This window comes from Salvia miltiorrhiza, chromosome 8, assembly GCF_028751815.1.
Source record: "Salvia miltiorrhiza cultivar Shanhuang (shh) chromosome 8, IMPLAD_Smil_shh, whole genome shotgun sequence".
Lineage (NCBI taxonomy): Eukaryota > Viridiplantae > Streptophyta > Magnoliopsida > Lamiales > Lamiaceae > Salvia > Salvia miltiorrhiza.
The window spans coordinates 24,856,089-24,923,841 of NC_080394.1; the positions used below are offsets into that span (position 1 = coordinate 24,856,089).

At 35.4% G+C, this 67,753-nt stretch overlaps 5 protein-coding genes and 1 non-coding gene across 7 annotated transcripts in view; 2 read left to right on the forward strand and 4 right to left on the reverse strand.

Annotated features, from left to right (window-relative positions):
• The window catches only part of LOC130997196 (uncharacterized), a 9,105-nt gene extending 7,727 nt beyond the window's left edge, over positions 1-1,378 (reverse strand). Inside the window, exon 1 of the mRNA XM_057922449.1 lies at positions 1-1,378. This exon is cut by the window's left edge and continues 476 nt beyond it. The gene's annotated coding sequence lies outside the window, so the exon portion shown is untranslated.
• A 9,382-nt stretch (positions 1,379-10,760) lies between these two features.
• Positions 10,761-12,326, reverse strand: LOC130998231 (uncharacterized). Its single transcript, XM_057923662.1, has 2 exons — positions 12,304-12,326; positions 10,761-11,954 (listed from the first exon to the last, which is right to left on the reverse strand). Exons 1-2 carry the CDS (start codon positions 12,324-12,326, stop codon positions 10,796-10,798), a joined length of 1,182 nt encoding a protein of 393 aa, XP_057779645.1. The 3' UTR covers positions 10,761-10,795.
• A 178-nt stretch (positions 12,327-12,504) lies between these two features.
• Positions 12,505-14,232, reverse strand: LOC130997197 (expansin-A4-like). Its single transcript, XM_057922450.1, has 3 exons — positions 13,884-14,232; positions 13,318-13,633; positions 12,505-13,223 (listed from the first exon to the last, which is right to left on the reverse strand). The coding sequence occupies exons 1-3, from the start codon at positions 14,029-14,031 to the stop codon at positions 12,920-12,922; spliced, it is 768 nt and encodes a 255-aa protein (XP_057778433.1). The 5' UTR covers positions 14,032-14,232; the 3' UTR covers positions 12,505-12,919.
• Positions 14,233-35,131: 20,899 nt separating this feature from the next.
• LOC130997198 (transcription factor RF2b) lies at positions 35,132-39,043 on the reverse strand. Its single transcript, XM_057922451.1, has 4 exons — positions 38,312-39,043; positions 36,751-36,883; positions 36,462-36,546; positions 35,132-35,937 (listed from the first exon to the last, which is right to left on the reverse strand). Exons 1-4 carry the CDS (start codon positions 38,740-38,742, stop codon positions 35,555-35,557), a joined length of 1,032 nt encoding a protein of 343 aa, XP_057778434.1. The 5' UTR covers positions 38,743-39,043; the 3' UTR covers positions 35,132-35,554.
• Positions 39,044-45,766: 6,723 nt separating this feature from the next.
• LOC131002098 (small nucleolar RNA R71) lies at positions 45,767-45,874 on the forward strand. The gene has a single exon (XR_009094176.1). It is a non-coding gene; the product is annotated as a small nucleolar RNA R71 (small nucleolar RNA).
• Positions 45,875-51,095: 5,221 nt separating this feature from the next.
• LOC130997199 (uncharacterized) lies at positions 51,096-55,123 on the forward strand. 2 transcript variants are annotated; one of them, XM_057922452.1, is made up of 7 exons: positions 51,096-51,518; positions 51,620-51,710; positions 52,186-53,190; positions 53,421-53,483; positions 53,575-53,792; positions 54,321-54,433; positions 54,814-55,123. In XM_057922452.1, the coding sequence occupies exons 1-7, from the start codon at positions 51,471-51,473 to the stop codon at positions 54,923-54,925; spliced, it is 1,650 nt and encodes a 549-aa protein (XP_057778435.1). In that variant the 5' UTR covers positions 51,096-51,470; the 3' UTR covers positions 54,926-55,123. The 2 variants fall into 2 exon arrangements, with proteins under 2 accessions (XP_057778435.1, XP_057778436.1); XM_057922453.1 differs by having other exon boundaries at positions 51,110-51,518; positions 51,585-51,710.
• The last annotated feature ends 12,630 nt before the right edge of the window (positions 55,124-67,753 follow it).

Genomic DNA, 67,753 nt, shown 5'->3' on the forward strand with positions numbered 1-67,753 from the left:
ATATTTTATTATTATATGACATGAGTGATTGAAATTGAATTATGTGTGAGTCATATTAATTAATGTGGAAACATGTAAAAAAAGTGTCTTAAGTTTTATGAATATCTGCTGAATTAAAAAATTATTAAGTAAAAAAAAAAATCTAACCATCCATTGACCACACAAGAATACTAATTAATGGGCCGAGTCTTATCAAAATCTTATCGGCAAAAACCCAATAAGGAAAACACAACCCAATTAGGGACAAAAATTAATCAAATAATTTTGATTCAATTCAGTATTCGATTTGAATTTTTGGTATTCGAATACAAAATTTTATGATTCGAATACAAATACAAATACTTTTTTTAATTCGATTAGTTATCAAATATGATTCAAGAATTACGATATTCGATTCGGTATTCGAAAATATTCGATATATATATATATATATATATATATATATGATATTTATATTTAAAACATAAAGAATAAAATAGATATAAAGTAAAATACACAATAAAATAATATTTATTTAGATAAAAATATACAACAACAACAAGAATAATAATAATAATCAAAGCTTTGAAAAGACTTTGATTACAAATATAATTCAAATGAAAGTATTTTATTTGAAATATTATTTTAGAATTTTTCTCTATCAAAATCGTGAATTGAATATATTCGACTGGAATCAAATAGTAGGAAGACGAATCGAATAATAGAAATTTTTTAATCGAATATTCAATTTATATTATTTAAAATTTGTAAAAAATGAAACAAATATTCGATTCGGTTCGAATATTCGCGAATCAGTATATGAAACAAATACAAATAGTAAATAAGATTCAAAAGATATTCGAATACTGATTCGAATATGTAATTACTTTTACGAATATGAATCGAATCCAATGATATTCGATTCGATTCGATTTGTTTACATCCCTAAACCCAATAAGAAAAATACTGAATAAGGAAAAAAAAAGTAGTCGTCTATTACAGATAAAATAAATGATAAAAAACAAGACAGATCGGGAAAGAACAGAGTAGCACACTTTCCTGATAATATAGGAAGAATGTGAAGAGGAAAACATCAACAGAGTCCGATCGAATCTGGGTCAGAGTCTAGCACACCAGAATCCTGAGAAAACTAGACTCGACACTCCAGAACTCATGAACAAGCCGAAAGAAAGCATCATCATTACAGGGCGTTCACATGATGCCGAAGCCTGAGCCTGTTAAACGAGAGGCACTAGCGCTGCACATATAAGCCCAAGTAGTAAAACAAGAGCGCAAAAAGAGAGCAATAAGAGAGATCAAAATAAGAAAGTTGCCCCATTTTTCATGGATGTATAGAGTTTTTCTTTTCTTTGTATTTTTTTTAACATGCACACTTTTCTTTGTACTTTTTAAAAAATAAATGTTTAAAAGATTATGTGGCGTAGATTGAAATTTGAGTCAATTCTCTATCACAACACCCACGCTACATTGCATATTTATATTTGAGGCACTCTCTCGTGCAACTAGTTTTTTAATGACACTACTTCAACATACAAATGATACTTGAAGATCTTCAAGTGTAAAGACTGTTTTGCCCTTAATTAGGGCGGATCAGATTCGAGTCAAATTCAGGTTTGCGCGCGGGTTAGACACATATAGCACTATTAGTGTCATATGTGCCAACCGAAAAAAAAAAAAAAAAAAAAAAAAAAAAAAAAAAAAAAAAAAAAAAAAAACAACTAAGTATATGGCACAAATGACACTAATATGGCCATAAGTACTTGTTGGGTTCTGGAAGGTCTAGAATAGGTGCGTAAGGGGGGAATACACTTGTAGGCTATTTTTATCAAACAACAAACACAACCTTTTGATTAAAGAAATAGTTAAGGAAAACTTTGATTCCAAAGGTTGAAGACTGATACTGAATCTTTCTTCAGTAAAGAGATATTAGTTGAGTCCAAGACTTTAACTGATATGCGTTAGGCTTCAGTCTAGTTTGTAAAACAGAGAAGTGTTAAGAATCCTCCTGACTATCAAAGATAAATCAGTCAGACAAATAACACTTGGCAGTGGAAAACTTTTCTTTAGAAATAACCTTTGTGATTAAGCATTTTGTCAAGATTTAGTTTCACTTTGCAGTTAGTCAGTTTCAGTTAATAAAAGGATTTTGCACAGATAAGAAAGTAAATACTGAAAGCGATAAACGACAAAGGGATTTTTACGTGGTTCAGAATCCAATTCTTACATCCACGGTCAGTAGATCACACTGACAAAAACTCTGGGCTTATGCTTAGGGGTGCACAACAAACTGTTTAGCCCTATTTTGTGATGAATCTTTGGGTGTTTACGTGTTATATTGACTTTTATTTTGGTCTCTTTCACTTAAGAGTTGAATGATTTGAGCTTTTGTGCTGATTTTGTTGTCTCAGGATTTTATGCTCACATTGATTGATATGTGAACAAAATTAAAGTCAGAATTTAGTTGAATGGTCTGAAGAAGAATCAAAGTTCGTCTCGATACGAGTTCGTAGGCGAAAACGGATCTAAAATCCGACTTGAAACGAGGGAGAACGGACCAAAACAAAAACGCTGCGCATTGCAGTCTGCGAAAGGCGTACACGGCGGCGCCGTGGCACGGCGCGCGCCGTGCACGGCGGCCGCCGTCCCACGGCGCCGCCGCCTCTGTTCAGATCCGAAAGTACGATTTTTCGATTAAAAACCCCTTTCTAGGGTTTTACTTTATCACTTCTCGACCCAGCAGCTTCCAAGGGCGATTTCCACATTTTTCCTTGGGTTTTTAGAGTTTCAAATCAATTACTTTCGATTGTGGATTCATTGGATTGCTTTGGATGTCAATTAACACTTGATCGGATTGGTTTTCCTTGGATTGCTATGTTTTGTAAGAACTCCCTTTGATTCTCTTTGTTTATGAATCCCTTGGTTATTTGAGTTTTTGTTTCTTGTCTTTGATGAATATGATGATTGAAGATCATTGTTGTTGATGCTATATTTTCTTGGTTATATGAATCTTTTGGTTAATTAAGTTTTGTGTTTTATGCTTTGATGAATGTGATGATTGGAGATTATTATTGTTGAGTTTAGATAATCTTGATTATATGAATTCTTTGGTTAATTGAATCTTTGTTTTATACTTTTGATGGATGTAATGATTAGAGATGATTGTTGTTGAGTTTAGATAATCTACGTGATTCGTAGTTCGTTGCTATTGCTTACGTTTTTCCCTTCTTGTTGGTGAAAGTTTAGAGATTTCTTTTTATGGAGATTAAGATTTTCTTTGCATTCGAATCTTATGCTTGATTTAGTTTCTTGCCTAGGTAGTTATTAATCTTTGATGTTTACAAGTTTATGATCGTTTGGTTTAGTGTTGGAGTTGGAAACTCTTGTTGATTTCGTTAATGTTCAAATACCATGTTCTAGTTAGTTCGTCGTTGAGTTGCTTGCGGAATTCTCTTGGATTGTGTGTGTTTGCTTAACATTCATTTGATTAAATGTTAATATGTTATTTCGCCTAGATAATCGTTGTTTATGGTGTTGAATTGATGATTGCTTTCTAGATTGCTAGTTTAGAACCTTAGCTTGTTTTCCTTCTTGCGTTCTTATTGGCTTCCTATCTTTTGCCTAGTTAACTTTATATGCTTAATTTTAATTACGCATTAGTTAATCGGAGAGAAAGTGTCAGACCCAATTACCCGATTAGAGTGTTTAGATTTCTTTTAAGTTTCTTGTGAGCAATACGATTAGAGCCCTGCTAAGTCTTCCTTGTGAGACGACTTGAGTCACCTTACCACCCTAGGACGACCTCGTATAAATTCGAGTCCATCCGTTAGGTGTTTTTGGATGAGTCACAAACCTTGAACTAAAACCACACGTTTCAGCACCAACACACTGGGTTAGATTTCTCAAACACACTTAGCGCGCACTGGGCACTAAGAACTCTTTGGAGTCAGAACACTGGTCTGAACTCCACACAACTTCAAACACTCTTTTCGCTTAGTTAAAAGGAGGTTCGAAAACTACCAACTAGATCACAGAGAGCAGGCTCTCTGTAATCAGTAACTTAGACTTTGGATGAACAATATTTGCTTAAGGTTCTAAGAGAATATATGTAATCAGCAATGGACTTATTTTTGGCTTTGTGATTTTCTTTTCGATTCAAACTTTGGAAGGCTTTGATTGGCTGAGTGACGATTTCGGCAGCATTTCAGCTTGTGTATTTGAATCGGTGAAGATTGAAGTGATCCTCAAGCTCTATTTATAGGAGATGTCTTGAATAGATCCGTTGGCGGAGATGGTCTTCAAGAATTCATCCGTTGGAGAGTAATTCAAATTTTGTTGAGGCTTCAATCTTCGAGGTTCCTTGTTTGGTGAGAAACGGCTACTCAGGTACAGGAGGTAAGGCGCATCTGAAAATGTAATCACCAAAAATGAATGCTCTCCAGAGAAAGGACGATCCTCTGTATCTCTGCATTTAATGCGGCTGTACTTTGATTGCTTAGCTTCCTTTTAATGTTGGAGGTTCAGTTCGATGAAGAATGTCAATTGATACTTGACTTTAGTATCGGTCCGCTGATTCCACGTAGCCAACATTAGATGAATCAGTCATAATTGATTCTTCAGTTGAGAAACTCGTTCTAGTCAAATATCAGTATTTGACTTCTGCCTTGAATTGCGAACATCAGTCGAGTTCTTCAGTCTTCAGTCCTTCGTTCTTCATTCTTCATTCCTCCGGTCTTTAGTCTTCAGTCTTCAGAACACTAGCTAAACTAGAAAAAGGAACTCCAACATTTGAGTTCACAAAGTTCTAGTCTATTACAAAGAAAACTTAAGAATTTTGGTATCATCAAAATTAGGGCTATGATATTTCATTAAGTTCCCAACAGTACCATTCATGCAACACTACATAAGAGAGTATATGGCATTAATGACACTAATATGGCCATAAGTACCATTCTTGCAACACACTAAATGGAGAATATAAAACCTAAATGGATAATCTAAATCCTACGGGGAAGTGTTCAAAATGGTCATATAACTGTACACATCTAAATAATATCAGCACACAGGTATATGACACTAATGCACTAATATGACAATAAGTACCATTCGTGCAACACTGAGTATATGGCACCAATGGCACTAATATAGCCATGTGTGCCTAACCCGCGCACAAACTCAAATCCGACCCGAATCTAGTCCACCCTAATTAAGGGCAAAACAGTCCGAAAACATAAAAAAATGGCCAGATTTTGTATTTTTTTATTATGTTTCATTTTTCAAAATGGTCATGCGAGCATATTGTTTCTTTGTCATTTGAGTGCCATTTTATCTAAATCCCGTAAGACCATATCGTCATTTAGAGCTCAAAAGACGCTATTTGACTTTCGGATATCGAACTTTTGAGCATCATCTCGTTTGGACTTTGGAATACTATATCTGATTTGTATGCATCAATCTTTTGAGCATCACTATCTGCAACTTTAAATATCATAACTGACTTCTGAACATCATTTCATTTGGAACTTGAAAGATTAAAGCTAACTTGTGAGATTATATCATCTACAGCTTGTAAGATCATAAATTATTTCTAAACATCATCATGTATAGAGCTTGAAAAACCATGATAGACTTTTGTGCATAATCTCATTTGGAGCTTCAAATACCATAACTGAATTAAGAGCATCATCTCATCTGAAGCTTAAAATAACATAATTGACTTGTGAGGATCATCTTGTTTGAAGTTTGAAAGACTATAACTAAATTATGAGAATCATCTCGTGTGAAACTTGAGAAAATTGATGCAAGATTCAAATTATATCAATTTATTTAGTATTTCAATTTGCAAATTTTCATAAATAGTCAATGCGGAATCCAAATTTTATTTTAAAAAATTATACGAAATATCTTATTTTATGGTCAAATTAAATTGAAAAATATTTAATCACAATTTTATAGTTTAAAAATAAATTATATCATTTTTTATTTAACCAAATAAATTTGATTAAAATAAGTTGACAACACTATTTAAATTATATTAGTCTCAATCACTCCACCAATTAAATGTGAATTTTTTGATTGGAGGGTAAGAGCATCCTTTTATATAGGTTTTATGGTGAAATCTCATAAAAAAATCAATGTGCGTGGGATGAGATGATTTAGACAAATAAGAATGAATAAATATGAAAATGCTTGGATAATTAAGATAAATAAAAATGCAAAAATATGGTGATGCCACATAGGACTATTTCATTTCCTTATTATATATGTAATTATTTTAAAGGTAAATGAGTATTCAAATATGCTCCTGAGAGACGTCTTCAATGATGGCATGGAGATTTTATAAGTCTGAGTATAAAGTCCTAATGACTCGAGCTTGCTGAGGTAGTTATAGTTTGCTGGTCGGTAGTTATCGATGGAAAATTCCAACGGTATTGCCGTCGGCCACTGCGGATGATGTTGGCATCGTAGCTTGACGGTCAATCTATCGGTAATTTCTTTACTGACTATATGAACGACAATCTTGATCAATAGGCGTTTCGCCGTTGTCGATGGATGTTCACCAGACACCAGCGGAATAGTCTGTTGGTATCCCATGATCCAATTAGAATGTTGTAGTGATTTATGGTGTTTCAATTATTTTTAGCAACTAACTAACTATTAAGTGATCAAGTAGAATTGTTGATTTAATGGATAAGGATGATAATTTATTGTCTAATTAAGTTTAATGCTATGAATAAAATCAAGTGTTATTTAATTAAGCAAGTGGATGGTTTAATTAGATAATAAAATATGTCTAACTTATTAAAATAGCAATATCTAAGATTTGGAAAGATATAAGCTTATCCTAAATAAGAAGATTTCACTCCCCCACCCCACCCCCCAAATTTCACTATGCTTCAATGATTTATCCGTAAGACTTCACTATAATTTATTGGTTCCAAGATTCAGCTTCAGGCTATTTTCTTGATCCACCCTCAAGACTTTTGCGTGAGTCTAATTATGTAATTGGAAGTATAAGATTAGTATATCTATTTGTATTTAAGATTATTGGGGTGAACTGCAAATTTGCCTTGAGTTTAGTTTGTTAAAATTGAGAACTTTTGATTCTTGATGTGAACATATGAATTGGTTACGTATATGTGCAATTCAATGTGTAAATACACTAGATCTAAGATTGGATAGGTGAATTATGATGAGTTGTGAATTTTTCAAGAGTTTAATTTGCGTATAAATTGAGATCTCTTATGTATGTGTATGAATTGATGAAGTATGCGGCGGTGTGAACTCCTATCTACAAACAGTGAAGTTCAGGATCAAATTCCATCGCTCCCCCTCCCTAAAAAAAATGTGATATAGAGCATGTGTATGCGAATGATTGAAGAATAAAAGCCACCTCTAAAGTTTTGGGGAGTGGCTGAAAATATGGAAGGGAATAACAAGGTGATTTTGATTTTTCTTGTGTCGATTAAGCATGATTTTATTATGTTGGGTAGTATTTGAGCTTAATGTAAATTTTCGGAGATTTTTCATTGAAGAGATTGATATATAGGTTAGTTTGTTATAACGGGAGTATAATTGAAAATATATTTAGTAGTGACAATTTTGTAGTTATAATGAAATTGAAAGTTTATGTTTAAATTATATTTTCCTCCCTCCTCCCATTTCTTTAACTTCTTATTTGTTGTTTTATTTCTTTACAGAATTGTGAAATTCGATTAATTATAAAATATTTAATAACCATATCAAATTAAAGATCACGATAATTTAGTTTGATATATTTTATGTAATTATTTGATTTAAAATGTACAAATTAAATTTGTTTAAATATTAAAATTTTATAAATTTCTCTCTCCTCTCTCATCTTTTTGAAAAAAAATGTATTTTTAATTCTTTTTTATTAGTATTTTTTTTGCTTTTTCATAATATCAAATTTCATAATTGTAAATTCTTATTATTTTTTATTTTTTTAATATTCAATTCGAATATATTTAGTTAAAATTAATTTTTATTATATTTATGAGTATGATAATTAAATTAGTATTAATTTTTATATAAATATAAAAAATAAAAAATGTTTCCTCGTGCATTGCACGGGATGCAAATGCTAGTAATTTTTTAATTAGGTAATTGACCTTGAATATGTAATTTTTTTAGAATTTTATTCCTAAATGGAAAAGATTTTCTATTTTTAAGGATTTTTCAAAAGAAATATGAATAGTGAATTACTTGGATATGTGAGCCATACCTTGTGTGAATGTCTGATATGAAGTATCATGAGTACAATGAATTATTGTTTAGTTATTTATGAGGTTAAATTATGACAAGTTGAAAAATGGGGTTGCCTATATGATGCTTATGGAATATATGATACGTGATCATGATAAGAAATATTGATTGTGATATGATAAGTGAGGTGTTTATACATGGTTTAAATGATATATGTTACTCCCTCCGTCCACGAAAGAACTTCCTATTTTTCTATTTCGGGACGTCCACGAAAGAACTTCCTACTTTTTCCTATTTTGGGACAATACCCCACCAAAGACAATTCCCACCACTCAAATAACATTAATTAAAACAACACAATAAATTATTAATACTTTTTCACAATTCTCAATACACTTTACAACCTTTTCTCCACTCTCAATACACTATACAACATTTTATTAAAACCCGTGTCACTCCTTCCTAGGAAGTTCTTTCATGGACGGAGGGAGTATGATTTATTGGCTATAAAATGTACTAGCAAGTAAGTGATATTTTTCTATATAATTATGTTTATGATCACACTATTAAGTGTAGTAATGTAAAAGGTTATGGCATGTGGGATCAATTTTGGTTTTTAATATAAACTTTAAAAAGTGTCAAAAAATAAATCAACTTATTAATTGTAATAATTCTAACACGGATTTTATTTTCGGCCAAATTAAAGCTTACTGTCGGAATGCTGATGTGGACAAATTAGATTGTAGTAATTTTAACACGAACTTGAATTTCCGAATTATATTAAATTGTAAGACATTTATTTTAGTTCGTCTTGAATTGGTAAATAGAATTCATGTTAAAATTACTACAATCAATAAGTTGGTATTTTTTTTTTTGACATTTTTCAAAGTTAATGTTAAAAATCAGAATTTGTCCAAAATTGATGTATTTATGCACCAATAACCTTAATGTAAATACTATAAGAATAATATTATTCAAGATTATGCGAATAGATAAGTTAGTTAATTAGTTTGTGATTGACATATATATATAATGAATAAGGCATATATATCTACTGATGAACAAGACAGTATATACCGATGAATAACAAAATCTAAAATATTCTGCTCCCTTCAGGATTCGAACCCTGCGAAAAAAAATCTCCCTTCAAATATAATATCAGCCATTGAATTGATAAAATAAACGCATCAGATTGTGCTCTAGATCTCACTAAAATTAGGGGGCTCGTTGGAGCGGCCCCCTATATATATATAAGTCATTAGTGATACTTGACTTAAGTTTAAGGCCAATGCTATGTTTAATGAGCAGCACTTATAGCGATGAGCCATCGCTTAGTGTTTTCCCTTCGTGAGTCTTATGCTACATTCACATTGCATGAAGGCACGATCGAGGAAGTAAAGGAAGGATCGGAGGAGAGTTATAAAGAAAGAGTAAGTAGTAGTCTAGGTGGGCTTTGTAACTAAAAAATGAGACGCATGCGTTTGATAAAATATTTTGAGTTAAATATGTTAAAAGTCGTTGACTTGTAAATGATTTTTGATAATGATGATGTTAAAAGTTGTTTAACTTATCAAGTATCCTTATTCAGGATTTATGTCTTAATAAATAAATTTTTGGAACACCGATCATAAGTTAAGCATGTTTGTCTTACTTTCGCCTTATGACAAATAAGTATTCTTTATGAATTAAAACAATCACCATATTATATTTCGGTCAGTTGTCAATTCAATCATCGCGAATTGTCACGACCCCTTTTAGGGTAGATCGTGACAACAACTATAAATAAAAATAATAAGCTTAAGTAATTTCAATTATATATCACACCGTAATATCACATCAATTCTAAAATCAAAATTTATGAACAATACAAATTATTAAAATTTAGGACTCCAATATTAATTAACTTACGAGTAAACATTTTCATCCTCTCTTCTTTGATGGGCTCTCCTTCATCGTCTAGAATGGTGTTTGAATAAAAATCATGATCCGTCGTCGGCAGATTGAGGTTAAAAAATAATTATATAGTATAATCTAGATTCGCTGTTTGTTTAGCTATGTTCTTTAATTTCTTGCTTCTCACTCATACTTTCTTATAACAATTGATCAGCAAACCCACAGGTTCCAAAATTGTCAGTCAACTCACAAGTGTCTAAGACTACCCACAGTCGTGACACTCACCCAACCCAACCTTACTCCACTTTTTAATAAAATATTCATTTCTCTCTCATCCACCTACACAACCCACAACCTAACATAATTTTTACTCCCAATGGTGACACCAACCCAACCTACATATTTTTTCTTTTCGCTTTATTTTTAAATTATCTTAATATCTAAAATAAAATATAAATTAAAATTAAATATTTATTTATTATATTTAATAAATAAAATAAATATTTTTTTAAAAAAAACTTGTAATTATATTATAATTAAACATTGTCATATATTATAATTGATATTTAACTCAATCACAAAGGAAGATTACAAGAATTAAACACACAACTGAAATTAAATATATCAAAGTACAATACGTGAAATTTAAAAATACAATTAGAAAATGCAAATTACATATTTAAGTGTCAGTGCCAAATTTTTCCCATATGTGCTCAATCAAATCATCTTGAAGAGTCCTATGAGCTTCTCTATTGCGAAGTTGATCTCTATTAGTCATATAAGCAGACAAGCTCGCAATACGTTCAGTAGAATAGCGGAAATGTTCGCCATCTTCTGTTTGTACTCTTGTAGGTGTATCCATTAAAAATTCTGTTGGATCATAATAATTTTGGTAGGTATCTCGTTCATCCTCGACTATCATATTATGCATGATGATACAAGCCATCATAATTTTTCCCATCAAAACTTTGTCCCAAACAAGACATGGGCGTCGTAGAAATGCAAATCGAGCTTGTAGAACTCCAAATGCTCGCTCAACATCTTTTCGAACAGACTCTTGGTGTTGAGCGAACAACTTGTGTTTGCGTATCTGTGGGGAAGTAATTGACTTGACAAATACAGCCCATGAAGGATATATACCATCAGTTAAATAATATGCCTTATCATAATGACGACCGTTCACTACGTAATTAACCTTTGGTGCTCGACCTTCTAAGACATCATTAAAAACAGGAGATCGATGGAGTACATTAATATCATTGCACGAACCTGGTGTTCCAAAGAACGCATGCCATATCCACAAGTCGTATGAAGCAACAACTTCCAAAATGATCGTTGGTTTTCCACTTCTCCCAGTATATTGGCCGGCCCATGCATTAGGACAATTTTTCCACTCCCAATGCATACAATCAATACTGCCAATCATGCCTGGAAAACCACGTTGTTCTCCAACATAGAGCAGCCTTGCCAAATCTTCTTCATTAGGCCTTCTTAGATACGTACCACCGAAGCAAGAAATAACACCTTCCACAAAATGGACTAAAGCATCTCTTGTCGAAGATGAACTCATTCGTAGATACTCATCGACAACATCGGTAGATGTCCCATACGCCAACACCCTCATGGCTCCAGTACATTTCTGCAATGATGAAAGACCTACTCTGCCGGTGGCATCTCGTCTCTGTTGAAAAAACTCATCATTAGCAGTAACAGCTTCCACTATTCGAATGAATAGCGATTTCTGCATGCGAAATCTCCGTCGGAAAAGCTCTGGAGTATACGTTGGGTTGTCGCTGAAGTAGTCGTTGATCAAACGCTCTGCACCAAACTCACGTTCCCTATCACAATATCTCCTGTTGGCTGTTGGAATTTTGAGAATTTGGATAAAAATAATTGGGATGATTTGGATCCATAACTTAAAATGGAAACAAATTTGTGAGGAAAAAATTCAACGAAATGTGAAATGAAGAAAGAGAGAGATTTGGGTTGTGTGTGAAAATATGTTGAAATTGGGTTCTATTTATAGAGCTAAAAATAATAAAAATTTTAATATAATTTTTATATATTTTTTATACAGAAAAATGATTATTAAATTTTATTTATCATAATATTTACTACACCAATTAAACTTTGACATGTGGCAACACTTGATGAAGAGAGAGAAGGGTGACTTGGGGGTCGGCTGACATGCTGGGTTGAGGAATTTCCATGACTTTCCATTTATTTTTTTTTACCACTTGATTTGTCCTATATGCGTGACCTTCAATGAAAGTCACGGTTGTGACTAGTCTAAAAAGCAATTCATTCTTCGAGGCAAAAGAGAGCAAAACATCAATAAAAAGTTAATGACACATAGATCTATATATATGATAGTATTAAAAATCTCAATACAGCAACCTCAATTTCAGCATTTTTAATTACCGAATCAAAGTATTAAATCTACAAACTTATAGTACATACTCAAAGGTATCCTCGATGGAAGCATCAATTTATAGCCACCATCTACATATCACTTCATGACCAAATCCCAAAAAAAAAGAAATAAGAAAAAGAAAAATAGTATACACCAATTAGGTATATTCAATGCATACATATAACTTATTCGGCCTAAGCGGGTGCAAACCTACCACCACAGCAATAGAGCCACAGCTCCTTGAGCCTCTCCCAAATTAATCTCTCACCCTTTTATGCCAATTTACACTAATTAATCTCACTTTAACTCTCAATCTTCTTTTTTGGTCTGGCCTAATAGTTTAAGGAAAAATCAATTTTCAAACACTTGGTATAATTTTAACTTAAGTATTTAAAATTGTGCCCCTTCAAATGTCTGTCCGAACTGCCAGCCACCCGGGGCGATGTTGTTGCTAATGAGGGTCCTTCCGTCGCTAGTGGTGACTTGGAAAGATAGGGCTTGGCCATTGAGGTTGGAGTTGCTTTGCCAGTTCTGGCCCCAGTTCCTCGACATGGCTTGCCACCCCGTCTTGGTTCCTTTAATCAAGACGGAGTGGATGTCCCCGGCCCCACCCACGTTCGTGACCAGGACTAGGTTAAAGTACGAGTGGCCGTTGATCGTGAACCTTATTCCTCCCTTCTTGTGACAGGGCACCCTGTCACATACCATTAAACAAGTTGACATTAATAACTTTATTTTGAAATAAAATGTCTCAATTATTATATCGAGAAACATAAAGGTTGGGGTACCTTCGGAAAGAAACAGGGACGATTCCAGCTCTGTATTGCGCAATTTGCAAGTAAGCGGGCTCAGCCAAATCAAAATGCTGGCGGGGAGGGTTGCACCATCCGCCGTTGTCGTTGGGCAGCGACGGATTGGGCGGACAGAAGTTAGTAGCAGTGACGGTGATGGTGCCGGGCAGGCACGATTTGGGGTCGGTGGTGGAGCAGGTCAGCTCGTAACAAGCGCCACAGGTCAGCCCGTTGTTGAAAAGAGCAGTACTTAGCGCTGCCGTGTTTGTACCGTATCCTTGGCTGTACAAGTTACCATACCCACAAGCACCTCCTGCATTTAAAAAAAAATAAAAAATAAAATCACATTTTGCTATAGTAAATTCACGAACGTGACAAGTATTAAAAAAATCTCAATTTGAAGTTAACTGCTCCAATATTGCTTTATGAATAGTTAAAGATGAACAAGGTTGGGCCATGATTTGGACATGACAATGAAATATTAACGTGGTCCAAATATAGACCACAACTCATGCAAACGTAGCAAAAGAATAGTTTTTAATGAGAAAAAAATTCTAACTCACCCATGGTGCCGGAAGCATCACCGCCGCCGTAGAAAGTGGCGTGGGCACTGTCCCAACCGCCGTAGTCGGAGTAAACGCCGCGCAAGCACATGGCGGCGAAGGAGAGGAGTAGCAGAGGAAGAGAAGCAAGAGGGCGTTGGGATTCCATTAAGATAGAGAGAAGAAAGCAATTAAAATGTAGTATTAGTGAGAAGGGAAGATGGAGATCTTAGTACAAAATATGGAGTGAGGGGGGCTTATTTATACTGAGGAAATGCATATAAGAAATGGTGAGTATTTAATAGTATAGAAAATGACAAATTAGCAGCAATGAAGTTTGAGAGCCACAAGAAGTGAATCAAATCCAATACATGTAAATTTAGGGAGAATTGCACATGCATTTGTTCCAACTTGAACTACCAACTGCTAATTTCATTGACCCTACAAGCACATGCATTTCTAACTGTTTTTCTTCTTCTTTTTCTCTCTCTCGGTTTTCTGTCGATTCATTGGACTTTTTTATTAATTACTAATATAGTAGTAATATTTTTGGGGATACGCATAGCTTGTGGTTTTTGTTATACATTACGAAATTTGTTGTTACATTTAATGTTTTTGAGTAATTTTGCCAGAAATTAGGCGCCCTCGGCCTTGGTAGGTGGGATATATTAGAATATTGGCGGTAATTGACTCTTCATAATTTGAGACTTATGAAACCAGCAAGTGTTGTAGCCATATCTTGATTAAGAAATTGAGATGGCAAAAGTCAAGTTCCAATAAACTCGTTGGCTAATTAGAGGCGCTTCAATTATTTTATGTGTTCATAGTGCGAAACATGTATTTAAGATAATGAAAATTAATAGTTGTTCTCTTAATTTTATTTTAATAAATTATAGTTAATTTTATCTGTTTTAGATAGAATTACCCACGTCTTATTTTTTATATGTACAAAAAAATATTATTATATCTCTTTTCTTTGTTTTCATTCTTTTTCTCAAACCCTAATTAATTCTCCTACCGCGCAGCCACAAAATTGCTCAACGTCTTGTTTTTTGTATGTACAAAAAAATATTATTATCTCTCTTTCCTTTGTTTTCATTCTATTTCTCGAACTCTAATTCTCCTACTGCACAACCACCACTATAAAGCGAAGTCGTTAATATCATCCCGCCACGCCGCTGAGTTGCTTGCTCTTTCTCTGATGAGCCTCTTCTCTGATTTTCATTATTGAATCCAATAAAATTAATGTAAGTTTAAGGAGTTCTAGATTTACGAAAGCTAAAACATATTAAAATAGATTTAAGGTTTAGGGATTAGCGGCGAAGAAACGGTGTATCCATCCAAAGTCAATCTTTATTAGTGCTATTATATGTTATGTATTTTTTTTATGAATGAAAGCTTTGTTGAAAGAAAAGAAAAGAAAACCTAAAAATCCTTGAAAGCACTCGTGCCTCGTTAAAACCTAACTCAAAGAAAAAATCTTAAAGAGGGATAAAGAGTACTCGTCTAAGAGAAGAAAGCCAAACAGACACAAATAAAGGGTAACATCAACTGAGCTCCGAACTAACCATCGCCCAGCTCTGGCACCCCGAAAAAATAGCAAGAGGTTGCAAAGGGCGCCCATATATTAGATTCAGTTAGTAACAGCATAACTAAGCTCCACGTCAGCTCATGATTAGCTTGCTAAGTTAGTTGGTTAGTTACAGAAATAGTATTAGTTTATGTATCTATTTCTTCGTCTTTGTATCGGCTATATAAAGCCTAATCTTGTAACCTTTTCACAGTTAGTTTTCATATATCAAAATCATCTACTATCTTCTCAAATATGAGTTTAGTTTGAATTTAACACCATAGAACTCCAGCCTGACCATCGCCCTGAGGCGCCCCCAAACAACCCCCTACCAACAAATCAAGAGCAGTCCACAACCGGCGAAAAGACACGTTGAATTAAAACCGCCCGGAGAAAAGCCCGAACAAACAAAAGAGAATTTTTGTGTGCCTCAACTTTGTCACTTAAGCTAGGTTTCATTGAACTATTATATGTTATGTATGATTAAACCAAATTAATTTATGATTTAAATCCGACGATGATCACCGAGTAATTTATTTTATAAATACTCCTATTAGGGTTCGTTTGGTACGGGTGATTAATATTAGGGTGTATAATATACCTATGACACCCCAATATCTTGTTTAGTAAAAGGTAATACGAAACACGCGCGGTCCTTTATAAATTAAAAGTCTGAAATATTATACTGATTCGAGGGATTCTGTATACCACCACCATAGGTGATATACGTAATACAAATCATAATTATAACTATTATTAACTTTTATAATTTTAATACATCATACCAAATAATATATTACTCCCTCCGTCCCGCCCAAGATGCTACATATTCATTTTCGGGCTGTCCCAATGAAGATGCTACATTTCTATATTTGGCAAAAATAAGAAATTTTAAACACTTAATTAATACTAATTAAGTATTTCTTTATTACCTTCTCTCTCCTACTTTATCACTTTATTACATTCTCTTTCTTACTTTATCACTTTATTATTTTATCTCTCCTACTTTATCACTTTATTATTACACACTTAAAACATTAACCTATAAATCCTTAAATCTCGTGCCGAAAAGCAAATGTAGCGTCTTGGCCGGGACGGAGGGAGTATATTTTACAGATATTTTGATACATTTTACCAAATATGATATTAATAATATTAAACTGTTACATAAACTAGGATCAAACCAGGGGGCTTAGCCCACTGGCCACCGGGTCCTCACTTAAGTGAAGTGACCCGGGTTCGATCCCTCTTGGGAGCGAATTGGAGATTGGGGAGATATAAGGTGGATTTTGGTGAATGGAGAGATAAGGTGGTTCTTGGAGTGGATGGGGGAACTAACTACTAACATCTAACATGACTTTGCCCGATCAAAAAAAAAAAAAAAAAAAAAAAAAAAAAAAAAAAACATAAACTAGGATCAATATTAAATCTAACACTTTTACAATAACATTAAAGATCAATTTTTTTTTAATTGATAAATTTATCATGAGAAAATGAGGGGTAATAATATTTTTTTCTTTTAAATCTCTTCTTTTTTCTCTTCATTTTTTTTATAAAAGAGGATTTCACATTTTCTCATTCTTTTCTTTTCTTTTCTTTTTTTATTTTAAAGAGGGATAATATCTTACGCTAAAAATTGAAGGATTATATTAGTCCTCCTTAAAGTAAAAAGGAATGAGAAAAAAATAGAATTCTCCTTTACATAAAATCTGGGGGGGGGGATTAAAAGAAGATTTTATTTTATAAGTATTTTTTATGATAAATTTATCGAGCAAATATAACCCACCCTAACTGATTCGGTTAATTTGTAGTTTAATTGTTGCGGCTAATGGCGAGCCCCACAAGCAATTATGTTTTTATTGACAATTGACATTGTGAGTTCCCAAATATTGTTAATATGAATGGGAGGATATTATACGTTTAGATTATGTTGATTTGTGTAATTAATTAATACTATCAAATTTACTTGAATAAGAGTTAGATCGATTAGTTAAAACGGGTCAAACGTGGCTTTAAAGTCAATCCTGGTTGTGTAAAACGATGAACATCTGAGATTTAAGGGCCATAAATTGTGGGGGTGCACCATGTGTCTACTTGGTCTCGCAATTAAGTGTCTTTGAGATTGATGACCGCTTGTTCCTTCCTAATTACTAACTGTCAATTTATACGTTACAGAGAGGGGTCGTTTGTTTGGCGCCAATTCTATCCTGAAAAAATAATCTAATTTTAAAATATTAAATTTCGATATTTTATTAAATTTTTATCAAATAGGAAAAGTAATAATAATTCTGAAAACAATGAAAGTAATGCAACTTTCTTGAATTCTTATTTCCTAGCTATTCAATATTATTTGTATTATTTTATAAATATAAATTGGAAATTATAATCTTTATTTAGTAGGTACTTTACGTTGTATATTATTATTATTATTATTATTATTATTATTATTATTATTATTATTAGTGGATTTTGAAAATAGCCATTTTGGAATAATAGATTTAAAACTTGACCACTAATATAAAAAAAATTAAAATTGGCCACACTTACCATTTTACCCTCGCATATAAAAAGTTTAAAAATTATCCGCAAATTCACAACCAGTTGAATTCACAACTAGCATTAATTTTCGTTGTGAATTCTTTAAAACTCGAATTCACAACTGAATAGCTAGTACTCAGTCGTGAATTCATCAAACTGGTTCTGAATTCGAGTTTAAAAACTCGAATTCACAACTAGTTGTGGTTGTGAATTCGAATTTGAAAATTATAATTCACAACCAACACTAGCAATTCAGTTGTGAATTCATCGAGCTAGTTGTGAATTCTTGTTTTAGTTGTGAATTCATAAATCTAGTTGTGAATTCAAGAACATTAAGTTGTAAATTCATAGATCTGGTTGTGAATTCAAGAACATTAATCAATTATTCAAAATCCTTTCTCTTTAAATCGATCAATACACTTTCAAAACATCAGTTAAATTTATTAATTATTTACCAATACGTTTATACTTATCATAATCATAATCATTTCTGTATGACTTATATCTCTTTTTTCCGATTAAAACTATACTCTTACCATTCAAACTTGAGATTAATTTAAGCATTCAGTCTCGCAAAGCGTGCCGATGGCGGCACTGCGGGCGGGAGCTGCAGGGAACGCCTATGTACATGTCACTAGAGATGGTTTCAGGCAGCCTGCAGGGGACTCTGGCAGTCTAGGCGCTCGGGTGCGTGGTGGTGGAGATGGCGTTGGGATCTCTAGTTTAAGTGGCATGTGTGGTTTCATACATTAACACACACACACACACACAGCCGTGCGTAAAAAAATGAGAAAGATGGAGAAAAAAATGGCGAATTTTCAAGTTTTTAATGTTAGATGTAATTTTGTACTTTTACACAAAAAGTGACCAATTTATTTGATAAGCTAATTTTTAGATTTACTATATGGAATAAGCTAGTTTGATATATTATTATTATAACCAGGGGGCTTAGCCCACTGGCCACCGGGTCCTCACTTAAGTGAAGTAACCCGGGTTCGATCCCTCTTGGGAGCGAATTTGGAGATTGGAGATATAAGGTGGATTTTGGTGAATGGAGAGATAAGGTGGTTCTTGGAGTGGATGGGGAACTAATTACTAACATCTAACATGACTTTGCCCGATCAAAAAAAAAAAAAAATTATTATTATTATTATTATTATTATTATTATGTAAGAAAATCTGATATTGATTTTAGAATTATAAATCATATAATTAACCTTAATAACGTATATTGTTGTTACTAAAAAAATTCATCAGAGAAATTTATTATGAATTATTAAATTACAATTTAATTCTTATATATATATATATATATATATATATATTGATTAATTATATTTATTTAATGATACAAATTCTGAATCCCAACAATTATTTTTGATATTTCCAAACATTGGAGAATAAATCTATTAGGATTCATTTTCCACAGAATTATTTTCCTGAAAATAATATTCTCAATTCACATTACTTTCGTGACAAACAAACATGCACAATGTTCTTTTTTAGAGATGTTACTTAAATTTTTATGACATCTAGTTGTATATATGTACTAAATAATACCCTCCCCGTCCCATTACAAATGTCCAACTTTCTATAATGATGTACTATTACAAATATCTCATTCCTTTTTTGGCAATATATATACTCTCTCTATACCTAATATTTAAATAATTTCTATCACTTTCTACACATTTCTTAATCTCCGTGTCCAAAAGTAATGGGACATTTGTAATGGAACGTGGGAGTAATCTATTACTATGTCAAAATGCTAATCTCCAATGAGCTAATCGCCTGCATATTCGTTTGCATAGTGCGGATGGATCCGATCTATCCAGGCATGCTCAACTCGACCCAATTTGACCTATTTTTTTCTTACCAATTTTTTTTAAAAAAACTTATTGTCATAATACTAATAATGATAAAAATATTACTTCACAAATGATATTCTTTTATAAAAACAAATCATACTCTTTGTATAAAAATAAATGAAACATTACAAATAATACTTCTAATAACTGAAAATGATACTTCTAATTTATGAAAATGATCTTTTGTAAATGATATATTTTTTTTAAATTAAGATACTTTATATAAAAATAAATAATATATTACGAATAAAAATTTTAATTCATGCAAATTAAAACATTTATCCATATGTCTACGTGATTTTTTTCCTAACACACCTACGTCTGAGGGGCCACGCCGAGGTGAAACTTTCCACTACCTGAAGATGAGTTACAGAGGATTTATACAAGAACCGACTCATATATATGCCCAAGCAACTCCCGAAATCTCCACCAACAGTGAATAGCTAGCAATGCTTGAAGCATGCACTTGATTAGGTGTGAGTACCAATACTAACACCTAACCACTCTCCAACAAATAGAGAGAAACTCTTAATCGTTCCAAACATACAAATTACAACTCGACTAAGAAACAAAATAGAGAAATAATTCATCTTTCACAAGAGCACAATGTATGCAAGTGAGAAAAAAAAAACTCAAAAACTGCAGCTACAACTTTTAGTCTTCCAACAATATATATTTAGGGTTGTTTGGAGAAACCCAAGATATATTTTCAAAACCAACGAGCTGCATATCTCTAATGTTGGAGATATAAATAGCATGAACCAGCTCCATGAAAAGTAAGATAATCTGAAAGGATAAACATGCACACGCATAGTTCTCACACGAATCCACACTAAAGATTCTTACTATAAAAAACTTCGCACAAGGAAAATTTTCATAATTATCAATTGAAACTATTTAATTAGCTGGCACACCAAGATGGGGCACAACTCACCCAAGTTAAACACAATCACAAGTTAGCTAGTGTCAACAGGTTTCAACTTGGATTACCAAATAAAATCAAAGTGTTATTCCGATTCATGAGGAAGTTACTTTGCTCCTATAGTAACAAGGAGTACTCATTCCAGCTTGGCAAAATAAATTCAAATCATACACAAGATAACGCATATGAGTCCAGCCTAGCTTTGTCTAAATACAAAAAAAAAAAGATATGGGAAAAGAAAATCTCAATTTGTCAATGTAATATTTCAGCCTATGTTGGCAAACATGTCCATCTTGGCCCACATATTTACAGGCTAACACTTTCATCCCACGTTGGCAGACAGGTTCAGCCTGACTCACATATTTACATGCTGACACTTTCATTCCACGATTGGCAAATAGGTTCAGCTTGGCTAACATATTTACAGGCTGGCATTTTCATTCCACGTTGGCAAATATGTTCAGCCTGGCTCACATATTTAAAGGCTGACACTTTTATCCCACGTTGGCAAATAGGTTCAGCATGACCTGCTTATTTGCAGGTTGACATTTTCATCCCATGTTGGCAAACAAGTTCAGCTTGGCTCACATTTTTACATGCTGGCACTTCTATCCCATGTTGACAAATGGGTTCAGCTTGGCTCACGTATTTACAGGCTGACAATTAATTTTGAATTGATCAACGCCATCTACCTTCGCGGCTGGTGTCCCTATTTTGACAATTCCACGCTGGTAAACGGCGCAAATTTCGTACAATTAAATAAACTCAGCCTGACTCACTTAGCTACAGGCTGGTATTTAATTTTTGGCTTACACATCTACAAATAATACTATATATCGGTGGCACCAACTTGTGAAATCCCAACTTGTAAAGGTAAAATTCCTACAGCCTGTTATTTTTCTTTAGAATAACTCCAATCTAGTAAAACACCACGATTCATGTGGCAAACAACTACAAGCTGTATTCTTTCTTTGAAAAATTCCAAGCGGCGAAACACCAAAACTCATGTTGGTAAACGGATTCAAGTGGCTCATATATACAGGCTGTCATTTAATTCCAAATAGGCTCACGTCATCTACCATCGCAACAATTCTAGGCTGGCAAGCCAAATTACACATATTTATATATTTTTGAATTAAAAAGGGAATACTTTTCCAATCCGGAAAAAATGACACAATCCGACTATATTTTCCTCAACTTGACAAATCGATTAACGTATGTCTAGATTGCAAATACACTAGTCTCACGCTAAGTTAAGAAGAATTTGCATCCGACTTGCAAGCTAATTTTACAATCTGCTTCAGCTTGGCAATATAGTAGTTGGTCAATGCAAATGATTGGCTTTTTACAACCGGTTAGCTCTACCAACCGAGACAGCTCGATATCCTAAAAGTCCATCTATACGGAATGGTTATAATCAATTAACTTTCCAATTAGAAAATTTTAAGTGTAGAGTGGGGGGCTAATTGTAGTGGACAAAATTTGTCAACTTGACTCATACTCAATCAACATTCCAAGCTGGCCCAATGAGCTAAACAACCCGGTCAGTCCAGCCCGACAAACATCCAACCAACTTGGATCGATAACGAGGTTAGCCCAATTACTTAAGAAAACTTGTTTGCCCAGCCCGATAAAGTCAAGTTATACTTATTGCAAGACCAACCTGAACTGACCCAGGTTAACTATCCCACTTCAAGTCCAACTTGTCTAAACAGTCAGGCTGGATAATTCACATTCAGCCTGAGCCCATCAAATTAGTCCGACAAGCTAGTTCGTCAATCTGGCACGACCCTGAAAAGTCCAAATAGTCAAACAGACTGGCCCGTCCAGCCCGAAAAGCTATAGATGAGTTTGAAGTGACAACCAAGCTAAATATATCACATCCGGCCCAAGGGTTATTGTCAACCTAGATTAACAAAGTTACAAGACCCATCCGTCAAACACTAAAAGACACCTCCCGCCAAGCTGACGCAGTCAGAGGGTAAATCTTTATGATCCCGTCCAAATCGCAACAACTTGGGAGATAAGGAGTTTGACGAGGCCAGACTGTAGAAACCTTAGCGGCTGGATGTCTTCTATATAAACATCCTGACTAGGTCATAAAGAGGTCACATTAAAATCCAACTGACTCTCTATCTCTTGAATACTCTACACTTCTGCCACCACGCTCATTACTCTTCCAAGTTGGAAATAGCCAACTTGGTCTATCTCTGTCTCCAACCGTCCATTATCACAACCCACTGTCACCGTTTCCACCCTCCGACGCCGCCGACAGCTTGGAATAACCACGCATTCCAACCTGTCTTTCTCTCTCATTTCATTTCATTTGTCATTCCGCTTTGCTATTCCGTTACTGTCTTGAGCGTCAGAGGCTCTACGGTCGACACCCCCTCCCGGTGCTCAACCTAAGGCTCTTACATGTTTTTGTGTTGACAGGTTGCTAATGCTCAATCTATCCAGATGTGCAGACGTCACCCTCAATTGTAGATTTTAGCCTCTACAAAAATTAAGAGGCAATTTGTAGTTATAATAAAATTGAATGTTTATTTGTAACCTATATTTTTTCTTTTTATTTCTTCTCTTTACCTTTTTTTTTCATTTCTTTCTAAAATTATAAAAAATTCGACTAATTACAAAATATTAATATCCATATCAAATTAAAGATCATGATAAAAGCTTTAATTTGATATATTTTATGTAAATATGATTTAATATTTATTTAAATATTAGAATTTTAAAACATTCTCTCTCTCCTCTCATCTTTTTTTGAATAAATCTATTTTTTATATCTTTCTATTTTTATTTTTATTTTCATTTTTATTTTTTAACTTACATTTTTGCCTTTTCATAATATCAAGTTTCATTATTGTGATGTTTTCTTATTTTTTTTATTTTTTAATATTCAACTCAAATATATTTAATTAAAAGTATTTTTTATTATAATTATAAATATGATAATTGAGTTTATATTAATTTTATATAAATATAAAATATAAATATATTTTTCGTGTATTACACAAGGTGCAAATGCTAGTTACATGTATAATACACAGACTTACTGTTAATTTTGTAACTCATAAATATATTATATGTATAGTACACAGACTTACTGTTAATTATTGCAGATGAGGCACAAAATTAATTTGGTGACAATGACTTTAAAGAGGTTGTCGGTTATCTTCATGTGATATAATACATAAGTTATTAAATTGACAATACTTGTCTAAACAATAAAAAGAAAATACTACAAATTTTTGTTATCTTCGTCAGTCGTGACCTTGCAGGTCGGCTTATTGAAATTACACATTCGAAATTCCAAATTCATTTAATTAATCGCACCGCTTTCAACTCAGAATATTTTTTTTAATCACAAAATATTCTTACAATATTAATTTTTATAATTTAATCAGTTCAAAACCATCACGCTGACTCAGATTCATCACACGTGTCGAGCCCACGCCTTCGTTGTTATTAAAAATATTAATTTAGACAAAAGTTAATATAAATTCATTGTCATCCTTCAAATCAATTTAGGCGATTACATATAATCACGATTAGATTATAATTGCAGGCCGAAGAAGTGAAGAAGATTCAGATTAACACAGTATATATATAATTCCTATATATATATATATATTTATATACATATATTAAAGCATTTGATAAACAAGGGGCCTACCATGTTAGGCGCACATGCAAGTACCGGAAAAGATGACCCCGCCTTATATCCTTGTATTCTAATTTATTATTAAGCAGTTTTGACATATGATTTTCTTTTTTCCTTTTTATGTATATCATAAATAATAAACAATGCGATAAAATTCTCTTAACAAGATACTAATAAATTCTATGATGTGATATAATATGACTTTCGTTTATATAGAACTTTCTTAATGAAAGTCCTATTTACACTAGTTAAAATATGTAATTGGATATTCAAGAATGTCCTATTATAGAACGCTGCTGATTGTCCTACATTTTGTTTAATAATTTTGGCAGCTAGATAGGTATTAATAACATATACTCCTTTTTTCTTTTTTAATATAAGCTCTATTTAATTTAATAACATATACTCCTTTTATCCACGAATGTACTTTCTATGTGAAGTGAAAATACTTTTTCAAAAAAATTAATTGTGCATTTAGTAAGTTTATAAAAGCTCTATAAATTAAAAATATTGTGATAGTTAGTAAATTCATAAGGGTACGTTAGTAACAATATATGTAAATGTATAGAAATTTGAAGGGTGATATTATTTCCAAAAGATGGGTTGGAAGTGAATTCATGGACAAATAAAAATTAAAAATTAGGAAGTGAATTCGTAGTTGGAGAGAGTGTATTTTATTGTCTTATAACGCTGAAATAGAAAAGGAAACTCATTTCTAAAAGTCGCTATGCGGGAAAAATTATAAAGTTTTGATTTAATACCAAAATTCCTAAATTGATGATTATATGCCAAGGGTGTATCTTGTAGACTGCATCTCAATTGTTAGAGAGTGTGCAATTTATGTTTACAGGATTTCAACCCGAAGGATCGGCTGATTAACTTGAAGGTTTAGTCTCAAAATTCAAAGAATTCACTAAGTATAAGAAGGCAAGCTAATAGAAAGATAAACTGAGACAATCTGATTGAATGCGCGGACACTAACATAGATTTAAACTGACTTATGCCACATAAGCCCTAAGTCAGAGAAATAAAAGCAGACTCAACCTATGAAGTGTATCAGACAAGATCAGACATTTAATGCCATATATTTAATATTTAATGAGGATCGCGCTTTATCTGGAGAAAGGACAATCAAGTACGAGGATGTCGCAAAATGACAACATCAACAATGTACGAATCTGCAGAAATATGACATCGTCTTACCTTAGGTCAAATAGAAAGACTTTTGAAGCCAACCACCGCAGTATTTAAAGATGTTATCTCCAACGGGACTATTCAAGCTTCGACCTATATGTAGCTCTAGGCATCCAACAGAAAGATTACCAAAAATGTTGTACATTTGAATTCTTAAGCTTTCAAGCATTCAACCTTATTTTCTCAAGAACACATCGTATTTCTGAAGAAGGAAAATTCTTAGTGTTTACAAACTTCTTCTAAAATTTCACGATAAGATCTTCCAAATTCAGTATACAAACATTCCCTTAGTTCTAGGCAATCAATCTATATATCTTAAACCTAGATTTTGAGTATACTTCAACCCTTTATTCTTATTGTAACAGTGTGCTCAATAGTTGGAACCCTATATTTCGAAACTATTTCACCGTTTGTAAGAGATAGGTGTTAGTGTTTGAAGGAAAGCGATAAATAAGTTATGAGTGAGTAGTCTAAAATTTGAAGTTATATTCGGGTGCAACCGAGGAAATTGCTTTAACGGTCATGACCGCGTAACTAATAGATCAGTTTAAGGAAACTAACTGATCAGCTAAGTCAGCTCTAAAATAAGGAATTTGAAGTTAGTTGATTCTCCTGCAAACTAGGATCGTGGACATAGGAGTGTTCTCCGAACTACGTAAAACTGATTGTGTTTTTACTTTCTGCATTTACGTTAAGCTTATATTGCGTATTTTATCTGCAAACTAACCATACGCACATCGCAATTTTTTTAGCATATTTCATCAGCTGATCTTAAACTAAATATTGACTAACCTGAAACAATAACTTAAATATTTTATATAAGCGAGCAACTTAACCACCACATTCCGCACAATATCAGTTATCGATCCAACTGATCAGTTTACGAGCAGTCAATAATCTTATCATTCAATACACTACAGATTGTACAAAATTAACTACGATTTTCTCATAATCAATAGTTACACATAGACTACAGTTTCTCTACGTAGTGTATGTGCGTCAATAACTGTAGTGTTTAGTTTAATATAGACTAAGGATTTAGGATAGTAATATATGAGGATGGGAGCAGAGTATACCATCTTGCACTACGGATCTTAAATCATATAGACTATGGGTAAAACCCGCAGTTTCATGCATTTTTGTAGTAGTGCATGTTTAAGTGGTCATGGCCTCTACTCCAGGATCCTCATAATCCTTGGAGTTCGCTTAAATTTCTCAAATCATGGCCCAAGTGTGAGAGATCCTTATGATTCTCGTTTAAGGGATCATGGCCTCTACTTCGAAATCCTCATGATCCTTAGACTTCACCAAGATTTCTCAACTCATGGCCTGAGTGCGAGGGATCCTCATGATTCGTCGTTTAAGGGATCATGGCCTCTACTTTGGGATCCTCATGATATACCAAAGCGGGTTATCAAAATGTGATATGTTTCCTAAGTTCTTTCTTTCTCAAATTCATAGATCATTATGGTATTTCTTCGGGATAGCGCAGATAGAATTCATAGTTCACTATGGTGTCCTTTGGGATACCGTGGTTTAGTTCACAACTCATCATGACGATCCTCTTGGGATCATATAGCCTCATTCAGAATTGGTCGTTCTCCAACTTTCTTTTGGAGATAGCACGGTCGTTTTCATAAATTCTTATTCTTAGATTCCTTCTCATTTCTACACATCATATCTCATATACCTATATTCAAGTTTACATATTCGTAACAAAAATACAAATAACTTGATCATGCATCATAGACTATTCATGTCAGATTATACAATCTAGTTATGGTCATCTTATTATTCATATAGTTGGAGGCATCTACTTGTGCCAAAAAACACATGATAGGCAATTAATTGGGAAGGCAAAGTTGAAAACAACATTATTTTCATAAGATCCTACAAAGAGAGCTCTCTCACTCAAATTCTTCTTCATATTAGTTAATGATGATTCATTGTTCATAAAAAAAATACTTGGATCGTCCTATAAGGACTTGCCCATCATCGATACTTAAAACTCATAGAATTTAGCTATAACAAAGCTCTCAACAAATCTATAATTGAGAAAACAATAGATCATCAATGCAGTAGGATCAATTCATGCAATTTGATAACAAACCAACAAATATTCTCATGCTATCAATTAACCATTCAAGGCATCTTATGTTATCAACAAATCGAGTAATGTATCTCTCCAGGCATCTTTTTTATTTATTATACTCGTATCTAGGATCACCCGTTTCTAAGGCAATTATATGCTAAGTTCAATTCATTAAAAACATGCTCACATATTCATCGGGATTCCTCAAGAAGTATTCTATGCAAGATCCTTAACTAACATACTAAACTTGGCTCTTATATCAATTAACAAAAAGTATCAGACGTTTTGTCGATAATTTATACTATAAACTTTACATGAAAAATCCGCATCCAAGCATATAACTTTATATGCAAAATTCAAAATCAAGTATGAAACATCATAAGAAATGTTCTAATTCATGATTCTATTATCATAATTTTAGTCTTGTTTTTTCAGATTCATATAAAATAGAATTGCATTTTTAGATCCTATAAAAATGATTCTTTTATCTTCAGGGTATACCTCTAGTGCCCCTTTTAAATAATACATTTATATGTTCATAAATGGATTAGTAAATACTCTCATCACATACATGTGTCTATCATCGTGTCTCCTTCAGTATCACTATAATTCTCTAAGGAGTGTCTAGTGTTCCTCAGGATCTTCATGCGAGCATCTTCCATGTCCTAAATCAAGTATCCAGGTGTTCCTCAGGATCTTCATGCGAGAATCTTCCATGTCCTAAATCAAGTATCCGGTTTTGGTAAGTTCCACAGGTTCATTCTTCACCATGGTAACTCTCGCGAGATACCGGGGGACGTCTCCATGGTATTCATGTCGTGATACCGTACGATATGGCTATAGCATCGGCATGTTCCAAATTGTAGATTTTTCCAGTACTACTTTCTATCTTTAGAAATCTCTCTATCACACATTCTAACAGTTGTTGGGCTCGGGCTAGTCTCTCAACAACATCCCTCGAGTGCTTGATTTGTTTAGAACTCAACATTTATTATTATTGTTATTATTATTATTATTATTCTTATTATTATTATTATTATTATTATTAGAGTGGATTTTGAAAATAGCCACTTTATATAGTAAAAATAAATTTTACCCACTAATATAAAAACTTTAAAAAATACCCACATTTACCATTTTACCCTTGCATATAAATTTTTTACAAATACCCACGAATTCACAACCAATGATTTCGCAACCAAAATATATTTTGGTTGTGAATTCAAGCTTTAAAGTTTGAATTCACAACTATAGATAGTGTTGGTTGTGAATTCACGCGAATTCACAACTAACACTATTTCTAGTTATGAATTCACAACCAACAAAACTTGAATTCACAACCAACACTATCTTATATTTGTCAATTCACAACCAAAAAATACCCACATTCACAACCAATGAAAAAATGAGAGAAGGGGAGAAAAAACGAGAAATTAGGGCTTCTGTTGGCGTTATGATTTGGTCTGGGTTTTGTAGTAATAGAGGTAGTGGAATGGTGGTGACGGTGGTGGTAGTTACCGGAAGAGGTGGCTGAGGCAGGGAGGATGGTGGTGGAGGCGAGGATCGATAGTGCGTCGGAGGTGGCTACATTGCCGTCACCTGACCAGACGGAGGCGGTGCATGCGGCGCGACGACGAGTACATTTCCAGATCTGCCGGAATGAGCAGCAGCGATGGCAGAGGAAGATCGACGACGGTGTTTCTCGCTGTCTGGCGCAAGAGAGAGGGTGAATCTGTGAAAGAAAAGAGAGAGAGAGAGATTGAAAAATACAAATTCAAAATTTCGCCGGAGTAATGTGCTGCGCCGATCTTCTGCGCGTCGGAGATTGCTCCGAGAAGTCGAGGGCGGCGGCGGAGATCTGATCGCCGGAAGAGAGAAAGAAAGGGAGAGGGAGGGAGAGAGAGAGAGAGAGACGTTTTTGAGAGAGAGAGAAGTGATAGGGATTAAGAGTGGGTATTTTTTTAATTTTAATCTCAAGGGTAATTTAGTCCTTTAAGACAAAAAGTGGGTATTTTTTTATGTTTTATTTGAGTGGGTAAAATTTATTTTTGCTATATGAAAGTGGGTAATGTTATATATTAACTCTTATTATTATTATTATTATTATTATTATTATTATTATTATTATTATTATTATTATTATTATTATTATTATTATTATTATTATTATTATTTTGTTGTCTTCTTTTATCTTTCTTTCTCTTTTCTAGATCCTTCTTGGGGATCACTCTCTCCTTATTTCTCAAGCTTTCTCTATCTCGTTCGATGGTTATCATTTCTTCTATGCTAGCCAACAAATTCTCCTCCTGATCTATTCATTCATTGCTCTCATGGCATGTAATTTCAAAATCCTTATATAGAGTGGTATGCCAAGATGTCACTAGAAAAATGGATCTTGGAAGGTTCCCTATAGGGGAATTGTTTCTCTCAACCTTTTCTCCAAACATCCCCGAGTAAGACAACTCACACACAAACAAGTAATAATCTTTAGATACAGTTTTATTCGTCACATCCTCATATAAAGTACCTTCAAATCATTCAAAAATCATGCTTAATCAATCTTGAGTGCAACAGCCTCATGGAATCATATCATCATATCACTTATGTTCATAATCAAATAATTTATCACACTCCTATTTAGGCATCCCATCAAGCACTTAGGGAACTTAATGAAGGCAAACTTTGGTTCAACTAATCCTCAATTTGATTTCTTTATCTTATTGGTATTATAAGCTTCGAGTTAGGATACTTGACATAAAGTAATTCTAGATCATCAAATTTCACATATCTTATTCAACTCTGTTGGAAATTGGAAGAAATATTCATCCTAGTTTTGATGATACCAAAACTCTCAGCTTTAATATCTTGACTGAAGATTGCAGGAGGAAGAAGCGACTGAAGAAATTACAACTAAAGCTTTCAAAGATCAAAACTCAACTGCAGAACTGAACAACTGAAGGAAGATACTGAGATTAAATGCTGGTCGATTGAACTAAAGTCAACGACTGATCAAGCAAAGGACGGAAGCACACTCAATTACATTAAATGCTTATGCAACAACATTTAATATACCATCTAAGAATAATGTTCTTTTCAGTACCTGAGCAAGAATAAAGACGTTATCTCCAACGGTAGGATTTGAAGAAGAAGATCTCCGTCAACGGATCTATTCCTCAGAGACGCCTATAAATAACTCAAAAGATCTCTCAAGAAATGTGTGAGACGAGAGAGGTGAAGAGAAGAAAAGAGAAGGTTCCGATTCAATCCTCAAATGCCAAAGCTACAGCAGAAAATCAAATAGAGCTCAATATTCCTTAAGCATTGGATCGATGAAGAGAGTATCTCATTGTTGTAAAATCAGTTCTACTGATTACCTAAACTCTCTTAGTATAACTAGGAAATTCACATAGATAGATCATTAGCCTAGTTACTGATTACTTGAGATTCTGTACTCGGTAATCCTAGTTGGTATATTATAATACCCATTTTCAAAAGAGCGAGAAGAGTGTTTGTAATCGAACTTGAGACTTAGACCGAGCTCAGTGGTTGTTTAGTACCAGTAAACTAAACAGTTAGGTTGCTTAGCACCCGCAAGCTAAGTATGAAAATCCAACTCAGTGAGTTGGTTGATGTAAGGTGTTTTCCTTATCAGTACAGGTCGCTTTGCACCCGTAAGCATTGCAGTTAGGTTTGTGTTGCACCCGTAAACATCGTGGCTAGGTTTGCAATGCACCCGTAAGCATATGCCCAGAATATTCGTCAGATTGATCATCTAACCGTGGATGTAGGAATGTTGTCTTCCGAACCACGTAAAAATCCCTTGTGTTCTTACTTGCTTTTATTTTCAGTATCTGTGCATATCTCTGTTTCTATAATACTGACTAACTGAAAAGAGTGACTAAGGGATTCTCTGTGAAGAAAATCTTTCAAGGCTATTTCACTAAGTTTAATATTCCGCTGCTAGAGTTATAGGTTTAACTGATCAATCTTTCGATAGTCAGTTAGATAAATAACTCTACTCTGTTTTACTTACGACTGAAGCCTTACTTGGACTAAAGTTAATTGACCAGTTCGATTAACTGAAGTCACCCACTGAACCTCTGTTTCAGTATCAGTCGTCCACCTCTTGTTAATTGAAGCACGCATTTTTAAAGTAGTAAAACTGTCTTTCAGTACAAAGGTGTTGATTCTAAGTAACCTTCGAAAAAAATAGCCTACAGGTGTATCCCCCATCCATACACCTGTCATTTCATTCCTCAGGGGACCCAATAAACTCAACAACCACCTTTATCAAAAGGATAATGGAAGCAAATGTAAATAAATGAAACACATAAATTGTTCAATAACTCACGCAAATAAATCATCAAATCACTCATCCATCCCATAACATCATTAATTCCATGACCATCATACCAAGATCATTTAGCGGGATCCCTTATCACACACTTCTTAGATGAATCATAACAACATGTAATCAATTCAAAATCATTTAATCATATCCATGTTTCATCCATCTACCTTGTTCATCTTGTCGACCTTTTGTCTAGGGAACTACAAGATCTACATAAGATCCATACACACATTCATGGGATCTCTTAGGGATCCTTATTTTTGTTCAAACAATCATCTTTTACACATTGCAGGCAAATTTTCTCCCACCAACACCACATTTTTCATATAAGGACAGGCTTGATATGAATAATTCCAATATACATAACGTTTTTAACCATGACACGAGATCCTTCAGGAATTTTGATTATCAACCATAAGCGACACTTTTTACTCATGAACATAAACGTCACGTGTACATCATCTTACCGGGATCCCTTCATGGGATCCCTTACCACATCTTCATATTATAATCATACATATCCTTACATTCTCCTAGAAACATCATTTCACAGTAAGCATACATACGAAATATCTTTTGCTCCAAATCATTAGTTCAACATGTATACATAATAATCGCCCACAACACAGGATCCTTAGGGATCTTGCTCTTCGGGATCCTTAGGGATCTATACCAACAATTCTTCTTACGTGTTACATTAATCATCCATTCAAAAATAAAACTTATGCTATAATTAAAAGACGTTTATGCATCCATAAAACACACATACAATTTCATGGAAGAAAGACAAGAAACGAATATCAAAAGGAGCATTCAACCACCAAAAATAAAGATAATTCACAAAGCATGTTTAATGTGATGCCTCCCTGTGAGGTATGATGGAATTCCAGTCTTGTTGAGATAGGGATCCCATGGACAGGGATCCAGCCGTTCCTTCAGGACCTTGTGATACTTCGAGTTCTTTGTAAAAGATGGATGTCTCTCTAGCTCCTTCACTAGGAACGGGGTCAGCACGGAGATCCTCCAGCATTGCTGAGGAAAAAGGCCATAATTTCTTTAGAATAAATCTCCTATGAACAACATATCCAACTTCTTCTTTTGGGATCCAACAGCACCTTTAGATCCTCGTCGGAAATTGCCAAATAGAACCGGATGGGGAGCCTCTGAGAAGGGACTCCAATGCCTAAGCCGGGCAATAAATCAATCTATGGTCGAAAATCGTATCAACAAGTATTTTGTTGATGCCATTCTAAGTGAGAGATGAGAAGTGCATCAAAGATATTTTTGTCAAAGTGAGAAATGAGGTCATATTTATTAGCTATGGCCTTTAGGATAGAGATAGAATTTTACCTTATTGGGGTAGGGCTATTTTGGTCTCTTTAGCCCATTTGTGTGATTTTCATAGCATATACGTGCACCTTTTTTGCAGAAGACGGTTATGCATGCAAAAAAAGTAATGATTACTCAAAGTTGGAGGGGACTGAATAACATCCTGCACACATCCCGTTATCGGGATCCCTTGTCATCCCGTTGGATCCTTATCAAGGAATTATCACTCAAAGATCTTTTTCGGCTATTGAAAGATCATTTTCAGCTATTGAGGGTCCTCCAAAACATCCCTGGCTTCTTTCATTTTTATGTATGCATATTGAATTGTGCGACGAGATCTGTTGGATTATGAGGGATCCTTCTTCCTTAATAGTCCATCAGAATGTCATTTACTCTTATGAGTCGACCAAGGGTTCCTCCAGGAGGATGCTAGAGGATTCATCTGCAGGGATCCTTGACTCTTACGAACCCAAGATCCAGGTCTGTGGTCCTAATTCTTCTACGAATCCCTAGCTTAGCTTAAAACCCCTATAAATAGGATAGATGGACGCATAACTCAGTGCACTTGAGAGCTGAAATCCCCCTCCCCCCATTAGTCAAGACGACCGAAAATTTGCTCCATGTTTAGTAAGTTTTATTTTGCACCCGTCTCTCGACTGTTAGGCTCGTCAGTTCATTTTTCATCTAACAATTCAAGCCATAAGATGAAATAAGCTAGAAGATTCGTAGAACGAATCAAAAGCTATCAGAATTTACATTCAAAGAAGGTTATTGCCATTAAAGGTTAGTGATCGAACTTTAGGAGCATGCTATGGCTCGTTTTCAGCATGATCTTATTTGCAGTATATAATCTGTAATAGTTACTCCATCCATCCCACTCTAATAGGCTCACTTCTTTTGGGCACCGAGATTAAGAAACTTACTTTTTAGGAGAAAAGTGGTTTGGTCCACACCAATTAAGTAATTTTTTTGTTACTTAAAATGGAAAATGAGCCTATTCTAATGGGACGTCACAAAAAGGAAACAAACCTATTAGAGTAGGATAGAGAAACTATATATTAGGATTTGCATGTTAACATTTGAAATATTATTCCTATGAGATCCTAGCATCGAACTCTTCACTCGGGTTCCATCAATTAGTATCGGAGCCAGATAATAGGCTCAGACATCTTAAATATTTTGTTATTCTTTTAAATGCACATTTATGCAAGCATGATTTAAATTGGAACAGAATTGTTAGAAATATTTTCTGCACGTATTTGATTATCATGGTATTATGTGAATGTATGTTTTTGTTTTTCTGTCGATTTTGGTCCACCAGATTTATAGATCGTTGTAACTCACGAGGATCGGTCGTGGTAGACTAGAATTTGTAAATTGAAAGAAGAATCGAACTAGGAAAAACAACAATGAAGAATGGAGACGTTGGGTCCAAGCCATGGCACAAACGTGACACAGAGCTCCACCCAACCTACCGTTCCTTCACGAATAGTGATGCCCGCCGGGCAAGCAATGGGGTCGGACACATGTCAATGACGAGATTTTCACCATATTAAATAGATACATATGTTTATGAATTATAGTAGTTTATTCATAAAATTTATTGATTTATTCATTATTTTTAACTCTCACAAAAAATAAAATTCTCAATGAAATCTAACTTTATATGTGGATAAGAGTAGGTTCAAATGAAATATACGAGGATAAATGAAATGCAAGAAACATTAAGACGAGTGAGGGCACAGCATAAAAATCTATCGGTTAAATCAACACAAACTGATGTGCAAGTCCATTACAATCGACAGACAACATTAGCAAACTGAGTCACACAAAGCCCCACACAAGTGAAGCATTACCACCTCCTTCGTGGTCGAAGATCCAGCCACATCACAAGCTATGATTTCTCAGTTTTAACGAATAAATCAAAATGTAGACAAAATGAAATGAAATTAAGACATAACCGGTTCCCAACACAATGAACAAAGACAAACCTACAACACTAAGGGAAACCTAAAACCTGTTAATCCCAAAGAGAAAAAAATTAATGAAAAAATGTGGACTGCTGATGATTCTGGATGTTAAACGCGGTGTCAGTCTATGAACAAGTAAACAAACAGATTTCCGGGCCTTGGGGGGAAAAAATCCAGAAAGAAACCTGAAATCAGAATGTACTGCTGCTTTCACTGGCAGATATAGAGGGCCCTTCCGACTTCACGTGTGTGCCCCCATTGCTGATATCGAGGCCTTGAAAACGTCCAAGAGGGTCTTGGTGCATTGAGTCGGAAAGTCCCTGTGCGTGATTGGCAGAAAGCACGGGATGCTGCTGGTGACTTGACATGCTGGCTTGAAGTGTATGAAACTGCTGCATTTGTACGTTCAAGGATTCGTTTGAGCCAGCTTGAGGCTGGTTGTGGTTGGAAAAGAATGTAGTCTGGTTGTAGGGAAGATGTTGCATGGTTAAATTGAACGTATCAGACGTGGTCGACATTTCTCCAGTTGCGACTCTGAGTCTTTCTACTTCCTGCCTCAGTGCTTCATTGAGTGCTGAATATTTTGTAGGGCAAAAAAAAAAAAAAAGAATAATCAAAAACATGTAAGTTGAAAAGATTGAAGAATATATAGTGACAATCAGAATGCCAAGTAGGTGCTCATGTTCTTTCTTTCTTGTCTGATCCGTATCATTACATTCTAAACTTGAAGACGGTTAGTGATTTCAAAAAGAATTCCATCTCAAATTTCCTTCTTATTCACAAATTAAAAACTTGAACCTTCTATATACTACCCTAATTTGAGAAGGATCAAGAAGCAAACTTTGAAAATATAGATGGCATTTCTTGTGGATAAAAATAGATTTGAAAAAAAAAAAAAAGGAATAAGGCAACATTTAAAAATATCAAATTTTCTGTCGAGCACATATATTTTTGGTTCAACAAAAAATAACGAGCAATGATTCAAGTAGCTTCAAGGCATATGTACAGACTAAAACTTCCCTAATGCATCATAAAAGATTCTGATTGTTTATGATTAATAAACCATTTGACTTGTAATTGACACAACTTAGTACTTACCATCGCGTAGTTGAGCTTGCTGTTCCATGGCTTGTAAACGAAGCTTAAGCTCTGTATTCTCGTTACTCAGTCCTGTTGTGTCTCTCTGAAAGAGGCAACATTTGTATCAGAAACATCACAAAATTAAGAGATAAAATAATACTGCAAAATGAAGATGCAATGTAAAATAGTTTTCTACGAAACGAAAAACTAACAGATCCTCACACTAGAAAATCACACGAACTACGCATAGGTAAGAGGAATCATAGAATATAAAATATAATTACTGGCGCAGTTCCAGCAGACATACCTGGAACAGAGTCAGTTGCGCAGAGAGAGTCGTAGCTTCAGTTTGGAGGGTCTGAACTTTTCTCTCCAGTTCAGATATATACCTGGCCTTCCTTTCTTTTGATCGAGCAGCAGACTGCCGATTTGCCAGAATCCTATAGGACATTATGGTTGTTATTGTTGATAAAAGGAAAATGCAGTCAAAAGGCTGTTTATGATGAAGCACATCACATACTACAAAACTGAACACGAAAACACATCTTATCTAATTTTAAGCACAAAATTGGAAGGAATAGTGAAGCGGACTAGGGATGAAACGTAAACTAGATGTTCGCGTAATCAATCATCAATGCAATACACAATTGTGCAATCACCAAAGATTATATTCCAAAATGCACCAGCTCACTACTACAAATTCAGAGGGAATCCTCTTTTGTTAAGTCGAGCATTCTTATAGAACTGTTCAAAGGACAAGTTGTAATCCTAAATCGCCAAACTGTTCGACTCTCTTTTTCAAAATCAGAAACTTGAGCAAAAGAGAAAAGTAGACAATGTTTCAGAATCGTATAGTTTAGATTTTCCCAAGTTTGACATACTAATCCCCGCTGATATAGCTAAGCTGAAATCTTTTTAGGTCAACCCCTAGTATTAGTTCAGTTGGCAAAGTGCAGCGCGTTACACGTTACAATCTACACTGATCACATCATATCTCTTCAGAGAATACTTGCATTCTGCAATAAATAATTTAGGTTGGCTTATCTGTAGGTCTACTTGGTCTTACTATAGATAAGGACTTAAGGTGCTTCAGTCTTTTTTCTTTAGAACTTCTTCTGCTCAACTATGTTACTAAATCTAGATGTTCTTTCTTCCGATAATTATGAAGAGATGCTAGAGTACTCCATATACAACGAACTCCATGGACGATAGAAGTGATCAAGACGAAAAGATGCACAAGAAAAGCACAGCTATATGGCAGTTGATGTCCTGGTAATAATAAAGCTCATACACAGCTACTTAGGTTACCCACCTTATACATATAGCTATCATTAATAAACAGAATTTAAAATCAACCTGTTACAGAGAAAAATACAGGAAATCTACAAATCATCTTCTTAAACTCAAATCAAGATCTTCAAATTATAATCCTTGCTAGCAAGAAACATCAAAGGTGTAGCTAGGAGCAACACATAGACGTTAGATACATGTCCGAGTTAGCAGATCAATTTAGCTCAATCCTTATCCAAGGAAGGATAACCTTAATAATTACATTCCAAATAATTCATAGATCCCAACACTCATTTACTTACAAAAGACAAAGTAACTTCTTCATCCCTTTGGCATAATATATTAATGCATTATTAATGGACTAGATTAGATCAAATACATCAGTCAACTTCACAGACCCAAACTCAAGATTTACAGAGATCCATCTCAAGATCCAATCTGAGCCCACGATTAAACACAAGAAACTTCCTACTCAAACTAACCTATGAAACTCGGATCACATCTACATACATTTGGCGACAAAATCCCACTAAAAAAATATTTAAACAAAAAAAAAAGGAAAATGAAAAGCTGCATACCTTTTGGCGCGCTTGGGGTCAATAGTCCAGAGCTCAGCAAGCTTATCAGGCGGCATAGCCTTCTTAGCTTCGATGCTGTTGTCGTTGAACAAAAAGCTGGAGCTGTCGACGGAATTACTGTGGCGATGGCGAGGCCTGGAGGCGGCGGTCTTGTCTGCGTCGTCGTCAGCGGCGGCGGCATTGTCGGTAGGTCCAGATCCAGGTCCGGCGCTGAGCTTCTCTATGTCCATGTAGGTGGAGAAGAGATCGTCCTCGGATCCCATCTCCTCGAAACTCCCCGCCGGCGCGTCGAAGGGGTCGGAGCCCAGATCTAGGTCCTCCGGGAGGCGGAAGTTGACCTCGGAGTGGGCGCGGCGGTGCTGGGAGGGCCGCATTGCGCCGGAGAAGGGCGGCATTTGGCTGACCTGCTGCTTGGAGTTGGGATCTTGCATCTCTGAGCTCGAGTAGTTGAAAAAGTTGGCACCTTTTGGGTGTGGGTTCTTGTTCTTGCAGTTGGGATGATGGGGAGTGGATTTAACTGTTTCTGGTTGACGAGTAAAGGGAAGTCTGTGTATTGAAAATAAGTATAATCAATTTGGGAGTTGAGTGGACTTTTTTTTTTTTTTTTAGAGTGCAATCATTTCATGGTGTGGGGTTGTGTGCATGGGATCTACACCCTCGATTGCTTTTGCCCTATGCCACGCTCCATATCGCATGTATACAATCATACCCTAGTTAATTACACAAAGGGTTAGTCCAAGCACTAAAGTTGAGACATTAGAATATTTTCAATGGGTACGAGCGCTTGGTTCGAGTTGCCCCATGTTACGTCTCGTCGCACCACTTTCAACGTGTCTAAAAAGAGCATCAACTTATGAAAGCCATTCCACGAACAGTATCGTGTCACTTAGGAAAGTAGAATGAGTGATGAACAAATCACTGAGCAAGCGCATGAGAGCTTTTCTATCAACTATATGGCTCCATTAAAGTATTTCAACTCTTGACAAGTTCTGCACGAATCTCAATGTTTCGTATTCACCGATATGTCCACTCGTCGAAGCGCTCGAAAGGCTCGAATAGGACGTGCACGGCGACATCCTCAATGCCGAGCATAACGACGAGGCTCCAAGACTAGAAAACGGTAAAATGCGACAAAGGGAAGGGCAAGAAGGTGGAGTCCTCGACACGCGGGGAGAAGGTGAAATACTACAACGCAATAGACTGCGTTGCGAAATGAATTGAGTTCTTCAGCACCACTCAACGGAAAGCTCTCGATATGAAACGATTTTGAAATTTTCAATGCGGACACCTCGAAATATGGATTAACGACGATTGATAGTGCACAATTTACTACTTGAAGAAGTCATGAAGCGTTGAGGATTGATGTAGCTTTTTAATTATTGAAATATTTTTTAATTATTGCAATTTCGTTTCAATTATTGTATTTTATTTTAATTAATGTAATGTGGCAATTTTAATTTTAATAAAATGTTGAATTTTAAAATTAAAGAGTAAAATTGAATGAAATGGAAATGACAAAATTAGAGCTCATAGTTGTGGTTGTGTGGAGTGGAGGCTCTAAGATGGGGACCCCCCTTAGAGCTCTCGAATGGGCTATAGCATTGGGGATGCTCTTAAGGACTCTCACTTTTAAGAGATCATTTGTTAAATTTCACCGGAAGCGTTTGGATTGTATTTTATTTGAATATTAAGTTGTACTTGTATTTGTTTTGATATTTGATCTTATTTATAATAGTATGATTGTTATTTGATTAATTCAAGTGTAATATACATGTATATTGTATCTCTCAAAAAACAATTATACCCTACTTATAAATGTCTAGGTCTACCTATTTGTATATTGTATATTGCTATTGCATCTTCCGTTTTCGTATCATTTTTCATATCGTAACACATTTGTTTGACAATTTCATGAATTTATACCGGTGTTAAGGTTGATATTTCTTGTGATCAATTATCTCACTAATAATTTGCATGTTTAGCTATTCGGTTTAAGACCTAGCCGAGATAACTGTTTAGTGGAATTAGGATAGTGTGATGTGATTTTAACCTTAAGACCTAGCGGAAATAGGTGGATCATAGAGATTTATTCTTATATGCTTTTGAGAGTTAGTATAAATCTTCTTGATACTTATGGATGATAGAGAGTATATTAATCTACTATCATAGATTGCTCTAGCAAGAATATATGGTGAGTTTTGTGATCTCTCATCAGGACTGGATTAAACTGGTAATTAGGATTAATAGATTAATTGTGTAGATTTGATTAACATAATTACATTCCCTAGGATCACTCTTTTATTTATCTTATTTATTTATCTGATTTTATTTGCTCTGTGTTGAGTCTAGTTTTTATCATGCATCATATTTGTGTTTGCCTGGATATTCCTATAGGATTTATTAGGATTACTTAGGGTATTTTCGCTTATCAGTCGTTGTGGATACGATACTTGTTTATTATTTATACTTCAATTACACCGTGTTAGTTTTGGTATTTTTATTGCTATAATAATATCCAGGCAAACACAAATATGATGGATGATTAAAACTAAACTCAACACAGAGCAAATAAAATCAGATAAATAAAAGACTGGTCCCAAGGAATGTAATTTTATTAATCAAATATACACAATTAACCTGTTAATCCTAATTATCAATTTAATCCAGTCCTAATGAGAGATTATAGAAAAAAAATCACACGCTCTCGCTAGAACAATTTATGATAGTAGATGAGCAAATTCTCTATCTCGCGCGCTAGGTCTCAAGAAAATATACTAACTCTCAGAAGCACATAAGAATAGTTCTCTATGATCCACCTATCCTCGCTAGGTCCCAAGGTTTAACTCATATCACACATTCCCGAATCCGCTAAACAATTACTTGCGCTGGGCCTCAAACCGAATAGCTAAACATGCAAATTATTAATCAAGCAATTCACAAGAAATAAGCACCAGGAATTATAAATCAAAAACTAGAAGATAAAAAGATATATATAAGTAAATCACATAAATTAAATCAATCATTTACAAACCCTAGAATCAGATAAAAAAACTAGCTAGACTTAATTAAATAAAGCAAAGACATAATTAAAAAGAACACAACTGAAAAGACTGAAATAAATAAAACCCAGAAAGAATCGTGAATGAACAGCTTGAATCTTGAATTCTTGCAAAAAATAAATCTAATATATGAAAATAATAAAATTCTCAGGCTAAAAACTGAAAAATATGAAAAGAGGGAAAAACGAGGTGTCTAATAAGTCAACAAAAGGACCTATATATAGGCGCAAGGAAAAATACAGTCTAGAAATTCAAAAAACACAAGAAAAAATGCAAAAACCCTAGAAAAAGCGGACCTATGGCGACATTTGTTGGTGATCGCCGAACGCTCCACAAAATTCCTCCTCTGCTCGGCAATCGCCGAATTCCCGGTGAGCACCACAATGATCGCCATCAGATCATCGTTGCCATGCTGCTATACTTTACCTCATCGACCTCTCCCCTAGTCATCGAACTCGTCCCGTTTTCTCATTTTTCGAGCTTTTCAAGCTCGTTTCTTCAGTTCTCATACTCGAAACACTTCAAACTCCAACCAGACATAATCCTAGCAGTTAAGCAAACACAACTAAAATCAGTCAAATCACTCTAATCTCTACCAAAACAACCAAAATAATATCCAAACGTAATATCACAAAAGAATAAAAAAATTCATGCCAAATGATATCACAATCAGACATAATCCTACCACTTAAGCAATAATATATCAAAAAAAATCATGCAAAATAATTTTTTATCAACTCCCCCAAACTTAAGCCATTGTTCGCCCTTAAATAATGATAAGAACACAATCAATTAATACGAATGAGGAGAAATCTAGACCATATATGCCTCAGAAAAATATTGAATGAAAAAAATCCTCAAATCCTCAACAATTAGACACCAAATTCACCAATAAGCACAACAACAACTGATAAACATGCATTTTTACCTCTTGGTGTGTCATTTTTGATGCTTAGTTGTGAGGATTTTGTGTGTTTGATGGTCTATTTGAGCTTATATTCGTTTATGGTCAAGAACTTGTTACTTGCTTGTCTTTGAACGAATTTTCAGAAATAATGAAGCAGAATTTGGAAGAATTGGCTGAAATACAAGTTGTAGTTCGTCTTGAGAGGAGTTCGTGAGCGCAAACGGATCATAAATCGGAGTTCGGACGAGAGAGAACGAGCCAAAACAAAATTGCTGCGCAAAGCTGTCAGAAGTTCTGTTTCGTCGCGCGGTCCAGGCGCGCGGCCGCGCGAGTCGCCGTATTTTCGCCCAAAATTCGTTTTTTTTTTTTGCGATTTTGGGTATTTTTGAGAGTTACAAGACCTAGGGCATATAAATACTCCCCAATAACTTATTCTCTGCACCTTTTAGAACCTTTTATCATCTTTTATCATATTTTTACTTTTCCTGAGAGCTGAGAGAGACGGAGAACGGAGCGAGAGCAAGAACTGAAGATTCTCAATTCTACTACGGTTTTTCTTGTGGATGTTTATTTGTTTTATTGAGAATTGTATTCTAGTTCATATGTCTATGTGTGGCTAGAATCCCTCCTTCCCAAGGTTTAGGGAGTAGACATGATTTGAATTTCTGACTGTTAGATTCAATTAATTAAGATTGTTTTTCCTTTTATGTTCTTGTTATAATTGTTTGCTTTATTGATTGGCCACCAATTTAGCATAATCATAGGTTTTAATTTGATATCGGGAGATGATAATTATTATCTGAACTAAGAACATAGAACACATATATTTAATTCTAAAGGGAATTGATATTTGTGAGGGCGTTAATCCTATGAGCTTTTAGGAGTTGCATGTTAGAAGTGCGATCCGGGGACTGTAGCCTTGCATGTAATCAACGGTTTGTATGCCACGGGAGTGGGTATAGACTAATTTTGAGATTGCCTTAGAAATCGTCTTATTAATTGAATTGAACATGTTAGTTAGGAGAATCTGTTGAAACCTTTGCCTTGGGAAATCTTCTCTTATATGTTTCTCTGTTTCACAGCTTGCTTTATTTTCTTTCCTGTTTTTTATTTAGTTTGTCCTTTACAACAAAAACTCTTAATTTCGTTTGTCCAGATAGAGTAGAATAATTTAGGATAGGAATTGGTTAAATCAGTCTCTGTGGATTCGACCTTGCTTGCTACTGTACACAATTGCACCCGTACACTTGCGGCGTGTTAAATAAAATAGCGAACAGCAACCTCAACACATAAATCATAGCAAGTTCTAGAAGATCACCACATGCATGACAACACTCAAAACAAAGAATAAATTATGTATGATAAACAATTATGACTCAAATCTCACATGTTTATTCAATGTCTAATAGTCAAGGTCAATATCATCATCAATGTACAGAAATTAGCTCCAATTATGCTCAAATTATCAAGAAAAATCAATTTCATAAATTTTTGAAGAAGACATCATTGGAATCTTACCAAAATTCAAGTGGAGCGATAAACAACTCAAACCAACACCAAATAAGCTAAGCAAAAATAAGACAATAAAAGATCAAAAAAATAAAAGTGATACAAATATCTACTCCCACCCCCTCCCCCAAACTTATTACAGAACATCGGGTTCGAAAATAAGTTTGGAGGGAAGAGTCAAAGATATGTGTGTCACTAATCGCAGAAAATCATGCTCAATGGTGATGGTGTGGACAAGGCTCCAAATCTGCAACTTAGCAACTCTTCTGCGATCTCCTCAAAAGAACAAAACAAAGAAAATAAAATATAAGAACAAGAAAGAGAAAGAAAGAAAACGAAAAGGAAAATAAAAACATAAAAATAGTTGGGTTACCTCCCAACAAGTGTTTAATTTAACGTCTAGAGGTCAACGATACCTCGTGGCCTTAGTGAACATCAAACGCAACAAGAGCAGCTGAACAGCCTATTCGAACAGAGGAAGGAGAAACATGCTCACCTTGCGAATCCTGATCCTTTTCATAGAGTCATGAGGTGATATAGTCAAGGTCATCTTTCACTCTAAAGGTGATGTATCTATTCTGCCCATCAATTAGAGCTCGTCCTATAGCTAAAAACGAATGACTAAGAATCAATGGATTAAATTCATCTTCAGGCATGTCAAGAACCAAGAAATATGTAGGGAAGATGAATTTATCAACCTTCACCAAAACGTCCTCAGCCATTAGGTTGCGCCGTTGATTGATCCGCCATTCGAAGTACCATGGGGGTCGACTTGAGGTCTTAAATTCCCAATCGGTTGAAAAAAGCATGAGGCATCAAATTAACACTAGCCCCTAAGTCACATAAAACTTTGGAAAAGAGATTTCATCCAATCTCACACTCAATTGTGAAGCTATCCGAATCTTCATTCTTTGATAGTAGCTTCATAGGCGTAACGACACAATACTCATTTTCCAATGAAATTGTCTCATCTACATCACTCTTTCTCTTGAGGGAGACAACTTTCTTACCTCCTTGCCATGTAATAGCTCAAGTGGGGGTTCCGTGGCGTTCACATTCTCAAACGTCTCCATGATAGAACTTTGCTTTTCAACCACCTCCACATTTGCCAATCGTCGAGAAAACGGAGCTTTAGGGACGTATACCCTTGGGGGGACATGAGGCTTGTATGGTTCATCACACGAAGAATCGTACTTCTTGCTTGCAACCTTATCTCTCGAAGTCACGGTTCCAGTGAGAATTGCATTGCATTGGCTTTTTGGATTGACTTTTGTGCTGCTTAGAAAATATCTTGGCTTATGTTGTGCAGCTGCTTGATTTGCCATCTGAGTCTCGAGCATCTTCATCTGCTTGGACATAGCAGATATGGTAGACTCCATATTCGACATCCTGTTATTCGTTTGACTAAGAAAACTGGTATGATGTGCCATCATCTATTGCATTATCTCTTAAAAATACGTTTTCTTTAGCTCATTGATGACCCCACCACTAGACACAGAAAAACTATGCAAGGCCTACAAAGCATTGTTCAGATTGGCGTAGGAGAAATTTGGATATTTTCTATTGTTGGGATGATAAGGCTGATTTCCTTCTTGATCCCTCTAATATCCTAGCCGGTTGGACTGATCTTGGCTCTAATGGATAAAGTTAGCCTCTTCATATCTTGGTGGCTCGGGCTTATACGGATGGTGTGTGCTTGGTGCCGCTATCTGAGCCTTTCTCTCTATCTCATATTGCATTTGAAGAAGTGTATACTTCTCTATAAGATCGTCATAGCTCTCATTCTTCACAGATGCAACTCTTTTTATTGTGCTTCGATCATTTGGCCACTGATAGTTGTTTGAAGACATCTCATCGATCACCCTATAGGCCTCTTTGGTATATCGATATAGCAAACATCTTCCGACTGTAGCATCCACCATGCTCTTTGTCAGAACAGTCAAATCATTGTAGAAGTGAATAATTTGTTGCTCCTCCGTGAAACCATGTTGGGGGCAACGTCTGAATAAGCTCTCGGAATCTCTCCCAAGCATCATGTATCGTTTCATCTCCCATCTGAACAAAGTGGGAAATCTTCAAGATGATTTTATGAGCCTTAGACGGAGGGAAGTGTTTGGCTAGGAACGCCTTGCATGACTCATCCTATGCAGTAATTAGGGTCCGATCAAGCCCCTTGAACCAATCCTTAGCACAATCCCTGAGTGAGAACCCGAACATCCGCATCCTGATAGCGTCGGCATGCACTCCATTTTGATCATATCACATATATCCAAAAATTGAGTCAGATGCACATGTGAATTTTCCGTTGCAACTCCGCTAAACTGCTCAGCCTGCACCATGTTGATCAACCCTGGCTTCAGCTCAAAACTTTTGGCCTGAATAGCTAGACCCTATCCACCTCCATGAAACTGACCATTTGAGAATCTTTGTTTTGATACCAAGGATAGGTATCAGAAATCTGAAGTGATTTCCTAATACTAGTTCAACAAGAAAAGAAAGACCATATTTTTTTAAGTATAGATTTGTAGAACAACCTTACCAATTGTTGGTCACGGGGCGAATAAGATTTATTTTGTGGGGGGATGAGGGAATACCAGATAGCAATGTTTTTCTCATTTTCCCATAGTATTGAGCAGCTTGTTGATAATGAGTCAACAAGTGAAAGAGATGTCAACTGACTGAGAGATGCCTTACTGATGCATCAAGTAAGTAACACGAAGGTTCTATTCAATCTTACATGGGGAATTTTGTGGACAACTAGATTCGTTTTAATGAAAATCTTTTGGCGTGACTTATATCATTGACTTGAGTCAAACTGATATGGTTTTGTAATCAGTGTGTGCTAGTGCAGTTTGTAATGCATGAGGTTAGCTTGGTGAAGGATTTGGTAGATAGAGCAAGACTGATACTAAGTACAGATTGTAAAAACACAAGTTTTCATTTACAATTGTCTTGATAGTCTATAGATAGTTAAGGTGAAGACAATTATAATCAAGATAAGAAGAGAAAATATAAAGTACATCACACAAATATTTTAACGTGGTTCAGAGCAACGTATCCTACATCCATGACCCTGACACTCAGGATAATCCCTTAACCCTGACTCAGCAATTTTCGCAGTTGCAATCCAGTTACTTAGCAATTTGCACGGTTGCAATCCTGTTGCTTTGCAATTTACGCGGTTGTGATCCTGTTGCTTTACAATACACAGTTGCAATCCCGTAATTAGCAATTTGCGCGGTTGCAATCTCGTTACTCCATCAACTTTCAGACTTCACACTCGAAGCTTACTTATCGACTTCTTTCCTCACTTCAACACTTATCTTCTTCAGAGTGTGAGAGGTTTAGAAATAGGGGGTGTGAGATTTCTCCAACTATGTGTACACACTGTTATAATTAGGGGTGTAAAATTGGGCACCCGTGGGTACCCTACCTGCAAATTGCGGGTATCCACAGGACAAAATGACAAAATACCCTACCCTTACCCGTCTCGTCGGCACTGTGCGGGTATCCACATACCCGCAGCGGGTATGTGGATACCCTCATTTTTCGTAATTTTTTGGTGGATTTTAATTTTGCGGGTATTTTATCCCGTTGGAGGGTATTTTTGTCCCGCAATTTGCGGGTACCCTCTTTACCCGCAGGTATTTTGTCCCTCATTTCACTAAAAAATATTTAATTGAAGTGAGAAGTGGGAGTCGAGAGTTCTGTGTCGGAGAAGTGAGAGTCGAGAGACAGACGAGTTAGGGCTAGGGCGTTAATTCAATTCTTATTTCCTAAAATTATTTTATTGAAAATTACTTGCGGGTATGAGAGTACCCGCACCCGACCCTCCTCTTTAATTTTGCGGGTATCACGGCGGATGAGGGTATACCCGATACCCGCGACCCGATTTTACACCCCTAGTTACAATGAATAATAGTTGATAAGGATCAATGTGTTCATCTCTAGGCTTTGGATGTTTACATTGAAGAACGCCTAGTTTAGGAACTATAAATGTATTCACAAGTATGAAATTAAAATTAAAATTTACAATAAAGAACTAGTTTCTATTTATGACATTTGTTGGTTTCTAAATGTTTAACCTAACAATACACAACAACTTCAGATTTCCACCACCACCACCACTGTGTATCTTGATCTACGTTGTATATATAGACGAGACTTTGAATCTAGCCGTCGGAGGGAGCTTTCTTCAAAATTCATCTGTTGATCCTTGAAATATTCCGGTTGTATCGAGGAATGGCTGAGATGTTAGATCTGCACATCGGTACTTTGACGTTGACGTCCGACAGTCATCCTTGTACTTTCTTCTGAAAAGTGGGATTCACATTTAATGCATATTCATAGGCATTTGAATGTTCGGAGGGTTCATACGCTTTAAGGGCTGTCTTTGCTTTGAACTTGTTGATCTTAGGGCTGACGTGGCATGAGTGAGTCTGAGCAAGAGTTAGCTTGATGCCATTCGGTTAGTCTACTTTGATTAAACTGATGCTTCCATCAGTTTAGCATTGAGAGCAACAAAGTCTTCGTGCTTGGTGGTTGGGCACGAACCTTGACCAGCTTAGCCGCATCACTGATCCTTCAGGTTGTGTTGTTCTCGTCAGCTTGGGACTCTAGCTGGATCTTCTGCTAGGGTCTTGTCTCAGCTTGATCTTCAGCTAATGACTTGCAGCAACCTTCGACTTTTTTAGTAAATTGTACTCTTTCCTACCATTAAAAATAGTCCTAAAGGTGGACGACATGTGTTTTAATAAAAATGATTATTGTATTTGTGAGTTGAGAAAAAGTCCCACTTAAATATTAGTGTTTATAATGATAATTAATTGTATTGTAAGTGGAGAATATGACCCACCATGTGATAAATAGTTTCCAAAAATGAAAAGGGACTAATTTTTGTGGACATCGCAAAATGGCAAAAAGTGACTATTTTTTGTGATTGGAGGGAGTATCAGCTTAGAATACTTAATATTCATAAGTTATGTTTTGGTTATCAACAAAGTTCCATCGTTAGGTTTTGACATTAAATCAAAACAAAGATTTTTTTCAGCAATTTTATAATAAATGTCAAGAATAATGTCCACTTGCCATCACTTTTCTATCTTGATGAATATTATTTGAGAATAATTATCTTAATATTTTCTAGCATATTTAATATGAACTTCTTTTGCTATCACTTTTCTATCGATTGTTTCTTGCATATTATATATGCTTAATATGAAATGTTATCTTGTGGTTCAGACCTTCAAACTTTTGGATCCCGTTAGAGAGAATTTCTATCTTATTTTTGGTATTTGTTATTTTTCAATTGCGATATTTATTTTTCGTATTTGTTATTTTTCAATTGCGATAATTCTTTTATTAAGAATGTGTTACTTGACTCTAAGGACACACCACTTAATTTATTCAAGCAAAGTTCAGTAGTCTCGTTAAATACCATATTTCTTTTTCTCTCGGGAAATTGGAGTATTTACACACAAATCCCCGTCATGAATGTGAGTGAGGCGGTGCGGTAGTAGTTGATTGGCGAGGGAGTGTATTGTAGAGGATTAATTGTCTTCCAAAATTATTCTAGGTCAATGTCGAGGTAAAGAAAATGTATCAGAGGGTGAAGATGAGATATATTAGCTAAAGAGGAACAATAGAATGAGAATGAGCTTACTTTAAAAATGTGCCTAAGTGAATACATATTAGGGCTACCAAACAAATAGATAAAAGCAGATAAATTAACTATCTAGCGTTATCACGGTTACCAAACATGCACTTATTATATTTATTTACACTTATTAAGAACTTCATTTCCAAACATAAATACTAAACAAGTGTTTAGTATCACTAAACTAAAATATTATTGATGTATAGAACTGGTGAGCAATATGAGAATTACACTTAATTAGACTTAATTAAGAAGAAAAGTTTTTACTCCCTTCATCCCCGTTATCTTGATTTGTACTTCTTTTTGAGTCATTCCAACTATCTTGATAGGAGTATTTTTTAGGGTAAATGTGCAGATTAGTCCCTAAACTCGACCCTCCTAGAGCGTTTAGCCCCCCATACTCGGTCAAGGCGCGTTGACCTCCCTGAACTCCTGAGAAAAAGGTGCAAATAAACCCACGCACTTAACGGCCGATAAACGCCGTTTCTTCATTTTTTTATTCAATCTTCAAGGCTTTGAAACAAACTTAATGAATGTCGCCTTGCTTGAGCTCGTTTTCCAGAAGAAACGCGTTAATCCTCTCAAACGAGATCTTAACCTGGATCAAACAAGTGAGGGCATCAGGTATCAACCTGCCAGACTCAGACATGATCCTGAGAGCAGCCATGACCAAGAACACCGTGCCAGCATCCAGAGGCGCGCTGTTGATGAGCAAGAATTTCTTTGGCTGGTTAGGGTTTCGCTATTGCTGCCGCGAGATTTCGATTGCTTCATATGCAGCCCGATGAGATGGAATTCAGCGAGTTCACGGCGGCCATGGGCGGCGACGAGGTGTTGCAACCTGGGGAGATCTATTTCGAGCTGTTGCTAGCGTGGCAGAACGTGCGCCTGCAAACGGAGGACATGGCTGCTCCGACGAGATAGAGTTCGGCGAGTTCGCGGCGGACATGGGCGGCGACGAGGTGCTACAGTCTGGGGAGATGTATTTCGAGCTGCTGCTAGCGTGGGAGAACGTGCGCCTCCAAGCAGAGGACATGGCGGCATTGGCCTTGAAAGCGAGCGTAGCTCTGGCAAGTAAGGCTAGAGATGATGATCGAATTATAAGTTGCTGCCGCGCTGTTGTTTCCGGTCGAGACGGACTAACCGGCAGCTTTGTTTTGTGATAAGGAGATGTCGCTCCTCGCCAGAGATCACGGCGGCAGAAGGGGTGGAGGGAAGGGCAGAGCTGCTGCCGGCGCAAACAAGTTTGTTTCAAAACCTTGAAGATTGAAAAAAAAAATGAAGAAACTGCGTTTATCGGCCGTTAAGTGTGTGGGTTTAGTTGCACCTTTTTCTCAGGAGTTCAGGGAGGTCAACGCGCCTTGACCGAGTATGGGGGGCTAAACGCTCTAGGGGGGTCGAGTTCAGGGACTAATCTGCACCTTTACCCTATTTTTTATATAACAAAAGTTTTTCTCTTTATTCATTTTTTCTCTTTTTTACATATCGCATTTAATACACTAAATACTACTGCATTCTCAAAATAATTGGCAAGAAAGGAGTAAAAAATTTAGTAGCCACAAAATACTAGGGTGGAAGGACCAAACTGCAAACTCGCGGCAAAGGTGCCTTGGTTCTTAACTCACCCCTCCATTCCATTTGAATTTGAAAATCTGAATCTGAATACACCAAAAAGGCAAAAACAATAAAAATTAAAAATGTCGCAATTAAACAAATAAATCGAAGCGCTTTTTTTTCTCAGCGCGCTCCCTCTGATATTCAAATCCAAATATCTTGAGTGGGAGAGGGATAGTCCTAACTCCTAAACCGGTTGACTAATTTTCAAATTTCGCCATTGACATACCTTAATCAAGAAACCTTCAATCTACCTGCCTTCTCTTTCTCCTCTTCCCTCTTTTAATTTTGACGTGGCAGACTGATTAAAGCTGGAAGCTTTCAGTTTGAATTCGAGGTTTTGCTCAGAAAGAGTGACTACCGAATCTTGAAATTAAATTGATAGATCTTTTTCCAAAAACAAAACAGCATTTCATGGGTGGTGTGAATCAGTCTCCAACAGAGCACAGATCTGAATCAAAGGTTGGATTTTTTTTGAACTACATTCGGTTTCTTTATATTTGATATTGATATTTATTTTAATTTCAGAATTCGAGGTTTTGGTTTTGATTTTGTTGGAACAGAAAAGGTGTAGTATGGAAATCAAAGAAACCTCCGAAACTTCTCAAAAGAGAGTGAAAATGCGCGATCTTGAATCAGTTTTTCGCTCCGAAGGTAGTTCTGTTGCTGAATTCCTAATCTCACTGTTATATTTAGACTTTGACATTGTCTAAATTGTTTAAAGATTTGGTTTTTACATTTGCTATACGAATTATGACCTTCAAAATGTTGCTTACCCGTCTCGGATATATAAGTTTTGAATTGAAAGAAGTTTCCGATTCAGTCCTGTAGAGTGAATTACAAAAGGTTAAATTAAATGTATCTTGTTTTAGTACTCCATTTAAGTTGATATTAGGATGCATTATTATATCCCTATTTCATTGCTATCTGTTTCCCTCTTTTTTGTTTGCTTGTTTTGTTTTAGGTAAACAGCTTGTTTCATTCTTTTCTGTTTTATATATATATATATATATATATATATATATCTGGCATAGATTAAATGAAAACTTTGCAATATCTTAAGAAGCCTGTTACAGCCCTTGTTAGATGAAATGCAAACTAAAACATGAAAATGATTGAGCTCGAACAGGAAGAGGAGGAAACGATGCAGCAACTCCGGATTCAAGAGTGATTGATCTGAATGTTCATGTTGGTTCTGCGAGCTGCGTGGTTGGTGTTGATGATCCTGCATGTGTAGATGAATCAAACAATCTCCCTGCTTCTGAGAAGGAAGACATGCAAAATATAGATGGCATAATGAAAGCTAGAGGCTTCGATTTGGACCTAAATGCTGCAGATGTTTCGAGTTCTATCAATGAATCCATGTATCCCTGTAAAATGCACGAGCATTTGAGGTCCAAGGATGACTCGGATTGTGTCAGTTCGGTAGGTCCATTGGATACAAAGGATCCGATGAGAGTATGGAAAGGCTTGAAACAAAATAACTACTTGTCTACTCCTTACGGAGCTCCACCTGTTGCCATGCCAAAGGTGCGTGGGAGGAAGAAATCTAGCAGCAATGATGTGATGAAGAAGAAAATTGAACTTGCAAAGAAAGAACAGGTTGATAGGTTTGCAAGAGTAGCTGCTCCAAGTGGTTTGCTTAATGGGCTTAATCCCGGGATTATTAACCACGTGAGAAACAGTAAACAGGTTCACTCTATTATAGAGGCCTTAGTGAGGTCTAAAAAAGACGAAAGTCTGCATTCAGGAAACAGGAAGCGTAATCAAATCAAGACTGGTGCACACGATCTCTCTGAAAGAAGGGAAGCTATGAATGTGCGTGGTTTGGGAGGCCAGATGTCCGGGCTTGCTTATGGAGATGCTTTACTAGGGAGAAGGCAGATGAGTGATTATGCTTTCTTTGCGAAATCAGTATATCCAAATACGGAGATCACAAGAGGTGATAGTGACTCACATATGGGGTACACGAGGTCTTATCCAAGAGTGACTTCATGTTGTGCAAAGGGAAACGAGGATAATAGACTGCCACTAAAACTATCGTCATCTGTAGCAGTTTGTACGGAGAATGCCAGCTGCTTGTCAAGTGAGGAATCGGCAAACATTAGCAGTGTTACTTCACTTTCTCTGAAAGGTTGTTTACTTATTTTCTTCATTTGATTCTATGGTTTGAGCCATGGTAGTTTCCAGGTTAAGAAGGTGATGTTTTTAGCGTGAGCTTGAGCTTCCATCACACTTCGGTCTTACCTTGTTAAACATCTCAACACTTCCTTTTAAAATACTACAGATTTCATCTTATTTTTTACTATTTTTAGGATAATGCAGAATGCTCTATAACTGATGTGGATTTTGTTTTGTTTTCAGCTGCGAATGTAGCTTCACAATGGTTGGAACTTCTACATCAAGATATACGTGGGCGTCTTGCAGGCAGGGTTTTTCTTTTCAATAATGTAAAGTTTAGTATTGGCGGTTTAAGCATTAGATATGTTTCTGATAGAGATATGGTCTCTACATGCAGCACTAAGACGCAGTAAAAAAAGAGTTCGTGCAGTTATTACCACAGAGTTACCCCTCCTAATATCCGGAGAGTTTTCGTCTAACCTAGAGAATGATATACAAATAATAAATTCTACTGCTAGCCATTTCGACCAAGCAACTGCTGATGCGCACTCTGTTAGATGGAGCACTATCTTTGGACAAATGGATAAAGCACTTTCCGAAGAAGAGGGCCATCTGGTGAGATTTGGTAGCATATTTACTCGAAGAATCATGCTTACATGTTTGGGATCTGTATTTACAACTGCTTTCAGGCATTCCCAATTTACTCGGTTATATTGTTTTTAACTTTGTATTTCTGTGATTTGACATATTTGTCGTTCTGTTTGATTGGATGAGTATTTGAACATTGTCTAGTTCTCGTTGATTCCTTCTCTGGACATATGCTATCAGCATTTGGTGAATCCATGCTTCTTTTCCTCCTAATTTTGAGGTCCTTCGGTTCATTGGTGTTTTTCTTCTATTTTCTTTCTTTTTTCAGGCATTTTAAATTGTTTGATATTCAATTCATCACCTATAAACAATCCAACATATATGTGAAATGTGTCTGAATCATTGCTTTACTTTCCTTGGATCGATTGTGCCAACCTTGTGTTCCTCTCAAATGCATGGCTTTTTTCATCGTTTAATCTCTAAAGTTACTATGTTCTGTCCTCATCAAAAGTGCAATATCCGATCACTGATGAATCTCCCTTCGAATATTACCAGGAGAATTGGCTGAACCAAGTGAAGGAAATGCAGTCACATTGTGAAATAGGTCTCAACACAAATAGTTTGCATCACCCTTTGGACCAGGCAGTTCCTCCAGGATACGATTTCAGGTAAATTCCAACAAATCTTTTTACTACTTGTAATACTATATTTGTATTCTAATCCACAACTAGTTTAATAGGTAGCTCTAACATGAAAACCTGTCTCTTCTAATCAACGTTATACTTTATATCTTACCACTCAGCATACTATCAACAAAAACCTTTTGATGCGATTCTTTACTTGCTTGATACCAGCAAAGTAAAAACTGCATGATAAACTTACGTTCTCATTGGCTGAACCATGCAAATTTATCGTGTATGGAGTTGTATTCAAAAGCTTCGATTATAGGCAGCTTCACACGAGGAAGAATGTTTGTGTATCAACAACGATATTTTTTCTTGTTGTATCAAGCCAGAAGCAGTTGTTTGCTAAACTCTTGAAAATGCAGATCAGGAACAGCAGAAAATTCGGACAAGGATTTAGCTGTAAGGGCTGCTGCTGCTTCGATATATTCGACCTGCAACTTCTTGTTGTCAAGGGAAAATTCACCTTGTTGCTAGTTATTATGCTGAGGTTTCTAACTGCCATTGATATTCTTGACTGGACTTAGATCAATATGTAGTCCTGGTAAATTTCTTTTAGTATTGCCAACATACACTAATCTGTCATTTTATATTGATTTTTTTTTTTGGAAACTGCTGAAATGCTATCATGTAATGTTTGCAAGGATTGTCAAATGAGTTTCTTACATTTTCCAACAGTTGGAGACTTGAGAACTAGGGGTGTTTTATTTGTGGGTCAGGGTTGGTTCTCAGTATAATAAAAGGTAATTTTGCCTAAATACACGAATTTTCATTAAATTATGACTTTGCACATGAACTAAATTCTTAGCTTCTATATACATTAATTTTTAATTGTTCTGATTTTTAATGAAGTTAATTTTGGTGAATTAATGTCATCATAGTTAATTGAATTGACAAAATAATGTTATTGTGAAGTGATGTAGAGATTCAATTACATTAATTTAAGGACATGTGGATGTTTCAAACGTCTATGTTAACATTAATTTAAGGGTAATTGTCAATCGTCTGAAAAACTTGAACCAAGAACAAATTTGTGTAGTTTGAGGCTTAATTTTTAATCATGTAAAACCAAAATTTATTAAAAGTTTATGTATTTTATCCAATTACCTTTTTGTGAAATAAGGAAAACGAAGTGAAACTAATAACAGGCGAAATCTATGATTTTGGGCTGAATTTGGATGGCTTAAAATGAATTGATTTTTCCTCTGAAAAAATGATTTGATTGTGCTTTGAACAAATATTATATTCTACATATGTTGTAACTATTTTGTTAGAATTTATTTTGGGTAGCCATAAAAATGATTTGAAAAATTGCACGCATGACAATTTCACAAGTTATCAAAATTTAAGAGTGCTTTTATAGCAAAATTTGCTATGCGGGAAAACAAATGAATGTTATACCATACGAAAAGATAATGTTGGTTCAATCTCTATACTGTAGTTTGAATCTGCAAAGGATTTAACACTTAGAAGACTAATTCCAACAAAAAGATTAATATGCAAACAGTGTTAAAATTTTACAGATTTTACTACTGGGGCGTTTTGTTTCGTGGGCAGATAATATTGATAAAGTTGTAGGATAATTAAATAATCAATTCAATTTTAAGGTGATAAATAATTATTCAATTGCATGATTAAGATGCAGACTAAGTTATTCATCACCAATTGAATCATTTAAACTAAATATTTGATTAAGTTCACTTATATTATTAATCATACCTCATCGCTCAAATCAAACGGTAACTGTCTTAAGTATCTCATGCCTCAACGGACTAATATATTACAAGATTAATCAAATCAGACCACCTATATTGGTCAGCTTCTTCATAAGATAAAACACCCAACTTAAGCCTTGCACAAACTGTTAAATGATTAGTAGTTTGAGTATTTTACTGTAATTATTGATAGTTTAAAATATTTTTTGTTAGATAATCAATAATTTGGGAATTTGTTTTACAAAAATAAAAATGAGTAGATAGGTAGTAGAGATGTCTGGACGACATATGGGTTTCCAATTAATGGGCCTATTCTATTTACCTTTGAAGATTTCAAGATTGGTTGAAAGATTTCTGAATGCAAAGGTAAGTTTGAAGTTGAAGTTTTTACCTACATGTTGTTTGCTAGAATCTTTTTAGAGTCGGGGTATTTTAGATTTTTTGTAAAAAAAATTGGTCAAAGTTTAAGTTATATATATATATATATATATATATATATATATATATATATATATATATATTCTCTTTCCTAATTAAAATTGCCACATTAATGGTGGGCACGTTATGCATGCCCACGGTGGGTAGGTGATCGTTTCTGTATATATATATATATATATATATATATATATATATATGTTGATAAATTTTAAGTTTATTATATAAAAATTACGAATTTCATATATTCACTCTAGTTATTATTACTATATGGAGTACAATTTATTTATATATAGAGTATTCTTATAGGAGATTTCTGTTGTATTTTCTATGATGGACTCTTATTCTACGCTCTTAATGAGCATTGAAATGCAATAAATAAGATTATGATTTTTCTTTGAAAAAGATAAGAATATGATTTTTATTTATTTTTCACTTTCTTTTGCTAGAATTGGAAGAATATGATGAAACAAATATCAACGGATTAAAGCAAAACAATAAAAAAATAATAAACTTTACGTGGTTTGATCATAACGATCTACATTCACATAAGGTTGATGAGATATCACATTTTACATGGTGAGAAGTGAATAGAAAAGATTCTCCAAAACTAATAATGAATGTCCTATTTATAAGCATAAAAGTAAACCTAACACTTGAGCCCATTAACTCAAGCAATTAGGCCCAAGCTTTGTTAATTACATTAATATTTATCAGCCACCAAAGAGATGTGCATAATATTGTTCTCATTAATTAACTATTCACCCTAGTCTGGTGGATATACGGAACATGTGAACGTATGTCTAGCAAACTAAAAATAGTCCCCAAACCTGAAAAAATGCAACTTATAACAAAGCACCATATTATAAATCAATGTCACCACTGATTCACATAAGCAATAAGTCAGTAAAGGTAAAAAATTTCAGCACTGGAAATCAACAAAGATAAGGTTTTTTCAACCATGTAAGTATTGAACGGCTAATTTAAAGCTGCAATCTCCTTGATTTTAGAATCATGGTTGCATAATTGATTTTCCTTTTGATTTTTGAACATTGTCACAAATGATCATTTTTCATTTCGCTGGGCGCATAAGAAGACCAATGTTTTAGAATATCCCATATTAAAGGTTTTGCCAGAGGTGAGCAATAAATACTTTGTTGTGCGATAAGAAGACCATCACAAGAAGATACTGATATTATAAGTAATTTTGTCAAGGCTGGGAGACATAATATTTTGATCATGTGAGAAGACTCGACTTAGATAGTTGTCAAATCTTAACGACATACTCTGTTATTGAGGGCATGAGAGCGCGTGAGAATACCAATACTTGATTGAGAATATCACTTATTGAGCTCCAAAGAGTAAAGATAGCCGACAAATAATACAATCTTTGGACAAATTAGGAGCACACCGCAGATGTGGCTTTAATAGTCACCGTTGGGTGATTTAGGAGCGCACCACGAAGGTGGCTTTAAGAGTTGTCATTGGACGATTTAGTAAGGAGCACACCACGAAGGTGGTTTTAAGAGTCACCATTGGGTGATTTAGGAGCACAGCACGAATGTGACTTTAAGAGTCTTCATTGGACAATTTAGTAAGGAGCACACCACGAAGGTAGCTTTATGAGTCGTCATTGGACGATTTAGGAGCACACCACGAGGTAGCTCTAAGAATCGTCATTTGACGATGTAGTAAGGAGCACACCACGAAGGTGGCTTTAAGAGTCACCATTGGGTGATTTAGAGAAGAGCACATCACGAAGATGACTTTAAGAGTCATTGTTGGGTGATTTAGTAAGGAGCACACCACGAAGGTGGCTTTAAAAGTCGCCATTGAGTGATTTAGAGAAGAGCACATCACGAAGATGGCTTTAAGAGTCATCGTTGAGTGGTTTAGTAAGAAGCACACCACGAAGGTGGCTTTAAAAGTCACCATTGAGTGATTTAGAGAATAGCACATCACGAAGATGGCTTTGAAGTGTTACAGTCCCTTTGAAAATGTCATAGTCCATTTGAAAATATCATAGGCCCTTTGAGAGTATCATAATCCCTTTGAGAGTATCATAGGCCCTTTGAGAGTATCATAGTCCCTTTGAAAATATCGTAGTCCCTTTGAGAGTATCATAGTCCCGAGCAGTCAACCATGTTGCTTAGAATTTTTTTGAACAAGTGCATATGAGGGTATATACCCTACCACCCCCTCCCCCCGGTGTCATGTGCATGACTTAAATAAACATGTTTATGCGAATGTTTGTGGTGTTGATGTTACGATAAATCTATCATTATTTCAGCAAATATGCAAGTAAGTAAGTGGTATGCAATGCAGTAGTGTAACTAAGAAAAGTAACACAACATTGTTTCTCCAAAAGTCAAGAGTCTCTTTTACTTGACTCGAAACTTCGTTAGACCCTTCTCCCTCTAGTGAATGACGAGTGATCATGCGAGGTTGATATAATATAATCACCGATAAAAAGTTCAATTAGTATTTTAAATCCCAACACATATGCAGAAGTTGTGCAGCTTCTTATACTAGTAAATTCATGTTTCAAATATAATCACATATGCAAAAGTTGTGCGGCTTCGACGAGAGCATTATAGTTTATCTATCACACTTAAAACATTAAACACTAGTTTCTTAAGTTTCGTGCTCAAAAGTTTTGTCTCCAATTAGTCGGGGCGGAGGGAGTACAACTTTTTAAACACTATTTTTACATATGACCTCATCATCGAATAATTTTTTATATTTTTATTAAAATTCGTATTATTTTCTTTTAAGTAAACTTTTAAGAGACAGAGAAAACGTTCATTTTTCCCCGGCAACCACAATATTTTCTACTAATGTCTTAGAAATATACAAGTAATTTCATGCATCGAAAAAGAGGTGTACTAATTGTATAATACTCCCTCCGTCCCAATAATGAAGACACACTTTCCTTAATGGGTTGTCCCAATAATAAAGACACACTTCTAAATATGGAAATAATTAGGGCTTAACAACTTCTAATTAACTCAACCTTAATCATCATATAAATACATAATAAAAACCCTAATTGAATGAAACAATTCGTGCGCCTCCCTCATTTCAGCCCCATCTCTCTCTCTCTAATGTTCTCCCATCTCCTCCCCCTTCTCGGCGGAGTCGCCGCCGCCGAGCCACAACCACCGCCGAACACCCCTCGCCGCCGCCCTTCTGGATTCGTCGAACACCCCTCGCCGCTGCCCTTCTGGAATCACCGAACACCCCTTGCGACGACTACTGCCCTTCTGGAATCGCCAAACACCCCTCGCCGCCGCCCTTCTAGAATCGCCGAACACCCCTCGCCACGATCACCACCCTCTAGAATCGTAGCCACCGCCCTCCATCTGGAATCTCCAACCTAAATCTAACCATATTCTGGAAAACCCGTCCCCCATCTTCTCCCCCCTTTCGACACCATCTCTGGAACCCTCCGCCTTGGTTTCAGAATCCTCCATGGCCGCCGCCCATCTTCTCGCTCCAATTCTGCCACCGCCTCCCCTCCTCCGCCACCGTTTGTGGCCGGCGTCACCGTTATTACAACCACCATCACCATCACCTTCACCTCACTCGCTCTTTCTGCCCATGAGAATTGAAATAAAAATTCTTCTTCAGTAATGCCTTTTGGGTTTCAAATTTGCAGATTTATTTTTGTTTCATGCCTATGAAGACCTTGATTTTGGGGATTATTTCTGATTTGGAGTATGAATTGGAGGTTCCAAATTTGTAGACTTTTTCTGATTTGGGGATCTCAGATCGGAGGGAGCAGGGGCGAAGGGAAAGGGGTTGACGGGGACAGTGGCGATGGCTCGCTGGATCAAAGAGTGGTGGTCGGCGGTGGTGGTGGTAGAAAATCTGAATTTTTAAAATTAAAAAATCAATATAAAATGTAAAATAAAAGTAAATAAATTCAATAAACAAAAGTTAATCAAATGTGAGCCACAATACTTTTTCACCTAAACTATATCTCCTTAATCTCCGTGCCCAAATGAAGTGTGTCTTCATTATTGGGACGGAGGGAGTATTTCGAAACATTATTATTGACAGAAAATACTTATCAGTTTGATTGTGACGTAATACTTGACTGTGAAACCTTTTTTGACTTCCATTCAGCAAATTAAGTTACAAGTAAAGATAGCAAACCTTTTTGGACGTCAAAAAAATTTACAAGTATAGATGGATAGCAAACCTTTTTTGACTTCCCATTTCCGAAGACTAATGCCAGAAAAAAAAAAAAACGTTGGTTCTTTAATGTATTAAAATAAATACTGCTATTTGTTGTCTATTGTTTAAGATCAAAGGTGTGTTGTCTAATGCTTAAAATCAAAGATTTTGATTCAAATTATCCATCACGTAATCTTTAATTTTTTATTTAATTATTATCTATAAAAAAATATTAAGCGAAATAAATAAATAATTGGGGCATTAATTTAGTACACCACTAATCACAATTTGTATTCTAATTTGTTACAAGAGAGATCAAGGTTCAGATCCCAATTCCCATCACTCAGATGGGAAAAAACACACAAATCACTTTCAGCAAATCGATTTAGCCAACATCATATATGCAAAACAATTTAATTTTTTTTTGTTCTTCAGAAAATGTACGACGAATTCAGAACCAAGTTTTGAATCAAGGATCTATACAACTAAGTCTATAAAAAATCTAGGAAATAATTTCCTTTTTACTTTGTTCAAATCAATTCACTGCAACAGCCAAGAATCCTTGAACTGCTCCAGCGCAGAATCCCTAAAGTTATTGACCTTCATCAAGCAGAAGTGGGTGCAGAACCCTAACCCTAGACCAGCACACACCCGATCAGTCTTGAGCAAATAGCAAGCGGGTCCACACTCCGCCCCCTTACCCTGCACGACTATTCCCCAAGCCCTCGTCACTCCCTCCTCCAATTCTCCATTCCCACCCCTTTCTCTCTCTAACTCCTCCACAAAAATCAACCCATCCGGCGACTTCGATTCCCCGCTCCGCCATTCATCTCTCGCCATAGGCCATTTGGCCTTCTCTGTCTGAATCCTGATCCCCCCATCGAATCCAGAATATATTTGCACCAGCAGCGGCGCCTTTTTCAGGTTCTTCACAATGTCGGGCACCGAATCCTGCAACCACGAATCGATCCTTCCCAGAGGATCGTCGCTTTTGATGCTCGAATCGGAGGCCGGTTCAATCGATTCTTCAATTTCACAATGAGCAGGGTGAATTGCGTGATGAGATGGTGCGATCGACGCCGACGGAAATTGTTGTGGTGATTTTTTGGTGGGCAGGAGTGTGTTCGTGGTGAAAATTTGATTGGGTTTGTTTGTGGGAAGGAAAGAGGGGCGGCGGCTCAACAATTTGCCCGAAGTGTGGATCCTGATCGACGCCATCTCGAGAAAGACGGCGATTGGGGGAGGAGATGTAGAGGGTAAAGAGAGAAACCGGCGGTTTTGCTGGTGGAGAGAGAGTTTTAGAGAGAGAAGATTCAGACTGCAGAGGATTCCGAAGTTAGAGGCCGAGTGCGTGCGTGACAAGAACAAGTGTTGTAAAATAAAGGAGTCGTCGCCATCTATTTATATATACACTCATTTCTAACTCGTTTTCTATTCATTCAAGGATGCGGAAATAGTAGTATATCTTTTTAGCGCCTTCCTAATATTCGAACAATTTTTTATTATTATATTTTTGACGTTTTATCTTTTCAATTACTTACTTATGAGTAAAACCATCATTTTAATAATTGGCATCGAATCATATTTTCTTTAGTTGAGCAAGAGTAAAACAAGATAAAATTTTGTCACTTGTGCGAGGGTGAGTTGTGTTATTTAGTTTATTGAGGTAAGTTGTGTTATTTAGTTATCTTATAATTTAAATAATTTTTTAGGATACAATAACTTATTTGATATATTTAAAAGAAAAAAAAAAACATAATGCTGGTATACTTGGTTGGACTTTGACCCATATATATTGAACAATTATAACACATGGTAGATATAATGGAGCATTATAATTCAAATTCGTGTCCAGGAAAGGAGGGATTCTACTATTCATACAAATCACATGGCAATTAATTAAAATATTTACATCAACTTTGTATACTTAATTATTACGATGCAGTTCGAATTAGGCAAAAACATTGTGTATTTCGAAAATAAGGGAGAGAGAGATCGTACAAGTCATCAAAAGGAGAGGTGAGTGGCATGTGGCAAGCATGCAATGGAGGATGTAGAAAGCGTGGTGAGGTAGATAAGGCGCGTGCCTAAACGACGACGCTCGCTCTTCGCCTAAGCTTTTCGCGTGTTTCACATGATCCCACAAAAGTAACAAAACCTCTGTTTCACAAGGTCCCACAAAAGAAACACAAACACAGAAAATTGACGTCATATATTTTAGGATTTAATTATTAACATAAATATAAAAAAAAATTATGTGCCGACCATTCACATAAACTAATAAAATATTAATAAATATCTTATAATAAATATTTTATTAAAGTATTTCAGTGCCGCTGTGCAACGTCTTCCGGTCCTCATAAAAAAATAAATCACTATTTATCTTTTTATGGTGACATATAATTTCTTCGTTCTAATTCTAATTGTTTTTCAAATCTTCTTTACTCTTTTTTTCATAACATTCCATATCTCGTATTAATTTCTAATATAATTTCATCCTTGAAAAAAATCTATATATTCCTTTTATTATTGAAGTTTTTTTTTTTGAAAGGGTTTTACTATTGAAGTCCTTAATAGAACCTCTGTAGAGACGTACCACTTCAGTTAGATAATGAGCTATTCACCATCTCCTGCTACGTGTTTTCTCTAAATAGTGTTGATTTAATATTGGGCATTTCGTGGTTGGCCATGCTGGTAACGGTGAAGGCAAACTGGGACCGCTTGACCATGGAATTTTCGATGAATGGTCGCAAGGTATTTCAGCGTGGAGACCCCACACTCACGCGTTGCATCTGCACCCATCGTGAGTTTCAGAATTTGGACGCAAAAGATGAGTGTTGGCTCTTATGGTCCATGGATGGCGTGAAGACTTTGGACTCTTTTGGGGTTTTCGAGGACCTCTCGGCAGTTGCTCGACGCCAGTTGACCGAGGTAATCACAGCTTTTCCCGCAGTTCACACACACACTGTAGGCCTTCCTCCACCGCGCAGCAGTGATCATCGTATTGTGTTACAACCCGACGCTCAACCAGTTTCGGTGCGCCCTTACCGCTACAATCACTTGCAGAAAGATGAGATGGAGTGATTAGTAGAGGAAATGCTTGCAGCGAGTATTATTCAGCCGAGTACAAGCCCTTATTCCAGCCCAGTTCTTTTAGTTGTCAAAAAAGATGGATCTTGGCGTTTCTGTGTCGACTACCGCGAACTCAACAAGCGCACCATACCAGATAAGTATCATATTCCAATAATTCAAGAATTACTCGATGAGTTGCATAGCGCCTGTTGGTTTAGTAAATTAGATCTCAAGGCCGGTTACCATCAGATCCGAGTCGCCCGCTCAAATGTACTCATTCGGGGCACTATGAGTTTTTGGTCATGCTGTTTGGGCTCACTAACGCACCAGCTACATTCCAGAGTTTGATGAATGATATTTTCATATCCTTTCTTCGAAAATTTGTATTGGTCTTCTTTGACGATATTTTAGTATATAGTGGCTCTTGGGACGACCATCTGGTTCATCACTACAGTGTGAAATATATAGTATATTGGTCTTTTTTTATCATCACTACTCACAACAGGTTGAAAGAAACTACCTCGTGAAATATGTCTATCATGTGACTTGTTCCACTGCACCCCGTTGAGCCATCTCAAAGCAATCAAAGTGGGGGAGCTTTTAATACCTGAAAATGAGTAGATTCCGAGCGTACCAAAAAGACCAGATCAGAGTTGCAAAAATCTAATGATAATCCTTTGATTCAATTCGGTGAATATAATCAAACCAATCTGAAATAGTCAATCTTCACTCCTTCAAATTCACCATAGCGCGGACAGGCAAGATCCAACATAATGGATCGCCTAAAGAGAGATGTTTTTTTGTTGGAATAGCCCTAAAGACACACTTCCAAGCGAAGAGCTTCACACATTTGGGATAACCTCCAACTTCCAAATCTACCTCTAGAGACCATCATCTTCGGAAGACGACGACGCTGCAAAATGATTGCGAATAGAACAAGCGACATGATACCCTTATCTGACCGTAAAAGCAACCTCTGAGGCATGCGACCAAACCACATGATCTTGGAAATGTTGTCTTTCTTTCATAAAACTGTGAATTTTTCTTCAATCATCCGACTGGAGAATATTCTTGAGTTTATCTTCATCCCACAAACCATTAGTTTCGCTCAAAAAGTTTGAAACCCTCGAGTTTATGAAATCTTCGGACACCTTCGCCTTACCCACACGCCATGCAATACCATCATTTAAGATATATTTGCCCACTAATAAGCTTCTCCATGTAAAAGAAGGATTATGGGCATTATCAGCAAGGAGGAAATCACAACGAGAAAATAACGTGCTTTGAGATACCGTGCCAAAAGAGACTTGCTGTTTTGAAGCATCGCTTAGCTGAATAAACTAATATCACGGAAGCCAAACCCACCTTTATCATTCAAAAATTATTTTTGTTTCTCTGTGACATAATTTTAAATGTGTTAATAAGTAAAAGTGAGATTTTTTAATTTTCATGGAAGTCATGTTACACAAAAAAATAAGGGAAATCTCAAATTTCATCTTCGATTTTGTCCTTTCCAAATTTTGTTCGTTCTCAAAAGTATACTAATTCAAAAATATTTAATTAACATAAAATTGTACGAAAATATGAAAGGCAAATTCAAAAATATATAATGTGGGCTTTTATGTGTGTCAAATTGATCTTATCAAGTGAGACGATACCATCTAGTTCCAAAATTATAATTACTTTCCTTTGCATTGATAATTTTTCGCACAAAATACAACCCTACATGGTATATATATATTTTTTTCTATTAATGTGATCAATTTTGTGCATTGTTACGGGATGATCAAGGGGTGAAGAAACGTATACATATCATGTTGAAGCATTCCATTATTTTGGAGTTTAAGGTTCATTTTAGATATTGGCTATTCCGATACCTACCGACTTTGTGAGGGAGAAGAAAATCACCAACAACGTACAACGTCGTCTAAGTTGTCTACCACGACGTGCTGCCACCTGGTGTCGCTGTGCAATGAGATGTTGCCGTGCAATGGGATGCTCGAGGTGACACCTAAGTGATGTCGTACTGTGAAGGTTTGGTGGATTTTGATATACATGGCTTTGAACTCTAAAACAATGAGAAGCTTGCAAATTGGTTATTTCCCATTAGAGCAGGTTGTATGTCTTTTTCCTTGGTGGATTAATGCATTACCTGTATATAAATGGGAAGAGTCTAAGCTACACCATGCGTGGTGCGCTTCCCCGGTATGATGCTGCCACGTGGCCCGAACAAATTTTAAAGAGCGGTTCGTCCGAACCGGGATGTAATGCATTTCCGTTTCTTCTTTAGCAAACTGCCGTTAACCAACTCTACCTATTTCCAACATTTTCTTTTCTTCTTTATTTTTTAACTTTACCCATTTTGTTTTTGTTCGTCTTCTAAGTTCTTAAGTTCTACAATAATAATGCTTCTCAAAAAAAAAAAAAAAAGTTCCACAATATTAGCTCATTTTCTGTCTCTAAAAGACTTCATCTTTTTGAAGTATCGACGCAGCACGGACATCTGGCCGATTTCAAACCCTATTTCTGGACGCCGGCGCAACGGCGAATAATTACCACCGGCGGTCGTTGCCTTACAAGGCAAAGAGAGGCAGACGACCGAGATAAGGGATCGGGTTCTATGGGAGAGAGGAAGAGGATCGAGAGAGAGCGTGGTGGTCGAAAGTGGCTGCTCGTCGAATTTAAGAGAGAGGATGTTGTAGTCGGCAAATTCGCCTAATTTGGGTGAAGGGGATGAGTTCTGGCATTGTGAGTGCAGCGTGAGGCTTGAGAGAGAGAGACAGAGAAAAGAGAGATCAGGCTAGTGAGAGGCGACGGTGGAGGTGCTGCAACCTCGCCGGATTTTGGATATGGTACGCATTTTGAGAGAAAGAGAATAAGGGAGACGATAATGAATTTGGCCGAGGAAAATGATTTTTTGATTGAGTCTAAACGATGTTGGGCTTCATGAATTAAGTTGTTGGGCCATTGTAGAAGATTTATAATTATAAAACATGTTAGTATTTATTTATATAACTATCTAATTATAAGATAAACATAATTGTAACTAATAAAATTGTGAAAAGTTAATAAATGGTGTATAATCAACTGATATAAAATAGTTTGTTCAATTTCTAAATATGATAGATAGTTATCAACTTTATCATGAAAAAAGTATTTCGCCTGAAAACAATAATAATTATCCGTAAAAATGTATTTTGTAATATAATTTATTTTATATAAAATTAGTAATAATATTTCTGTATAATCATATTTAATAATTTCTATATAATCTAACTCCAATTGATTAATCCCCAATTCAATTTCGTGAAATTTAACCCAATTTGATAATCCCCAATTTAATGTCATATAGTCTAACTTCAATTAGGGATGAAAATAAATCAATTAATTTTGGTTCGATTCGGATTTTTGATATTCGAATACGAAATTTTATGATTCGAATACAAATACAAATATTTTTTTTGATTCGATTAGTTATCAAATACAATTCGAGAATTATGATATTCGATTCGGTATTCGAAAATATTCGATATATATATATATATATATATATATATATATATATATATATTAAAAAATAAAATAGATATAAAGTAAAATAAACAAAAAAATATATGTATTTGGATAAAAATGAACAAAAATGATAATAATAAAAACTTTAAAAGGACTTTGATTCCAAATATGATTCAAATGATTGTTTTGTTTGAAACAATATGTTAGAATCTTTATTCTATCAAAATTGTGAATTGAATATATTCGATTCAAATCAAATAGAAGGAAGTTGAATAGTAGGAATATTTGAAGCGAATATTTAATTTATATTGTTTAAAAATTAAAATACACTTGTAAAAAAATGAAACGAATATTCGATTCGGTTCAAATATTCGCGAATCAATGTACGAAT

Coding starts and splice junctions, on each gene's coding strand:
- LOC130997199 (XM_057922452.1), top strand. CDS start 51,471: ATGGGTGGTGTGAATCAGTCTCCAACAGAGCACAGATCTGAATCAAAG. Junction 51,519..51,619: donor AGCACAGATCTGAATCAAAG/GTTGGATTTTTT, acceptor TTGTTGGAACAG/AAAAGGTGTAGTATGGAAAT. Junction 54,434..54,813: donor CCTCCAGGATACGATTTCAG/GTAAATTCCAAC, acceptor TTGAAAATGCAG/ATCAGGAACAGCAGAAAATT.
- LOC130998231 (XM_057923662.1), bottom strand. CDS start 12,326: ATGGAAATTCCTCAACCCAGCAT. Junction 11,955..12,303: donor GAAATTCCTCAACCCAGCAT/GTCAGCCGACCC, acceptor ATATTGTGATAG/GGAACGTGAGTTTGGTGCAG.
- LOC130997198 (XM_057922451.1), bottom strand. CDS start 38,742: ATGCAAGATCCCAACTCCAAGCAGCAGGTCAGCCAAATGCCGCCCTTC. Junction 36,547..36,750: donor CGCAACTGACTCTGTTCCAG/GTATGTCTGCTG, acceptor TGCCTCTTTCAG/AGAGACACAACAGGACTGAG. Junction 35,938..36,461: donor GCAAGCTCAACTACGCGATG/GTAAGTACTAAG, acceptor CAAAATATTCAG/CACTCAATGAAGCACTGAGG.
- LOC130997197 (XM_057922450.1), bottom strand. CDS start 14,031: ATGGAATCCCAACGCCCTCTTGCTTCTCTTCCTCTGCTACTCCTCTCC. Junction 13,634..13,883: donor TGATGCTTCCGGCACCATGG/GTGAGTTAGAAT, acceptor TTTTAAATGCAG/GAGGTGCTTGTGGGTATGGT. Junction 13,224..13,317: donor GTCCCTGTTTCTTTCCGAAG/GTACCCCAACCT, acceptor GGTATGTGACAG/GGTGCCCTGTCACAAGAAGG.